Consider the following 69733-nt stretch of genomic DNA (forward strand, 5'->3'; position numbering starts at 1 on the left):
CCGGCTTCGGATTCATCCAGTCCAGCCTTTCGCATGATGAATTCTGCATATAAGTTAAATAAGCAGGGAGACAATATACAGCCTTGTCGTACTCCTTTCCCAATTTTGAACCATTCAGTTGTTCCATATTCAGTTCTAACTGTAGCTTCTTGTCCCACATAGAGATTTCTCAGGAGACAGATGAGGTGATCAGGCACTCCCATTTCTTTAAGAACTTGCCATAGTTTGCTGTGGTTGATACAGTCAAAGGCTTTTGATTGAATGCAGCAGAATGAAGCAGAAGTTTTTGATTGAATGAAGCAGAAGTAGATGTATTTCTGGAACTCTCTAGCTTTCTCCATAATCCAACGCATGTTTGCATTTTGGTCTCTGGTTCCTCTGCCCCTTCGAAATCCAGCTTGCACGAAATCCAGCTTGCAAGCTGGACTTCGAAGACAGGCACATTAGCACTCTCTATTCCCTATCCTGAACAATTTCCCCATGTCTCCTGTTATAAAAGGAGAAGCTTGCAATGAGCTGAATTAATCAAGCCACAGTTATAGATTAGTTAGACAAGCCTGTTCACCCCTTTGCGTGTGGCCGCATTGTGGGACGGAGGAGGCTTCACTAGGCCCCCGGCGTCAGAATTCAAACTGACGCCTATCAGGAACCGAATCCTAGCCTGCACCCTGCATTGGCAAATGGGGATGCGGGCTGGGTCTTGGCCCATTTGAGCAACCAGCACCTGGGGCTCAGCTTTTGTGTTCCTGCAGGCCAAAGTATTTAGATTGCCCCATGCCCAAGCCAAACCTTTTTCATCCGCATTCAATCAAGTTGTGGCCTGTTTTGACCCCAAACCCAGTCTTATTGGTCTCTTATTATACGGCTTGGGGTCCAATGCCTGGTCCTGCAAGTTGTGCTCATAGTGAATGCTTTTATTAACACCGATACGTTTAGTATCCTCAAATGTGAACCCGACACATTCTCATATTAATATCATTTAGGTGTTGTTAATATGTCTGTGTAACCTATCCAGATATGCTTTTTTAAAAATAGCAACTGTTTTTATTTGATGCAGTTTTATTAGATGTTGCTAAAATTATTTTTCTTGATGATAGCAGACTGTGTTTCATCAAAATAATGGCGAAAGTTGCAACACTTGTGATTTATTGGATTCTTTTGTGTAGATGGATATTTTGCGGAATGAACCCTTCGTTTCTTTATTGTTATTTTTATTGAGAAAGCTTAGAAGAATATAGCTCCTTCAGAGGCAAAAAAATTAGTATAAATATCCTTTCCTTTGAGCATCTAACCCTTTTTCTTTCAAAAGGACTCATATTGCCTTTTGTGTGTGTTCTGGCCTTGGTAACTCAGAAAACTTATGATTTAATAAGGGCTTCTCAGTTCTGCACCAGTATTCTAGATTTATAGTGTTAGGTTATATTTCATAATGTATATAAGCTGTTTCATAATGCTCTTCTGATCTCCTCTTCTGTAACGCTTGATTAAGTTTTACTTAGTGAAAGTAATATATTTGCTAAGCCTATGGGTCTAAGGGACACGGGTGGCGCTGTGGGTTAAACCACAGAGCCTAGGACTTGCCGATCAGAGGGTTGGCGGTTTGAATCCCCACGACAGGGTGAGCTCCCGTTGCTCGGTCCCTGCTCCTGCCAACCTAGCAGTTCGAAAGCATGTCAAAGTGCAAGTAGATAAATAGGTACCACTCCGGCGTGAAGGTAAACGACCCCTGACCATTAGGTCCAGTCATGGCCAACTCTGGGGTTGCAGCACTCATCTCGCTTTATTGGCCGAGGGAGCCGGCATACAGCTTCCGGGTCACGTGGCCAGCATGACTAAGCCACTTCTGGTGAACCAGAGCAGCACACGGAAACGCCGTTTACCTTCCTGCTGGAGAAGTACCTATTTATCTACTTGCACTTTGATGTGCTTTTGAACTGCTAGGTTGGCAGGAGCAGGGACCGAGCAATGGGAGCTCACCCGTCATGGTGATTCGAACCGACGACCTTCTGCTTGGCAAGCCCTAGGCTCTGTGGTTTAACCCACAGCGCCACCCATGTCCCCTGAAGTCATCATGTACCCAAACCGTATAAGGAAGCTTTACAAAGCCTGGTTTAAAATCTTGGTTAAACAAGAACCCTGACTAGACTTAAGTCTTTAAAGGGGGGAAATTTAGAGAGGGGATGTCCTGCTAATAATAAGCTAAACGGAGGCTGGATGGTGATCTGTCAAGGATTCTTTAGTTGTGATTCCTGCATTGCAGGGGGTTAGACTAGATGACTCTTGGTGTCCCTTCCAACTGCACAGTTCTATAATTCTAATAGTAATGGAGGAATGTGGGCTTACCTGTGGGCTGCTTCATAGTGAGCTATGGCAACCTGGCTCTGCTGGTCTAATTCACGGGCTGGCATATCTCTTTCAGCTGCCAAGAAATCCATGACTGACAGCAACATTATGGCGGAACTGGCAGAAGCTGCGGCCAAAAACCAGGGTGGCGCGAAAGCTATCAAAGGCATCAAAGGGTGAGGCATTTTGGGGAGGGGGGCGCAATGTCAGCCTGTACCAACAGGAAGTGGACCTGGCATGCCAGTGCGCCAGTAGAAATGTGTTGAGAAGACCTTCTCTGGCGATCCCTTGCAGCCGCGTAAGATTGTCTTCCATGAATATGGTCTTAACGGTGTGTCCGTAGGTGACTGTGGAGGCCAGTTCTGGATCCACACGTCCTTCCACAGTGGGGACATTGGTTTCCAGGTGGGAGTTGATCACGGTGTGGATTTGCCAAGCGTGCCTTCCTCCTAGCACGTTTCTCCCTTGCGTCCTGAGTTCGAGTGTCTTCAAAGCCCAGGACACCTTTGGTAAAAGCTGTTCTCCAACTGGAGCGTTCGCAGGCCAGTGTTACCACATTATCAGTGTTTATATCACATTTTAAAAGATTTGCCCTGAGTGAGTCTTTAAACCTCCTTTGTTGACCACCAGCATTACACTTTCCATTTTAAAGTTCAGAATAGAGTATTTGCTTTGGAAGACGATCATCAGGCATCCACACAACACGACCAGTCCAACGAAGTTGATGTTGAAGAATCATTGCTTCAACACTGGTGATTTTTGCTTCTTCCAGTATAATGGTATTAGTTCGCCTGTCTTCTCAAGTGATATAAAAAAATATGAAAAATATGTAAAAGTGCGGCTTTCTCCTGTTTGAAGTGCAGAGTGTTTGAGGACCGGGACATTCGCAGGGAAACCAAAATGCTTGTTTACAAAGCTATTGTACTACCAGCCTTACTGTATGCTTGTGAAACATGGACCACTTACAAACTCCATCTCCGACTCCTCAAAAGATTCCATCAATGGTGTCTCCGAAAAATTATACATATCACTTGGGAGGACAGGCGAACTAATGCCAGTGTACTGGAAGAAGTTGAGAAGATCAACACATATTTTAACTTGGCCCACGGAGTGCTGTCCCTGTATGCAAAAACTATGTGACAGCCTCTTGCAATGACCTGTTTTAATGTTTTAATGCTGTATTTTAGTCTTGTTCTTAAGTTGTATTTCAATTTGTTTTTATATCAGGTGTTAGCCGCCCTGATCCCGGTCTTGGCTGGGGAGGGCGGGATATAAATAAAATTTATTATTATTATTATTTGGAAAGCGCTGTCCTGTCACACAAACATTTGGGTCGGTATGTGGAAGGAATTTTATTTAAAAATGTATTGACTGGGGTAACAGCGTCTGTAAAAATGCCTACTTTATTGGGGAGGGGTAAATACAACAATGCGACTCCCTTTTCCCCTCCTAAAAAGTAAGGGGAAATGTGTGTGCGTCTTATGGAGCGAATGCAGGCTGCGCAGCTATCCCAGAAGCCAGAACAGCAAGAGGGATTGCTGCTTTCGCTGCACAGTGATCCCTTTTGCTGTTCTGGCTTCTGAGATTCAGAATTTTTTTCTTCTTGTTTTCCTCCTCCAAAAACTAGGTGCGTCTTGTGGTCTGGTGCGTCTTATAGAGCGAAAAATACGGTATATTGGGGGGAAACTGCTTTGCCAAAAATATGTAAATTTGGCAGAAGCGCATAGAAGCCTGTGCAGATTAGGAAATTTTTTCCCCACAGTGCTGCTGATTTTTTTTGCGAGGACTTTTTAAAGAATAAATAAGTGATGTGGAAAATAAAGACTAGAAATAAAGAGAAGCTGATATATTTCTCCTAATTTATTCCCCAATGAGTTGCATTTTTAAATTTTATTTTATTTATTAAATTTCTATAGCGCTGTCCACCTGAGGATCCCAGGGTGGTTTACACTATAAAAAACACAAAAATGCATAATATGGTAACCTCCCCCCACCCCCCACCCAGTTTTTGTTTGGGGGTCCCAGCGCTTTCCCCCAGAAAGCCCTCATTTTACTATTGAATCAGAGCTTTACGCTGATGGCTGCTTAGACTCCATGCCTGTTCTTTCCATGGTCTCTCTGCTTCAATGCATTGTGTCTTTTGTCCCATAGGCTGAAAGTTAAAGATATCCAGCCCCCCGAGATTGAAATAATCTTGCATGAACCTGCGAACATCGAAATGCCAGTGGGAAATCAGATAACAATTGCTGGGAAAAGGTGAGCAAGAGGTTGCTTCCAAATACAGGGCAAGATCTCAGAGGGTGGTTCGGAGAAAGACACAGCAGCAGTCCAGTCCTTTAGGTGATCCCAAGGGTGCACTAGGTCAGGGATGGCCAACATGGTGACCCCCAGAGTTTGATGGGCTCACTTCTCATCAGCCAGTAGATTCTGAATTTAGACAACGGTTTGGTCACTGTGAAGTGTGAGGGAGGGCCAAGTATGTCAGAAACTGCTGTCCCTAAGAACCAGATTTCATTTTGTGCAGCTTCATTGGTGGCACCATGGAGATCACGGTGAAATCAAAAATGACAACAGTCAGCTGCATGGAATACGATGACAATAAAGAACTCAGGTTGAAAGCAAAGAGTTGTACGGTGGAGCTGATAAGCTGCAAAACCAACCTTCCCAGCAGGTGAGTCCCAGCAAGATTCCAAGGAAGAGCTTTGAATTCTGCTCTGGCCAGCAGTCCAGTTCTCTGCAGTCCATATTCTCTGAGTATGCAGAATAGGGGTGTTTTCGTCCTGTGTTTTTTGATGGCAGCATCCAGTCGAAAGGTTTCCCAGCGCTATTGGTCTGCAAGGCATTCCCTGAGCAGGCAAAGCTGCTCTGTGTTGCCAGTTGCCCTGTCTTAGGACCCAGACTCCCCCTGCCAACTGCTATCAGAAGGGGCAGAGAAGGAAATTGTGTTCGTCGTTGTGGCGATCACACAGGGTCCCCAGACATTTGAGCTTCCTGCAGCCAATGGGAAGCCGGCCAGCGTCGCCAAAGGCGGTCCCCGCTCTGCTCCACACTGGTTTAGTGCGGTGCATGGAAGCCCATGGGCCTTAGGTTGTCAACTCCTGCCATAGATGGTTTCATTAGCCAAAGGCCTGCAAGAAGAGGGATGTTTTTGCCTGGTGTTTAAAGACATGCGATGAAGACACCATGTGAACCTCCTTAGCATGCTTTCAACCAGAGGGTAGAAAACAAGTCATGATTCGCAGGAGGTACCGTATTTTTCGCTCTATAGGATGCACCTTTTCCCCTCCAAAAATTAGGGGGAAATGTGTGTGCGTCCTATAGAGGGAATGCAGGCTGCGCGGCTAAGCCCAAAGCCAGAACCCCGCTGCTCTGCGGAGGCTTCAAAGGCTGCGCTCTGGGGGCTCCAGGCAGCTATCTGCAAGCCTTCCGAGCACAGCAGGAGTTCCTGCTGCGCTCAGAAGGCTTGCGGATAGCCGCCTGAAGCCCTCCGAGCACAGCGCAAACTCCCGCTGCGCTCTGGGGGCTTCAGGCAGCTATCCGCAAGCCTTCCAAGCACAGCAGGAGTTCCCGCTGCGCTCGGAAGGCTTGCGGATAGCTGCCTGTTCTGGGGGTTGGGGTCGGGGGAAGCTCGGGCTTACCCCGCCCCAGCCCCATGGCTGAAAACGAAGCCAAGACAGCAAGCGGGATCCACCCCGCTCACTGTCTTGGCTTCTGCCAAAGCCGTGCGCAGCCTCTCCTGGCTGGAGAGGTTGCACGCGGCTAAAGAGGAAGCCAAGACAAGATTTTTTCCCCTTGATTTCCCCCCCTAAAAACTAGGTGCGCCCTATGGTCCGGTGCGCCTTATGGAGCGAAAAATACGGTATTTGTATTTGCTCCCCAGCAGGGATAAAAGTAGCTTCCCTGGAGACTGGGGTTGGGGTGTTGGCACAGGACAAGTGGAAGTGTGGACAAGCTGTTAGATACCCTCTGGAGGAAAAAGACCACCCAAAAACTTCAATTCATTGGTGAACAGAAGTTCCCTGGGCATTGCTGGTCTCAAAACCTATGAGGATGGCTGTGTATCTATGGCAACTCTTATTAAAAGCAGCCGCATTCATAGGTTTTGATGCCAGGAAAGAAGCGATGGCTCTTGTTCTCAGCTCAGATCTCCCAACACCTCGTGTTCACGAAGTCCCTTTACCTCCCCACAGCATGCTTCCGAAGATTGTGAACAAATTTCTTAATTCTACCCTCACTAAAGTCCTCCCCGGCATGGTGAGTCTGATGGACCTGAAAGAGAACTTACGGGGGTGGTCTGTTGAGGTTGTGCAGAAATATGCTTGGTGCACAGCTCACATGAAAACATGTTAATAGCAGCTGAGTCCGCTTCAATGCCCTTCGGGTTTCTCTCTCTTCTAGATGTGCCCAGCAGCAGACAAAGTGCTTCTACACATAGAAGAGAAAATGAAGAAAGCATTTGGTAAGCTCAGCTGGCACCTTCTACGCCAGCCTTGGTCAACCTGTGCCCTCTGGGAGTGTTGGTCTTCAGCTCCCAGCCAGTCTAGTCCAAAATGCCTGAAGGGCACCAGGTTGACCAAGGCTGTTTGTTCTATACTGCTCCTTTTAACTCTTAAAAACTGGTGGCTCGGTTCAGGTCAGTGCCCCAGGTATGTGGCGAACTAGGAACAAGATGACCCACAGTGATCACAAGCTTTATGAATGAAGGACCCTGTTCATTCCGCTATATATAACCCAGGTGGTTATCTGAATATGGATTTAAACAAACAGCTCCTCCAGTGGTCCTCAACCTGTCCACAGTTCTTTCCACTTTGACTTACTTGCCAAGGAAATCCTGCGCATTGCAATGGGAATCTTGCAAGTGGGCAGAGAATGTGCACATTCATTTTTCTCAGACTAAAGTCAGACGGAGCCGTAGCTTTGGAAAAGAGCTCAGGCACCAAAGGCCTCTGGCATCCTTCTTTCTTAGCAACCTGTTCTGGCTTATCATAGAATCTATGACAGAGTTGGAAGGGACCCCAAGAGTCATCCAGTCAACCCCCTCCCCTGTAGTAGTAGTAGTAGTAGTAGTAGTAGTAATAATAATAATAATAATAATAATAATTTATTATTTGTACCCTGCCCATCTGGCTGGGTTTCCCCAGCCACTCTGGGCGGCTTCCAACAAAGATTAAAAATACAGCGAAATGAAGGAATCTCAACTAAAGCATCCATGGCATCCATGGTCTTCCAACCTCTGCTTAAAAACCTCCACAACCTCCCAAGGGAGACGTCACTTACCTTTCCTCCGTTCTTTCCAGGCACAGCCTGTGGTTTAAAGCTCAGTGTCCACGTACCCTTGTTTTTGCTCTGGGCTTTCCCCATGAAAACCTGCTCTTTAAAACTCAATCGGAGCAAACAGCAATCTGAGGGAAACCCAAAGACGTTTGCTCCAATTGAGCGCTAAAGAGCAGATTTTTGCAGGGAAAGCTCAGGGTGATGATGATGATGATGTTTGGACTTGGAGCTTTCAAGCATGGACCTGTGCCTGGAAAGGGCAGGGCAAAAGGTGAGTGCAGATAAGCCCCGAGTCAGATTTATTCATGGAGGAAGACATTATTCTGCCAGGGCAGTAGCTTAAGGACTTAGGAATTGCCTTGCAGGAGTGGACGGGCTTCCAGGAAGCCTCAGGCAAGGTGCGAAGGCAATAGTTACATCGCCCATGGTTATTTGCCCTGTCAGATGCTGCAAATCATTTTCCATGTCATTTTCCCAGAGGAATGCCCTATTGGTGAGCGGGGAACAATGCAGTATACAATGGACGGCCTGCCAGAAGTATATGATGGCTCCTTGAACATGAAGTTCAAGGTAAGTGTGGATAGCTCTGCTGTGTGCCAGTTATATCTTCTTGCACTTAGTATCACTTTTCATGATCTTTCAGAGCCTCCCCCCTTTCTATGAATTGAAATTGCCCAGTGAAGGCTCTTAAAGGCGCGAACCAAGAGGTGTTCCCATTCTGCAGCCTGTACCCCTTGACTTTGACAAAAGCAGGGGATCTGCTCAGCTGTGAAGCAGAGGCAGAAGGTTATAGGAACATGTGAAAAGCCCTGCTGGATCATACCAAAGGCCCGTCTAGTCCAACATCTTGTTAGCTAGTTTTATTTGGAACCGTGGAGTCATAGAATTATAGAGTTCAGTATATCTGAAAGAGCGTCTCCACCCCCATTGTTCTACCCGGACACTGAGATCCAGCGCCAAGAGCCTTCTGGTGGTTCCCTCACTGTGAGAAGTGAAGTTACAGGGAACCAGGCAGAGGGCCTTCTCGGTGGTGGCACCCGCCCTGTGGAACGCCCTCCCACCAGATGTCAAAGAGAACAACAGCTACCAGAATTTTAGAAGACATCTGAAGGCAGCCCTTTTTAGGGAAGTTTTTAATGTTTGATGTATTTTAATATTTTGTTGGAAGCTGCCCAGAGTGGCTGGGGTATAAATTATAATAATAATAATAATAATAATAATAATAATAATAATAATAATAATAGAGTTGGAAGGGACCCTGAAGGTCATTGAGTCCAACCGCCTGCAATGCGGGAATAACAGCTAAAGAATCCATGACAGCTGGCCATCCAACCACTGCTGAAAAACCTCCAAGGAAGGAGAGTCCATCACCTTCCAAGGGAGACCATTCCACTGTCAGAAAGTTCTTCCTGACTTCAGTCAGAATCTCCTTCCTTGTAACATGAGTGCTACCCATAGAGCAGGAGAAAACAAGCTTGCTCCTTCTTCCATGGGACAACCCTATAGATATTTGAAGATGGCTCTCGTACCATCTCTCAGTCTCCTCTTTTCCAGGCTAAACATTCCCAACCCCCTCCACCATTCCTTATGATGAGAGCCAGTGTGGTGTGGTGGTTAAGAGCAGTAGACTCGTAATCTGGGGAACCAGGTTCACTTCCTTGCTCCTCCCCATGCAGCTGCTGGGTGACCTTGGGCTAGTCACACTTCTCGGTGGCCCCCAAAATTTCTTACCCAGCCTTCACCATAAGAATAGTTTGGTTCCTGAAAATATGTATCTGAAGTGTCAAAGGCCAGGGCAAGGAGGTTCATGTTCAGCATGCAATGGAAACTAGATAATGAAGGAGCCAGGTCCACCTCTGTGGGGAGGGAATGCCACAACTCAGGGGCTGCCACAGAGAAGGCCCTGTCAAGGAAGATGTAATTCACCCACATACTTGGAAATGACCAAAAGAACAAAGAAAAGAAGGTGGTCAAGGTCCTACATCCCATCGAATGTAAATGTGGATTATGTTTTTGGGTTGTTTTCAAATGATGCAACCATTATTCTTACCTTCTCCTTTAGCCGGTGGTCCGTGACAGAGATGGAAATGAAATTCCAAATGTCTGTGAAGCACCAGGTTCTGAAGGTTCTTCCGCAAGACCTGATGGCATTACTCAAGTCATCATACCAACAGGTATCCTGAACACTGTGCTGGAACTATTCAAGAAAGACATGGACTGCGACGCTACTAGTGACTCGGTGAGTGAGCAGATATTTGATTCCTTGAATCTGTTGGCATGTCCACTTCTGTGCCTGTGACCGAATTTCCTCTAAAGGTGACGCACCACTAATTCTGACTGGAGAACGTCAGCGGTGGCTGCTGTCAGAGCAGAGGTCCTCCTATCCTCCTGACAGTGGCGTTTATGCAGCTCAGCTGGATGGGGCAAAGAAGACCAGTGGTGAGGTCAAGGCTATATGGATGAACCAGTGGAATTGGCTCTGTTGGTTCCGACTTTGCCGCTGCCCCGCCTAGGGATGGGAGTTAATTTCAGTTTCTTGTAGGTTCTCATATTTCTGGTCTTCAGTCTTCAGACACAGCCAGAGATCAGGGATATCAAGAGGTAGGAAGTAGGTGGAGATTTGCTGAGTGGCACTTTGAGGCAAGCAAGAGTGGATCATTTGAAAGCGTTCACAACTAGAACTGCTGGTTTTAGGTTCCCTTTTGTTACTGGAGCCATCTGGCTGCTTGCAAGCTTTCCGGAATTTGCCATTGGATGATGAGTTTGTACCTTTGAAAAAGAAACATTTCCACTTGCATTTGCAAATAATGATTTCCATTGACCAAGCCTAGGCTCCACCACTACTGAAAGCAGAATTCCCTGCTTTTGTGGCATCTCTTCACGTTGCTCCCCTGGGCTCTGCCTTTGAAACAAGCTGTTCCTACTTTTGGATGGAGCCACTGCTGCGTTTAAAGCACTCATCCCCTTCTGGTTTTTCCTCATTCTTTTGCCAGATTTCTGATCTAACGGTGGGCAAGATGAAAGAAATGATACCAGGGGTAAGTTCTCACTGCTTATCACAACACTGCTGTCAGGGAACTGCCATCAGGTCAGAGGCGAGAGGGGGAAGGGCAGTTGTGTTATGGGGAACCTCTGAAGGTCTTGCGAAGCAGCTCCTCCTCTGGCGAGGAGGAAAGACCCACCTCCAGTGGAGAGGAGGTGGTGGGACCAGGCGATGCTAGGGAGAGCCTCAGCGCCGCGGCAGAGCAAGCCGGAGAAGAGGGAAGTACCCCTTTGCCAGCGCCCAGTCTGCTCAGTAGGTTTTGGCGCAGGGAGGGGAGGAGAAGGATGGGGGTCACGTGACTGGGGGAGGTACATGGACTGCCCACTCCCAGATTCTGCTAGTGACTGAGCCAGACATGAACTTGCGGCGCTCTCACTGTAAATAGGTAAAGGTAAAGGGACCCCTGACCGTTAGGTCCAGTCGTGAATGACTCTGGGGTTGCGGCGCTCATCTCGCTTTACTGGCCAAGGGAGCCAGCGTACAGCTTCCGGTCATGTGGCCAGCAGGACTAAGCCGCTTCTGGCGAACCAGAGCAGCACATGGAAATGCCATTTACCTTCCCACTGGAGCGGTGCCTATTTATCTACTTGCACTTTGACGTGCTTTCGAACTGCTAGGTTGGCAGGAGCAGGGACCGAGCAACGGGAGCTCACCCCGTCGCGGAGATTCGAACCGCCGACCTTCTGATCGGCAAGTCCTAGGCTCTGTGGTTTAACCCACAGAGCCACCCGCATCCCTTCACTGTAAATAGGTTGTACTAATAATAAAGCCTGGAAAAGACAGGTTGGAGTCTTGCCTGTTTGCTCTCGAGCAACCACACCACCACCTGACAACTGCCATTGAGAGATCTGGGGGAAGAAAGGCTGCGTCTGGTCGTTCTTCAGGAAGGTTGAATTCTGAGGGGGCAGAAACCCCTGTGAAACCCTTTGATTTGCAGCCACAACAGGGGTGCCAACCTGACCAAAATATTAGGGGGGCAGGTAAGCCCCACCCCACACAATCAATCACATGATGTAGTGTTCACACACCATTAGAGTGGCCATGCCCATCAACTTTGGGGTGACTCAGCCCCCTCAAATATTTTTTCCCTTTTCTTTTTTATTGGTTTTCACATATTACATTACAATACAGATGTACCAAAGCCAACACCATTTCCTCCCCATCCCCCCATACATTTACATTTATATTTTCTCAATCCATCATATTATTCTTTTATCCCTCCTCCCACTTCCCTCCGCCCCCACTCGATTTCCTCCACATTATACAATTTACAATAATCTTTGCATTCTACAATCTTCTCAAATCATCTATATATTCTTATTATCTTTCCTTACTAATTTTTCTTCCATCCAGTACTTCACATTTTAATCTAGGCAGTATCTTTTTTTGAGCAATATTTTGCCATATATTCATCAAAACATTTCCACTCCTTTTTAAATTTTTGATTCGACTGATTTGATTTGACGGACACTCACAAGCGGGTTGGGGAAAGTGCTCTGACACTGACACCCACCCACCCACCCCTCAAATATTTTAGCGGGGCTGAATACCCCATGGCCCCTAGGCACTGGCTCCTATGAGCCACAGTGTGATTGGGTGAAAAAATTATTCCCTTGATGTTCTGCTGCAGATTCATTGTGAAAGCCTCACATCTTCTCAACCAATTAACAAATGATCTGAAGAACTCAGTATAAGAAGAGCATCTGCTGATCAGGCCAATGGCCCATTTGGTCCAGCAGACTGTTTTCACAGGGGCCAGCCCATTATGGAAAACCTGGAAACTATTCCACTTGCCCCACCGCTTCCCTCCCGGAATCGGAACATAACGTCTGCAGAAACCGGGGTCAGGGACAGCAGCCTAGCAAACTATATCAGAGCCTTAGAGAAGCATCTTCAGACAATGCAAGCTTAATGATAGGTTCCCAAAAACAAACGTGGCGCATGTTCTCAGAATGCACTCAATATTCCCCCCCCCAAACAGAAAGTGCCAGAGCACTGGGCCTTCTTAGCTCAAGAATGACCAGCATCTTAAATATAAATGTAATGGGGCAGTTGAAAGCTGTTCAGGGCTGAGAGCATGACACCCTGTGCTTTTCTTTGGTCTTTGATAACATTTGATATCCCCCACTACAGTGGTACCTCCGGATGCAAACGGGATCCGTTCCGGAGCCCCGTTCGCATCCTGAAGCGAAAGCAACCCGCGTCTGCACGTGTGCAGCTCGCGTTTCGCCGCTTCCGCACATGCGTGTGACATCATTTAGACCATCTGCGCATGTGTGAGCGGCAAAACCGGGAAGTAACGCACTCCATTGCTTCTGGGTCGCCGCAGAACGCAACCTGAAAATACTTAACTTGAAGCACATATATCCCGAGGTATGACTGTATTTAAAAAAGGCCTTTGGGAAATATTGAATGGGTGGCAATACCTGTCGACAGAGGAGGAGGAGGAGGACTAGACTTGGAATAAGAATAGCTGCAAGAGCTTTTGGTTCTCTCCTCCCTTACACTGCTGCTTTTAATTGCATTCTGACTTCCTGCAGCTTCCAGATATGGACCCCTCAAAGAAAGTGAAGTTGGAAATCAGATCTGTAGAAACACCCAAGGTTCGCATCGAAGACGGCAAAAGTGTCATGACAGTCCATTCGACAATAGACGTCAAAACAGACCCAGACAACGAACCCGTCTGCACCATAGACATGGTAGGCAGAATTTATGTCTCACTCCCAGGGGCCAGCAGTTCCTGACATGTTTTCCTTGCGCTGCCTCCCCTGCTGGGCTTTCCCCCCACAAGCCCCCCTGCCCCCTCCCCAAAACATATTCAGGATTTGAATGAACTGAGCAGGTATTTCACCCCAGGTTTTCCAGACGCCTGGTGCCACATTTTAGAAACTGGCTGATAAAGTTAAAAACAAGTCACTAGTATTTCTGGCCTCATTGCTAGTTTGCACATCAACAGCTGGACATTTCTCCCTCCCTCCCTCATGCATGCGCGCGCGCGCGCGCACACACACACACACACACACACACACACACACCTTTAAAACATTTGCAAATGGTGGAGCCTTTGTCATTTTCTCCCTCTGCTGCAGACTTGTGTCACTTTGGAGGGCAATGTGCTCACTTGGGCTTCCTTCTGTTGTTCCATTGCAGGAGCACAAATGGGATGCTGGCTATGAGCAGCTCAATGATACCATGAAAGTCTTCTTGCTACCGGAAACGGGCAGGTACTGAGCTGAGTACTCTTCCCGTCCTTCAACAAATCCTCAGTTGAAGAAGATGGTCTGTGGGCCTTTTCCAAGTCTATGGCTGTTTTTATACATGAGGTTTAAAACTTTGTTTTTTCTAGGGATGTAAGAAGCACCCCTGGGCCCATTCAAACCCCTTAAACATTCTCGTTTCTTTTATTCCATTTCTTTTATCACATTTCTTCTTATGTGAAATTTCAGTGGCGGGTCTGAACATGTGCACTTAAAACCTTGATTAGTCATTCTGCTCATTAGAATCACAATTGCTGCTTCCTTTCAGTAGCAGAGAGGGCACAGTTCATGGCATTTTCCTCTCACACTCATGAAGACCGCCCCCCCCCATTTTGGTGGCATACATGAGGCTGGGCTTTCCCCCCACAAGGCATCCCTTCCAGATCTATATTTAAGCTCAGAATGAGCTGAGCAGGTATTTCCACCCTGTTTCAGTTTTACTGGCATCCAAACAGTGATCTGTTCCATTGCATCCTGTCGTTTGCATTTTCTGTATACAGTACAAGATACATACACTTTACACCAGGCATGGCCAAACTTGGCCCTCCAGCTGTTTTGGGACTACAATTCCCAGCATCACTGATCCTGTTAGCTAGGGGTGATGGGAGTTGTAGTCCCAAAACATCTGGAGGGCAAAGTTTGGCCATGCCTCCTTTACACCAAATAGACACTTTTCAATTCTGTTTGGTGCGTTCACTAGGATGACACAATTTATGGGTGAATCTTTTATGAAGTACAGTCATACCTTGGGTTGAAGTAGCTCCGGGTTAAGCATTTTCGGGTTGCGCTCCGCGGCGACCCAGAAGTAACGGATCCCGTTCGCATCCAGAGGTACCACTCTACATGTATTTTCACATGTACTTCTTGTACACCAAAAACCCAAAGCAAAATGTGTGCTGTCCGACTGGGGGTTCTAGTCCAATCCAAAAGCTAGTTTCAGAACGTTGAATCAGGTTGGTCCTCTCCAAGAATGGAAGGAAATGAATTCCTTCCTCTCTCAAGCTCCCTGCAACTTCCCCTGCATCGTGTGAAGGGGAGAGGGCCTTTCTTTTGTCCGTCTTGAATCTACAGCCCTTTTGTGGAAGAAGTACGGGGCATTGAGGAAGGATTTGAAGGGAGGTGAGAGGAGGAAAGCAGTAGTGGAAACCTTCAATACGACAAATAATGAAATATCACTAAGCACAAGAAAGCAGCCAAGGAGGAAGCGATGGAGACACTGGCATGTCCTCACATGCTGCCTTTCTTTCGTTTTGCAGGACAACAGCAATATCTGTGACTTCTCCCTCAGTCGGCGACATTAATGTAAGTGTGAGGTTGTCTTGGGCTACTCAAGAGCGCACACGGAATTGCTGTCTTATCTCTTCAAGGATTCAGGTCCTGGAACCAAATATGACCTTTCAGAAACATCGCCTAGACCACCCCACCTCTGCTCTTCTCCACACCCTCCTTGAGATAGAAATTCTTCAGGAAATAGTGGCTTTAGCCCTGTGAGAGATTCTCTGGTATACAATCGCATGCAGCCTGAACAGGAATTCTTCAAGATGGCAGGTCCCAGGAGGTTGTGCCTCAACATCTCAAGAGGCTTTCTAGAGAATTCCCACATTGTGCTCTGGGAACTTTTCCCCTTCTAACGTTTCCTCCGTCCTGATCAGTGATCTGAACACCTGCCTTGCCTGTGTGTAAGGTCTCATGTTTGATCTCCGCTGTTGAAAGGATCTCAGGTTGTGGATCTCAACCATGGGAGGAAGGTAGTCCATCCATTTGTCCTCCAGCACAAAGCAACTTCCCCTCTTATAATAATGATCCATACTTAAAGGTAAAGGGACCCCTGACCATTAGGTCCGGTCATGGCCGACTCTGGGGTTGCGGTGTTCATCTCGCTTTCTTGGCCGAGGGAGCCGGCGTACAGCTTCCAGGTCATGTGGCCAGCATAACTTAGCCGCTTCTGGCGAACCAGAGCAGTGCACGGAAACGCCGTTTACCTTCCCGCCGGAGCGGTACCTATTTATCTACTTGCACTTTGATGTGCTTTCAAACTGCTATGTTGGCAGGAGCAGGGACTGAGCAACGGGAGCTCACCCCGTCACGGGGATTCGAACCACCGACCTTCTGATCAGCAAGCCCTAGGCTCTGTGGTTTAACCCACAGCGCCACCCGCGCCCCATACTTAGGGATCCATACTTAGGGGCCATCAACTCACCAAGAAACTTGCCTGGCTCCTTCAGCAATGGAAACACCCCAAACTCAGAACAGTATTTCAATAGAGTAGGTTTTGTAAATATTGTTTTAATTCTAAAGAGTACATATTGATATAATATAATAATAATAATAATAAATTTTATTTATATCCCGCCCTCCCCAGCCGAAGCCGGGTTCAGGGCGGCTAACAACAATAAAACAGTACAAAAGTACAGCATAAACAACATTCTAAAATCATTCATTAAAAAATTAATTAATTCAAGCCACTGGCCACCATTGTGCCAGAGCTCCGCGAAGATTGCCGAGGGAGGGAGTCAGGCTGCGCCCTGGCCAAAGGCCTGGCGGAACAGCTCTGTCTTGCAGGCCCTGCGGAAAGATGTCAAGTCCCGCAGGGCCCTAGTCTTTTGTGACGGAGCGTTCCACCAGGTCGGAGCCACAGCCGAAAAGGCCCTGACTCTGGTTGAGGCCAGCCTAACTTCTCTGTGGCCTGGGACCTTCAAGATGTTTTTATTTGGAGACCGTAAGTTTCTCTGTGGGGCATACCAGGAGAGGCGGTCCCGTAGGTACGAGGGTCCTAGGCTGTATAGGGCTTTAAAGGTTAAAACCAGCACCTTAAACCTGATCCTGTATTAGATAAAATGTAAAGAAATATACAATAATAAGAGTACATTCATTTGTAAAAAAGGAATATACAACAGGATAGACAGGAAGTCTAGTGTGTTGGTATGTATATGATTTTTTTGGGGGGGATTTGTTTTTGTTTTTTCTCTTTGTTTTTTCTTTTTTGTTGTTTCATTTTCTTTCTAGGTATATAAAATTTTATATAATTTTTGTATACATGTTGGAAATTATATTATAGAAAGTCCTGTAATGTAATATGACAACATTTACCAATGTAATATAAGAATGTTAACAAATAAATAAAATGCATATTCAAATAATAATAATAATAATAATAATAATAATAATAATAATAATTCTATTAGAGTTTAATTGCTTTTCAACAATGAGCCTTTATATGTTTTCATATTTTATCTGTGAGCCATCTTGATTCCTGGTTTAAGAAAAGGGCAGGATAGATAGAAATGTTGTTGTTGTTGTTGTTGTTGTTGTTGTTGTTGTTGTTGTTGTTGTTGTTGTTGTTGTTGTTTGTTGTTGTCCCCTTACTTGAATGTGGAGAACTAACACTGATTTCATATGCAGTTTGTGTATCAACCATAATGAAGACTTTCTCTTCCTCTTGTTTTAGGAAGACCAACTAAAGGAATATATGCAGAATGCCATAGTCAGCAATTGCGTCCCAGGGATGAATGGTAAGATGATAATAATAATAATAATTAATAATAATTTATTTATTTATACCCCGCCCATCTGGCTGGGTTTCCAGCAACTCTGGGCGACTTCCAACAAAATATTAAAATACAAGAGTCCTTCAGATATTAAAAGCTTCCCAAAACAGGCCTGCCTTCAGATGTGATGTTTGCTTAGGGTGGTTGCCATATTTCAAACAGTGAAAATCTGGACAGAAAAGTTGTAGATCTTTTTTTTTTTTTTAGTTTTGCACAGAGTTGTTGAGCTGTGTTGGCAGATTTCCTGTTTTTGAGGGAAATCACCAAAAACTACACTGCTGACATGGGTTGCCATACGTACGGATTTCCCCAGACATTTTTTCGATTCCCACCCAGACGCTGCTTCTGACTGCAGTATTCTGGATATGTCCGGAAGGGCTCATTCCTACGTACGTTTTGCTCCATGCTTTCCAGGCCCAGGTCCACGTTTCCCCCAGTCTGTGTCTGAGTGCTCCTCGCCCCTCCAATCTCCCTAGAAAAATCTGCTCTTTAACTCTGAATCAGAACAAATGGCAACTTGGGTTTTCCGCCTGAAGGTGCTGCATAGGCAGGAGAAGGGTTTTGGCAGTACAATGACTTCAGCCTTCAGAAGTAAGACCACAGCTGTCAACTTACAGATTTGAAAATAAGGGACCAGCAGCCTTAAAAATAAGGGATCAGCAGCCAAAATAAGGGATTTTCCAAGCACAGGTATGTTCACCTTCTGAGCCCCTCCAAGCCAAAGGCAGAAAGCCCAGCCAGCAGCCAAACGAAGCCTCAAGTGGTGGTTCCCACAGCGCAGCAACCCGGCAAAGGGGATGCAGCAAGGGAAACCACCGTCACCTCTCCGCTGGGAAGCGCTGAGCAAAGGCGAGTCCCCAGGCAACGCGGCCGATTTGATCGGCACAAGGCATGCAAGCTCCACCCCCAGGTCGCCCTTAGACTCCTTATTGGGTGAGCAACGCAGCCAAGCAATACAGTTGGAGCCTCCCTCCTCCCTGGCCGGCAGGGAGGGAGGGAGAGGAGCTGCTTCCTTTGAAACCTGTGAATTTAAGGGACATCATCAATAAGGGACAGCAGCGGGACACAGTGCTGGGATAAGGGACTTTCCCACCAAATAAGGGACGGTTGACAGCTATGAGTAAGACTTCCTGCCACTATCTCTAAAGCCAACGCGACTTTCTTCTTTGCACTTTCCAGATGCCCTGGAAAAGAACCAGATGAAAATGCCCAACCTGATGGGGGCTGACTATAATCACCCTGCATTCAAGATGGTGGAGGTCAGTGTGGGGCAATGCGCTTGCCAGCCTTGCGTGGGCTTTTCCTTCCTGCGTGGGTGTCTGAAGAACAAGCAGGCTGGTTTTAGCTTGAGCTATGAGATCCCTGCATTGCAGGGGGTTGGACTAGATGACCCCCAGGGTCCCTTCCAACTCGACAGTCCTACGATTCCATGACCCCTGTACTCCAGCCACTTGGAAACAGCCTGAACTTTGTGTGCTGTGTTTCGTTGGTGTCATGGTGGTGGCACTTGTGCCCCCTTTCTGATAAAAATACTTTGCAGAGATGAGGGGAGCAAAAAATAGGGGGTCAAGGTTTTGGGATACTGCCGGGGAGACGGGGCATTTGGCAGGCTCCCAGCTGGCTCCAGCCACCGGCCAGCAGCTGGGCGATCTCCAGTTACAGCATCAATCAGCGACACGAGCCTCAGATACGTTTAGAGACTCGGCACGCTCTTATCAGCAAAGTGAATAAATCCTCACAACAGAAGTGGCGGATAGAGACATGTGTGTGCGTTATTTACAGGCGTTGTCAGAGGCTCAGGAGCAGAAGAGCAGGGGAGAGAGCAAATAGAGAGCGGAGGAGAGGAATCAGAGGGGAGCGTAGGGGAATATGACAGTGGCCCGAGAGATTCCATGAGCTTCTCCAGCGAATCAGAAGATTCCCAGGAGGGGGTGCCTATGATAAGGGCGAGGCGAGTCCCAGGGGGGACGCTCCATAAACAAGGAACCAGAGGGGACTCCCAAGGGAGTAGCGGAGGATCAGGACCAGTTCCCCCACCAGAGCACAGTGGGTGGGAAGAGTCACATGAGTCAGGACCAGCTTCTCCTCCAGCGGGGAGAGAAGATGAGTCAGGGGTAACCACGCCCCCATCGGGGAGTGGGGAAACGGAGGGAAGGCCAGGTCCAGCTAGCCTCCCCGAAAGAGGGAGCAGTGACACAAGTGTAACGGTCAGAAGGAAAGTGGGAGGCTGCGTGCGCGCGCCAAGTTCAAATGTGGAGGAGCGCGGGACAGCAGAAAACCCGGATTGGGAGCCAGGTCCGAAAGCCCAAAGGAGGGGGGGAGAAGAGTCGGGGGACTCAGCGTCAGAAGAATCTAGGAGGGCTGAAACTCCGACTAGCAGGAGGACCCAGAGAAAGAAGGAACAGAGGAAGAGGTGGAGTAAGGCTAGAATCTTAAGCTGGTGTCAGGGGGGAGGAGATTCAGATGGGACTTCTACGGTCTAGGGCATAGACGTAGCGTTGCGTGCTGCGCGTCTGGAAATGAAACTGAACTTCAATAAAGACCTTTTTACTTGAGGAAGAAGCAGCGTTGGTCTTGTGTGAGCTGGGACCTTGGGCAGCGCTGACAGGCATTTATTCAGCATAGTTCAGGAACAAAGGAAAAACATGTCTGCTTCCCTTCGTCTCCAGCAAACAGCAATAGCAAAAGCAACATACAACGAAAGTTCCCAGCAGACTTGTGCTGGAAGTAAATAGGCATGTGACACACAACAGTCATGCCTGTTCCTCTTAAGGTGGAACGGAACTATATCCTAACACAAGGAGGGTCAGAGAGTGAGAAATGTTATTTCCATCTGAGGAATGTTGGAGGTATGATATTAGCTGTGCCCCCCCCAAACGAATTCAGGACAAGATCCAGAGAGGATCTGAGTTGGTCCAGGGTGGGTTGGCCTGATTTTTTGGGTAAGGAGCAGATTGAGGCCATGGGGCAGATTGAGTTGTGGTTGAAAGGACACACAGAGCCCTTGTTTTTTTTAAAAAATGGCAATACTAATGGCTTCCCCCCCGCCACCTTTGCAGGGTGTCGTGATCATTGAAGTGGACCACAGCAACGTTGAGGACGATTCCATGGTGCACTTGGAGAAGTTTAAAAACATGTCTGTTTAAAAACAGGCCAGAAACCTGCACCTGCATCCAAGAGGTGTTCACCCAGCCACTTGATCCAAAACGAAAACAGCACATCCACCTAGAATGGGTCCCTTCCAACTCTACAATTCGATCTGGAGTGGGCAGCGATTGGAGAACTCTTCTTCCTCGCCTGCCTGATAAACGCTCACCCCCATTCCCAGTTCTCTAGGCTGTAACTCTCTGTCCAGAGGCTTGGAATGATATTTTGCGGGTTCCTTCAATAAAATAACCCATGTTTCCTCTTCTGCATTTCTTTTGTTTTCCTTTGGCCAGAAGCCTGCCAGGAAATTCTGGGCTGCATCAATAGGAGTATAGCATCTAGATCAAGGGAAGTAATAGTGCCACTGTATTCTGCTCTGGTCAGACCTCACCTGGAGTACTGTGTCCAGTTCTGGGCACCACAGTTCAAGAAGGACACTGACAAACTGGAACGTGTCCAGAGGAGGGCAACCAAAATGGTCAAAGGCCTGGAAACGATGCCTTATGAGGAACGGCTAAGGGAGCTGGGCATGTTTAGCCTGGAGAAGAGGAGGTTAAGGGGTGATATGATAGCCATGTTCAAATATATAAAAGGATGTCACATAGAGGAGGGAGAAAGGTTGTTTTCTGCTGCTCCAGAGAAGCGGACACGGAGCAATGGATCCAAACTACAAGAAAGAAGATTCCACCTAAACATTAGGAAGAACTTCCTGACAGTAAGAGCTGTTCGACAGTGGAATTTGCTGCCAAGGAGTGTGGTGGAGTCTCCTTCTTTGGAGGTCTTTAAGCAGAGGCTTGACAACCATATGTCAGGAGTGCTCTGATGGTGTTTCCTGCTTGGCAGGGGGTTGGACTCGATGGCCCTTGTGGTCTATTCCAACTCTATGATTCTATGATTCTATGAATCTGTGGATGTTCAGAAACATGAACGTCATGTCAATGAGTTGGGCTCAGTGTCCACGCAATTCTGCAGACAGAAACAGGCAAGCTTTTCCAGCGGTTCACTATTGTCTGCTTCCTGTGAGATTTTGCTCTGTTATTTATTTTTAAAAAGACATTCATATACTGCTTAATCCCTCACACTTCTAAGCTGTGGACAGAAAGACAAATCATGCATGAAACAAACTGAAAAACTATATCGTAAACTGAAACACTACCTTAAAATGCCTGATGGAACAAGATCCACAGGCTTTGGTCCACAACACTGAACAGATGGCCTCTAGCAGTTACAAGACATATTTCAAAAAGTAAAGGACCAGGATGCCCCAAAATTGTTGATTTTTTTTTATAGGATACACCAAAAACACACACAATTGATTGACTTGCCTAAGATCCAGGTTAAAGTGCCACCTTTCGGAAATCCACCCAGATGTCAATTCCGCCTTTGAAATCCCAGTAATGTCCAGGAAAACCTGGATGTATGGCAGAATTGCGACACATGCATTTGGGCCATGGGTGCCACAGAGACAGCCCCAAAGGTCTCAGTTATTGGGATGGTATATAAGGGATCAGGTCGTCTTGAAAAGAACGTATAAAACCATGAGCATAAGAACATGAGAAGAACATCTGCTGAGTCAGGTCAATGGTCCATCTAGTTCAGCATCCTCTTCTCACAGTGGCCAACCAGATGCCTGTGGAGAACCCATAAATGGGATTCAAGCACAAGACCAACTCTCCCCTGCTGTGGTTTCCAGGAACTGGGATCCAGAAGCATTTCTGCCTCCAACTGTGGAAGCAGAGCAGAGCCACCTTGGCTAGTATCCATCAATTGTCCTCTCCTCCTCCATAACTTTGTCTCATCCTCTTTTAAAGCCATCCAGATTCGTAGCCATCACTGGGGGAGGGAGTTCCAAAGCTTAACGATGCATAAAATCAACACCATTTGGATCCCTTCCAGTCGGGATTCAGGCCTCATCATGGGACTGAAACTGCCTTGGTCGCACTGGTTGATGATCTCTGGTGGGCTAGGGACAAAGGTGAGAGCTGTTTCCTAGTTCTCTCAGCGGCTTTTGACACCATTGACCATAACATCCTTCTGGACCATCTAGAGGGGCTGGGAGCTGGGGACACTGTTATACAGTGATTCCGCTCCTTCCTCCTGGGCCGTGTCCAGAAAGTGGTGGTGGGGGATGAGTGTTCAGACCCCTAGGATCTCACTTGTGGGGTGCCTCAGGGTTCTGTCCTCTCCCCCATGCTTTTCAACATCTACATGCAGCCGCTGGGCTGAGGTTCAGCGCCAAGGGCCTTCTGGCGGTTCTCTCCCTGCGAGAAGCCAAGCTACAGAGAACCAGGCAGAGGGCCTTCTCGGTAGTGGCACCCACCCTGTGGAACGCCCTCCCACCAGATATCAAAAAGAAGAACAACTACCAGACTTTTAGAAGACATCTGAAGGCAGCCCTGTTTAGGGAAGCTTTTAACGTTTAACGGACCACTGTATTTTAATACTTTGTTGGAAGCCACCCAGAGTGGCTAGGGAAACCCAGCCAGATGGGCGGGGTATAAATAATAAATTATATTCTTTTCTATCACCACATCAAATCAACAATAAACTGAAAACAGATTGAAGCACACACCCACCTCCTGGGTGGCTTTCTGTGGTCAGGAGGAGTTTTTGCAGACAGTGAGCTAGGACCACGATCCAAATCTGCCCCGCTCCTTCCCATTCTGCTGTTGAGCTGGCCCTTAGCTGGTGCCCTTGAAGGCTTCCTCTCTCTGAAAAGGTCTTTGCATACGTTTCGCCAGAAAGCTCTCACAGCATAACACAGAGAACTATCTCGTTTCTTCTGTGTCATGGAGAAGCCTTCTTTGAAAATCACGCAACTACTTTTTCAGAGGAGGAACGTGCGAGAGACAACTTCTGCAACTCATCCAGGCACAGTTACGGTTACTGTCACAGTTCTTTGTTTCCTTTGACTGATTTGTGCAGCTGTATTCTTGAAAATTAATAAAGACTATATATATATATATATATATATATATATATATATATATATGAAGGACTCAAAAGGATGACATTGAAAAGTTGGGAATATAGGGAAGCAGTGCCTGAAAAATCCAGAGGAACCACCCTTAAACCTTCCCGCCTGTAGATTTATTATTATTTATTTTATTTTTTAAAAAGTTGTATACCGCCCTTCATCCTAAGAGCACAGGGCTGTTCACAACATAAAAATTCAAAAGGAGAACACAAAATACATAATAAAGCAAAGACAAAGACCAACTAATAACTCTTCTAGGGCACAAGGCCAGGCTCAAGGGAGCAGAGATGGACTCTTGGCTCTTTCTCCAGTTATTGCTCATTTATGGTCGTTAAGGTGCAACAGGACCCCTCCACTCATTGGAGGGAAGAGTAAGGGCTTCACCACCAGAAATAACATAAATGACAAAAGGAAACTGGTTGTCACCAAAGTCCTGCTTCCTGCCTGCACCCCTCACAAGCTACCTACATTCTTGCAAGGCACCCAGACAGGACTGTGTCCCATATATATGTTTATTCGGGTGTCAAAGGATCATTCGGAGTTCCTTGGCTGTGCAATTATGAGTCCAGTGGCTGTAAGGAGAAAATGAACTTATCCTTTGCAGTTAAGCATAAAAAGGTAAAGGGTAAAGAGACCCCTGACCATTAGGTCCAGCCATGGCCGACTCTGGGGTTGTGCCGCTCATCTCGCTTTATTGGCCGAGGAAGCCAGCGTATAGCTTCCGGGTCATGTGGCCAGCATGACTAAGCCGCTTCTGGCGACCCAGAGCAGTGCACAGAAACGCCCTTTACCTTCCCGCTGGAGTGGTACCTATTTATCTACTTGCACTTTGATGTGCTTTCGAACTGCTAGGTTGGCAGGAGCAGGGACTGAGCAATGGGAGCTCACCCCATCGCGGGGATTCAAACCGCCGACCTGATCGGCAAGTCCTAGGCTCTGTGGTTTACCCACAGCGCCACCTACGTCCCACAGTTAAGCATAGTGTTTGTAATAATAACAATAATTTTTATTATTTCTACCTCACCCATCTGTCTGGGTTGCCCCAGCCTCTCTGGGCAGCTTCCAACACGTATAAAAACATAAGAAAACATCAAACATTAAAAACCTCCCCACACAGGGCTGCCTTCAGGTGCCTTCTAAAACTTGTGTAGTTCTTTATTTCCTTGACATCTGACGGGAGGGTGTTCCACAGGGAGGGTGACACCACCAAGAAGGCCCTGTAACATCTCTTCTCACAGTGAGGGAACCAGCAGAAGACTCTGGGGCGGTCCAGGCTGAATGATGGGGGTGGAGATGCTCCTTCAGGTATACAGGGCCAAGGCCATTTAGGGTTTTAAAAGTCAACACCAACTCTTTGAATTGTGCTCGGAAACATAGGTAAAGGTAAAGGGACCCCTGACCATTAGGTCCAGTCGTACTGGGAGCCAATGTAGATCCTTTAGGACCAGTGTTATGTGGTCCCAGTGCTGTGGATCTTTTTCAGCCCAGCTCCTTCGCACAGAGTTTCCCCTTTGCGAAGCCTTTGCCCAGGCCTCTGACTCTTCAAAGCGGCTTTTCCAAACAGGAGCTGCTTCGCAGGAAGACCTTGGAAAGGTCACCACCGGGGAGGGACAGGACATTCCGCTTTTGCAACCAGGCGTCATCGCCTCCATCATCACACACGCCATGCCAGAGCTTGTAAGCAACCCGGCGACCTTTATCGCAGGACTGCTGACAGTGGCCTCCCCCTTCTTACGTGGATCTGGCTCCAATCCTGATGGGGATCAAAGGCCTCGATAACATGATACGGCCCTTGTCAGCAAACCATTGTGCGCCTCTCTCTCTCTCTCTCCTCCTCTGGCACCGAAACTCTTGGAGCTTGCAACGTCTCAGCTGGGACAATGGCCGCCTTAATAAGCTCCTTGTCACCTGAGCAGAACCTTGTGGCAGCAGCAGCGGCAAGGCTTGTTTGCCCGGAAGATCAGCTGTTCCTTTGAGCCAGAAAGCGGTTGGGTACAAGCCAACGCTTTTGCGTATCAGCCCTGCTGCCCATCAGAAGCAGAACAAGGCCCTGCCGTCTCCGGGGTATAGGGATTGGGAAAGAGTAACTCTAAAGAGGAGCCGGAGAAAGAATTGAATGAATGAATGATTGATCTCCTTCCTCCCGTCAGAGTGCAGAGCAACGAACCTCAGAGAAACACAATCTAAAAATCGCATTTCTAAAATGAAAAATGCAAAGCAATGCCGGCTGCTGAAATTCCAGTAAACATGTGAAACATATTATTTTTCTAAAAAATTTAATCTTATATTTTATTAGAAAATTTTATTTAAGGTAAAGGTAAAGGTACCCCTGCCCGTACGGGCCAGTCGTGTCCGACTCTAGGGTTGTGTGCCCATCTCACTTAAGAGGCCAGGGGCCAGCGCTGTCTGGAGACACTTACGGGTCACGTGGCCAGCATGACGAAGCTGCTCTGGCGAGCCTGCACCAGCGCAGCACACGGAAACGCCGTTTACCTTCCCGCTATAAAGCGGTACCTATTTATCTACTTGCACTTAGGGGTGCTTTCGAACTGCTAGGTGGGCAGGAGCTGGGACCGAGAGACGGGAGCTCATCCTGCCGTGGGGATTCGAACCGCCGACCATGCGATCGGCATCCCTAGGTGCTGAGGTTTTACCCACAGTGCCACCCGTGTCCCCACATTTGTAAATTTTATTTACAAACAAACAAATAAACAAACAAACAAACAAACACATAGACACAAAACAAATTTCATATTACCCTACCACCCTAAATTACAGACATTAAAATACCCTTGTGACTTCCCTCCACTGTCCCTCACCCTCCTATATATTATATTATAATATTTCACATTGCAATTTTTATCTAAATTTATATTTCTTCTCTTTTAACTATTTTTTTAAAACCAGCTTTACAAACATTAATCCAAACATATCAACATGTTAGTTTTTGAGCAGTACTTGGACATATAATCTTCAAACCATTTCCATTGTATTTTTATTTTCTGGTTTGATCAGTACCTTATTCCTGCAGTTAATCTTGCCGATTCTATAAATTCAATTAGTTTATTTATCCAGTCATCCTTTGTGGGTATATATTTCCCTTTCCAGTTTTGTGCAAGGAGTAGAATAATAACTTCCTATCTTTACCTATTATACTCAGTAAATATGCCTCTGGTTTTTTTCTCTAAACAAAAACTAGAGAAAAAACATGTGAAACATCTATGTATGTATATATATCCATAGAATTACAGAATTGGAAGGGAAATGAGGATCATCTAGTCCAACCCCTTGCAGTGCAGGAATCTTTTGCGCAACATGGGACTCGAACCCACAACCTTAAGAGTCTCATGCTCTACTGACTGAGCTATCCCAGTATGTGTGTATCTATAACTTATTTTTAAAAGGGCCCCCCTGTTAGAACTCAGGATAGTTCAGTCAGAGGAGCACGAGACTCTTAATCTTGTGGATTCAAGTCCCATTGAAGCCTTTTCCTATGAATCTGGATCCATTTGCCCGTACCCACGCCGGGAGCGTGAAGGAGTCAAGGAACACCAGGGTGTGGTTTCACAGAGAAAAAGGTTTATTTGAGGTCTGCGCAGAGGCAGCCAGCGGAATAGCTTCTAAAGGCTGGCGGCCCCCCAGTGTATTCAGCAAGCATTCTTACACCCTGGCTGCACTTGCTTGTTTCCCCAGTCAGCTGGCAGAGATACCATTTGTTACCTTATATGGCTAGCTAAGCTCCCCTCCCTCCCTTCTGAATGTTTACATCCCTAGCATAACTGAAGCAGGAAACAGCTGCTGGCCTACTCAGCTGAAGCAACTGGTTAGCCATAACTGGAGCAACTGTTAACTTTGGGTCTCAATACAGAGTGAGGTTAACCCTTCCCTCTCCCTTCACCATGTTGCGCAAAAGATTGCTGGGGTATGGGCTAGATGCGCCTCGGAGAGCCCCCTTCCAACTCTACAATTCTATCATTCCACAGGCCTTCAGACTGTCCAGGGGCAAGAAAAGAACAGCTCCCTAGTTTGTGTCGTTTGCTTGCCAGATGCAAAACTTCCAGCAGGGCACCGACCCACCTGCCCCCAAATTTCTATCTGAGGATGTGTCAGTGATGCACCCAGCCAGGTTCCCAAGGGCTCTGCGCTGCCCAAGAGAAGGCCAATGCCAGCCCTTCTGCATGAGGTAAAGGTAAAGATAAAGGGACCCCTGGCCATTAGGTCCAGTCGTGGCCGACTCTGGGGTTGCGGCGCTCATCTCGCTTTATTGGCCGAGGGAGCCGGCGTACAGCTTCCGGTCATGTGGCCAGCATGACTAAGCCGCTTCTGGCAAACCAGAGCAGTGCATGGAAACACTGTTTACCTTCCCGCCAGAGTGGTATCTATTGATCTACTTGCAATCTGAGGTGCTTTCGAACTGCTAGGTTGGCAGGAGCAGGGACTGAGCAACGGGAAGCTCACCCTGTCGTGGGGATTCAAACCGCCGACCTTCTGATTGGCAAGCCCTAGGCTCTGTGGTTTAACCCACAGCGCTACCCATGTCCCATTTCTGCATGAGGCTGCGTGGCAAAAGGGGAGGAAGCAAAGCGAGAGCTCCAAGGGGAAGGAACTGTGTGCCAGGAGGAGAAGGAGGCGGAGTTGGCCAACCTGACGATTTTGGTTTCTCTCCATTTCTTGGTTTTCTAAATTCATAAATGTAGGTTGTCTGCCCAAGGGCAGGGATTGCCTTATTACTTATTTTTGTCAGTTGCTCTGAGAGCCTTCTTTGGCTCAGCAAAGAGACAGAATTGCAGTAGCTCAGTGAGCCCAGTCCTGTTCCAAGCAGAGGAACTTCCACTAACAGACCTGCCTCTGGAGTTGCCCCCTGCTTCTTTTACTGGCCCTGATTTTCCTGGAATGCAGAAGAAAGAGAGGCGAAGCTGCTCCCTGGCTTGCAGATTCATCTCCCCGCCAGGAAAAGCTTCTGCTTAGTTTCTGCATGGCTGGTTGATCTCAAATGTGCAGGAGCAGGAGCTCCCTTTAAAAGGTTAAGAGGTGTAATCAATAAAGCAGGTTTATTGAGAGGCATGTTTTGTTTCCACATCTTTGAATGACAATGCAAATCATGATTTTTTTTATTTCAATCTGTCCACTGTACTATAGAGGGTTCCTGTCCCCTCCGCCGTTGCCCCTTTCTTCCTTCACTTGTCATTTTTCACTTCACTCGATTTCTTTTTTCCTGGACAAGCGAGGTTGTTTGGCAAACCATAAGACGCACCTGACCATAAGACACACCTAGTTTTTAGAGGAGGAAAACAATAAAAAATAATATTCTGAACGAAACAGTGGATGTATGATTTTTGTGGTTCATGCTGTGGCCACAGACACGTGATCTGATGGTGAGTTTGCGGTAGCCCAATGCAAAAATCCTGAGGATCCATGTGGATCCATGCTTTGTAACCACATTTTTGTGCCATTGCGGCCCCACAAAACAGTGGGGGTGTGATTTTTTTTGGTGCAGGCTGTAGCCATGGACATGCTATGTGATCTGATGGTGAATTTGGGTTGACCCAATGCAAAAATCCTGAGGATCCATGGGCTTTTACTTCCCCCCTCCCAGGCAGCCTCCTTTATTGCTAGCATCCCTTATCTCACTTCTGATCCCACCGATCAGCTGTTTCCTTTCAACACCCCCTTCCTTCTTGTTTGCCTTCGTGTCTTTTCCTTAGCTGGAGCAGTTTTTTGCTCCTCCTTTTCTTCTAATTTCTCTCCTCATTGATTTAGTCTTCTTGTCTCCTCTCCTTGCAAGTTTGCTGTCTTTACCTTCCCGCTCCCAGGCAGCCTCCTTTATTGCTAGCATCCCTTATCTCACTTCCGATCGCTTACAGTCAGCGGCTTTGTTTCAACACCCACTTCCCTCTTTCAAAAAAAAAAAAAAGCATGATCTGCTTTTTGCCTCTAGGCAATTCAGCTCCAGGGACCACGCATTCACTCCATAAGATGCACAGACATTTCCCCTTACTGTTTAGGACGAAAAAAGTGTGTCTTATGGAGTGAAAAATACGGTATATTTGGATCAGGGCAATAGCCCCTGGAGTGCAGCCTCCTGTTTTCCCAGTGGTCAACCAGATCCCTGTCGGAAACCCGCAAACAGGATTCGACCACAAGGTAGCTCTCCCCTCCTGCGGTTTCCAGCAACTCTCATTTGGAAGGACTACTGCCTCCAGCTGTTGAGGCAGAGCATAGCCATCCTGGCTCGCAGCTACTGATAATTCCTTTTGCTTAAGTCCACGGTGCATTATGGATCTCCGAGGGCTGTTGCGCAGAAAGCATGAAATCAATGCTTGACCCCATCCTGCATGAGCCCTGGTGCAAACAAGGCCATAATCCCTTAAGTATTGTGGTCAACGTCTGATGCTAACTCTTGCTTCACCAATGCCTAGCATGGAACACACAATCCTGGCTTTCCCCTGGGTAGGCAGGAATGATTGACTTGGCCCCTCGGGAACTGGCACCCCAGATTAACGCTGAAGCAAATACACCTCCTTAGATGTTCAATACACATTGCTCAACGATTTACACAGCTTTTCAGATTTCTAAGGAAATGTTTGCATTGGACATAAATCGCAAACCACTTGCTATTTTACACCCGAGCAAATATCATGAGTTGTCCACAAACAATCCAGTTTTCCTCATTCCTGACACAGATATTAGATATATAAGGACCACACGCCATGGGTCTGAAGCATCTTCCTCAGACGGCAACAGGTGCGGAGCATCTTGGGGCAAGGTAAGAGATGAGACGCCAAGGTTTGCTTCTCCCAAAGTAACCGCCGAGTTTGATTTCACAGCTTGGAAAGGATCTTGCAGGCGCTGGTGCTCTCAGGCTGTGATCAGTTCCGTTCACATTTGGATGCGAATCTAACCCATTCACACATCTCAAAATGATATGGGAACTGAAACAGCTGTCTTTGAGATAGCCACTTTTGCGACACAGTGCAAAAATTAGGGAACAGGGTGCAGAAGGATACCTATATTAGTGAAGAAAAATGTACAAAATGCATTAAGTTAAGGGAAATTGCTTGCAAAAATGTGTCTCTTGGGCAAAATGCCATACCAAAATGTGCATGGAGGAATGCACGATAGAATGCGAAAAAGTTATGCAAACTTCAAAAAATGGCAAAATGATGTAGGAATGTGCCAACTTAAGACTGAAAAAGAAGAGAGAAACCGAGAGACTCCTAAACTGACCGATTTGTCAGTCCTTACTCTTACATGGAATATGTCTCGTTTAACTCAATGGGACTCGCTTCTGGGAGACATTTATGGAAGGTGGTCTGTCAAATTCATTTCATGAAGGTTGGGCTTAATACGTTGTTGAATTGTTAACCAAACAGAGTTTGGCTTTTGTGGGGAAAGCTTTTCCGATGGGGAAAACACCGGATCCATTAGTCCTGCTCCAGTCGAGAGGCTGTAACTGAGCAGCAGAATACCTGTGGCTGCTTTGCATGCAGGATTCAACCCTTGGGGTCTCCAGCCATCAGGACTGGGGCAGACCTCGGGGGGGGGGGTGAGGATGGAGATGTGCTGTGTGTCAGAATTAGGCATCCCCAGCAAAGATGGCCCAAAGGTCTGGCTCAGCATAAGGCAGGTTTGTACACAACAACAACAACAGCTAGAAGCTATGATGAATTTGTGTGGGGACAGCCCCCAAGCCAGGGTTTTAAATTCAAATATTCTCAATTATAGAAATAGCTGGTTTCAGGGCTTAGAAAAATATTACAAGATATAATCGGCTGCACTTAACAAGTCAATGCATAAAATTGTTTTCTTAAAAATGCACGGACAAATCTTCCTTCCTTCCTTCCTTCCTTCCTTCCTTCCTTCCTTCCTTCCTTCCTTCCTTCCTTCCTTCCTTTTGACAACCAGTAATATTTTCTCAGGTACCAGATCAAGATGCTAAAGGCTTGGACTGTCCTCCTCCTTTGCGGCCTCCTGCCCTCCACCCAAGCTCTCACTGACGATGTCCTTTCGATGGCCCGGCTGCATAAGGATGTCCTGGAGAATGGTGAGCTCTGGAACTTTTTGATTTTTCTAAAATATCAAAATTCAGAGAAATGGCCAAGGGAACCACCCGACTCTTGAATGAGCATTTGCAGAGAAGCAGGAACTGGCAGCCTCTTCTTCTAAACAGAAGTGGGTACAGTGGTCTTGGCGTTTGTGTGCCCAGGTGTGCCTCTGCTACAGGCTTCATCCCCTGATGGGCCAGCACAGCCATTGAGACCCTCAGATCTGCACAGGTGTTTCATAGGATTGTAGAGCTGGAAGGGACACCAAGGGCCATCTAGTCCAACCCCCCCTGCCATGCAGAAATCAAAAGCAAACAGGATAACGCATGCACAGTGGATGTGATGTGCGCTTTCCCAGGCTGTCATTCAGGTTTATACAGACTCCTTCATTTCTAAAACTAGGGGGACCGTCTCAAGCCAGACAATTGCATTGCCCCATCCCAGCAGTTTATTTATTCAGCAATTAAAATATTTATATACCACCACGCGGGTGGCACTGTTGGTTAAACCACAGAGCCTAGGTCTTGCTGATCAGAAGGTCGGTGGTTTGAATCCCCGTGACGGGGTGAGCTCCCGTTGCTCGGTCCCTGCTCCTGCCCACCTAGCAGTTCGAAAGCACGTCAAAGTGCAAGTAGATAAATAGTTACAGCTCCAGCGAGAAGGTAAAGGGCATTTCCGTGCGCTGCTCTGGTTTGCCAGAAGTGGCTTAGTCATGCTGGCCATGTGACCCAGAAGCTGTATGCCGGCTCCCTGGGCCAGTAAAGCGAGATGAGCACCGCAACCCCAGAGTCGGCCATGACTGGACCTAATGGTCAGGGGTCCCTTTACCTTTACTCAGTAAAAAAAATCAGGGTGGTTTACAACACCAGTGCATAAAACCATACAAATATTAAAATCAGAAATCGCTCCCTATTGTCAGTTCCTGATACCTCGGGTTAAGTACTTAATTCATCCCAGAGGTCCGTTCTTAACCTGAAGCTGTTCTTAACCTGAAGCACCACTTTAGTTAATGGGGCCTCCTGGTGCTGCCACACCGCTGCAGCACAATTTCTGTTCTCATCCTGAAGCAAAGTTCTTAACCCGAGGTACTATTTCTGGGTTAGCAGCATCTGTAACCTGAAGCGTATGCAACCCGAGGTACCATTGTATGTGAATGGTAATTGCAATATGAAAGGAGACTCTGAGTCAACATCTGGAAGAACTTTCTAATGGTAAGAGCTGTTAGACAGTGGAACAGGCTCCCTTGGGAGGTGTGGACTCTGTTTCTTTGGAGGTTTTAAGCAGAGGCTGGGTAGCCATGGGTCAGGGATTTGTTCGCTACATTGCATTGCAGGGGGCTGAAGTAGAAGTCCGCTTGAGGGTCTCTTGCAACTCTATGAAATGTCCTTGCCTCGACTCATACAGTCGAAGGATCCAGGCAGTTTATTGCCTGGGACGTGGAAAGAGGCAGGCTTAATAAACCAGGTTCAGTCCACCCAACCTCTGGTGGAAAAGCATGCTAATGAGATAGTTGTTTGTTTTGTGTCCTTGTGTAGAGTTGATGAGGACAATGTCAACGCTGACTTTTATTTCCTTGACTTCTGTCCCCTGTTCTCAATGCTGTCTCTTCCTTCCAGGCATCTCAGATACGCTGGCCAAAGGCAACCTGCTCCAGGGACTCTTGGGGCAAGTGCTTGGTGGAGACCTTCTAGGAGAGATCCTTGGAGGCCAAGGAGGTCCTCTCGGCTTGGTTGGAGGCTTGGCTGGAGGTGCCCTTGGAGGCCAAGGAGGAGGTCCTCTCGGCTTGGTAGGAGGCTTGGCTGGAGGTGCCCTTGGAGGCCAAGGAGGAGGTCCTCTCGGCTTGGTAGGAGGCTTGGCTGGAGGTGCCCTTGGAGGCCAAGGAGGAGGTCCTCTCGGCTTGGTAGGAGGCTTGGCTGGAGGTGCCCTTGGAGGCCAAGGAGGAGGTCCTCTCGGCTTGGTAGGAGGCTTGGCTGGAGGTGCCCTTGGAGGCCAAGGAGGAGGTCCTCTCGGCTTGGTCGGAGGCTTGGCTGGAGGAGTTCTTGGAGGCCAAGGCGGAGGACCTCTTGGGATTGTCGGCGGTGCCCTGGGAGGCAAAGGAGGTCTCCTCGGTGGTGTCCTTGGACGTGAAGGTCTCCTTGGGTGAGTTATCTCTTTTACTGAGAAAAACACAGGGGGTAGAACTCAACGCTTCCCTATGGCAAGATGTAGATGTTGCTTTGTGGATTTAGCTTCTGCTCCTGACTGCCTCTCCTTCACCCTCCAGCTTGAAGTTGGTGGACGTCGTCCTTCCTAAGGTCTCACTGAAATTCTTGAAAGGCATTGGGGTCGGACTGAACATCTATACCAAAGTTGCTCTCAAGGGAGATACGTGAGTTGACTTCCATGGGACGTAGCAAGCGGGGAGAGCGATGGCTCAGTGGCAGAGCACCTGCTATGTAGGCAGAAGAATCCAAGTTCATTCTCTAGCAGCATCTCCAGGTTGGGCTGAGAAACCCTGGAGAGCCACTGCCAGTCAGTGTAGGCAAAGCTGAGCTAGATGGACCAATGGCCATGACTCTGCATAAGGCAGCCTTCCATGTTCCTGTTGAGAAGTCCCAAGAATTTTCACCTCTTATTCATCCTCCAAAAGCGTACGAGGATTTTAATTTCATCAGGAATTTCCCAGGTGTTCTCCTATCCTAGCCAGTTCAAGATAGAGTCTTTGATGATGATGATGATTATAAAAAAACTTTAAACAGCATTGAAGTATCCTGAAGATTTATTTGGGACACAATCTCCTTCATATACATGGTTGGGTTGCTTGGGCTGGGTTGCATCTTAGTGTATTTTTGGTCTTTGTTGGAAGCCGCCCAGAGTGGCTGGGGAAACCCAGCCAGATGGGCGGGGTGCAAATAATAAATTGTTGTTATTATTATTATTATTGCTTGGGTCGGGGGATAGGCTTCCGTGTACAGGTGGCGATCCTTCACTCAAAGCAGCTCCCTCATTCACTTCTATGGAACAAGCCAATGTAGCTGCTCGTTCGCGGATTGGGTTCCCATCACTGAATATGGATCACCATATCTACGAGCAATTCCATGAGCACATCTATGCACACACATATCTCTGGATCCAACTTCAATTCTACTTAAGTGCCCATGTGCACAGGGACATAGACTCATAGACGTGTGGCATCAGGAGGGATGCACAGGGTCATGTAGTCCTGCCTCCTGCAATGTAGGAATCACAAGAGGATGCTTCTTGATTTCCACAAGGGGAGAAACCTTTTCCACGTGAAAAGTAAAATCTGTAGAGAGTAGCATCTGTGCAGTACTCGCAGATAGTGTGCAAGAGGGCTCTGCAACACAATATTGTAGTTCCAGCCAGCCAGCCATGCCCTTTCCAGGAGACTCCATCCCCCTTCCCTCAGTTCCCCAACCCTCCCCCCAGCTGTCAGTCATCATTCTATGGGCACTGAGCACAGTCATTCCTCATCATTGGGCTGCTGGGGGGGGGGGTCTCACCCAGCTTCAATTCATATTTCTGTCTCTAAACCATTTGTGTACTTGGGTTCACCAAGCATTCATGGCTGGTGCCATTTCGGGTACTTAAAGACCAATACTCGGGAGAACCGAGACCGCAGTTACACAGTGTAATGGGAGATAACTTCCATTATCCATCTTTGTCAAAATAATAGATTTCAAAACATGCTGGGGAAAACAAAACCACATCCAGGATAGGAGTTGTAGGACCTGCAGGGCATTTTTGATATTTGTGCCCCAAGCAACGCCTGACAAAGAAGCCATTGCAATCTGAGTACCTGCAGAATACATTTTGAAACTGGACCTGGTTCGGTGATCGATCTCATCTCCACCTCTTCTCTGTCCTGCAGGCTTTTGGGTGGGCTGCTGAATCTTCTGGTGGAAGTGAACATCACCGCAAATGCACGTCTGGTCCAGGACAAGTCAGGCACTCCCATCCTAGTTGTGGAAAACTGCAAGACCAACCTGGGTAACATTCAGATCCTGTCTGGGTGAGTGACCAGAGGCCCTGAGGAACACAGGCACTCTGGCTACTAGCCACTGAAACACCTTAAAGACTCACGGTCCCCAATTATTTTCTTCCTTAGGTTCCTTCCACTCAACTTGGACAGGGTCTTGACTAATCTCCTGAGCAATGTCCTCCCTGGAGTGGTGAGTCTTCCGAGAATTTGCCAGCTCAGTTGTCGATCACTTTCTTTGCATCATAATTTTGCTGAATTTAGGAGAGGCATTGCTATTCAGAGTAGACTGCAGTGGATGAGATGGAGCAACAAACATAGTTAAGGCGACTGTAAATACTGATACAAGGCAAAAGGATACCCTAGGAATTTTATTTGTTTGTTTATTATTGCAATTATGCCCCACCTTCTTCTGCAAGAAGCTCAAGGTGGCACACAGGGTTCTCCTCTTCTTCGTTGAATCCCAACAGTCCTGTGAGGTAGGCTAGGCTGAGAAGCAGTGACTGGCCCAAGGTTGCACCCAGTGAGCTTCATGGTTGAGCAGGAATTCGAACCCTGGTCTCTCAGGTCCTAGTCCGACACTCTAATCGCTACACCACACTGGCTCTCACTGGCTCCACACTTGAAGTGGAGACTGCCAATAGGGGGAACCTTTGGCTCTCCGGCTGTTCCTGAACCACAACTCCCATCATCTTCGACCATTGCCCATATTTCTAGGACTGATGGGAGCTGTAGTTCAGTAGAAGCTGGAGGCCAAAGGTTCCCTACCTCAGAGTTAGAGTTTTACCCTTCTGGCACTCAGGATGACCAATAGCTGCTGCAAGTAAAAGATGACTCTTCACCTCTTGTTGTCCTTGTCTGCCGTTGCATCTCTAGGATGCCACCAGAATAAGCAGATGAGAATTTCTTTCTTGCAAGCGGCCAGCATGCTGCACAGGGAGATTTATTTTTCAGATAACACAACAAAGGATGTGGGGACCATTCAGTTCTGTGGCTTCACTCCTGCTCCTTTCCCTTCGTTGCAGCTGTGTCCGGTTGTAGATCTTGTGCTGAATATTGTGAACACCCTTCTTGGCACGGTCAACAGTAAGTTTTCCATGACCTCCACCTTCCCCATCTCCTTTGGATCGTCAACTAGAGTCTATAATATTTCACAACTTGCTGTCTCCCCACTTTGAAGTGTCAGAGTGCCTCACCACCACTGCTGCTTTCCCCAGGAACAAACGGCACTTGGGGTTTTTCTGCAATTTGGGTTTGCTCTGATTCAGCGCCATAAAGCAGGTTTTCGCAGGGCAAGTGCCATGGCAAAAAAACAAACAAAACAAACGCTTTGACGCAGAACTTTAAAGCGAGGACCTGTGCTTAGAAATGAGGCACAAAACAAGACAGGATGATGATCCCTTAATGTACAGGGTTGTTGCATTGTTGGCTGAGACATTGCATGCGAAAGGGTTTGAGCCGTCTAAAAGCACAAGCTTAGCTATTTGTTGTGTAAAGTCCCACTTCGTTTTGTTGTTGTTGTTTAGTTGTGTCCTCCTCTTTGTGACCCCCTGGACCAGAGCACGCCAGGCCCTCCTGTCTTTCACTGCCTCCCGCAGTTTGGTCAAACTCATGCTGGTAGCTTCGAGAACACTGTCCAGCCATCTCGTCCTCTGTCGTCCCCTTCTCCTTGTGCTCTCCTTCTTTCCCAACATCAGGGTCTTTTCCAGGGAGTCTTCTCTTCTTGTGAGGGGGCCAAAGCCTCATCTTCACGATCTGTCACCTCGTTTTACATGCCCTGAATTTTCCAACGTTCAAGTTGCAGTGTTATGAGAGAGGGAGAAAAACATTTCTCTGTCCATTTCTCTAGTTTCTTTTATCCTGTTGCCTCTTACCCATTTTTTCTTTAAACTGAAAAGCCTGCAAGCTGTCTCCTCTCCCTCTCCCTCTTGACACCACCAGTTCACCACCGATTCAAAACTGCTTTTTTGTCTAGTTTGTGACATTCAGTACACAGAGTATGTCTCAAGAACCCTGGATATTTTTGCTGGAGGAAAGGCATGGGACATTGCAAGGAGGTGCCCCAAGGACAGCTTACATCTGCCCTCTTTCTCTTCTTCCTTTTTATTTGCCAAATACACAAAGCTTCACAGCTTGTCTTTCATTGTACAAAGTCTAGTACCTCGCTTCATTTAAAGATTTTCAGAGACTTTGAAACTAAAGATTTCATTTTGTACTTGTTATGGTTTGAAGGAACTCTATAAAGATTGTCTATTGCATATGTACAGGGTCATTGTGTTGCCTAGACATTGCTGACGTTCTCTTTGCAACACAGGTTTTTTTTTGGTTACTTACTCCTTACTCCTTTTTATTTCCTGCACAGGTGTCTGCCCATTTGGTACACTCGGAAAACTACATTACACCCTGGCTGGCCTGCCATGGTTCAGCGATGAACAACAAATTGTGCTGAATCTGAATGTAAGGAACCTTTATCGATCGATTGATTGATTGATTAATTGCATTTATATCCCACCTCTTCCTCCAAGCCACTCAAGGTGGCCTACATGCTTCTCCTCCTCCCCATTTGAGTCTCAGAACAACAACCCTGTGAGGTAGGCTAGGCTGAGAGAGAGAGAAGCAGAGAATAACAACAGCTAGTTATCAGCCCATCTTGGAGCTCAGAGAACTCAATACAGCCCCAGAGAAAATCCTGATGTGAAAGGCTTCACATTAAGCCATTCCCCATTTCGGTGTCAATTAAACAATTTCAGGCATAGGCAAACTCGGCCCTCCAGATCTTTTGGGACTACAACTCCCATCACCCCTGACCACTGGTCCTCTTAGCTAGGGTTGATGGGAGTTGTAGTCCCAAAACTGTTAGGATATTTCCGTTCCACCTTAAAAGGGAGCAGGCTTTGTGAGTCACAGAGTCTGCGTATTTCCTGTTCACAGGATGTTTATGTTTTCAGTTGCTTTCGTTGTCTCTCCTTTGTGCCTGAACGCTGAAGCAGGCGGACATGTTTTTCTTTGTTCTGACCAACGCTGAATAAACTTGTAAATATGCTCTCCTGCTGTGCATCTATCGCTGTGTGAATTCTGCTGAAAGAGTGTGCACCAGCCTAAGAATGTGGCAAGCTATTTCTGAGGCTTCGTGTCGCTAATTGCTGATACTGCCTGTCTACCAGAGGTCGATGGATCGTCCGGCAGTCGGCTTGGGGGCTATGATGGACTGTGTCTCCCTGGCAGTATCCCAACAACAGGTTATGGGCCCAGCACGCTTCCGCTGCGCAACTCTGCTGCGGCCGTGAATCTGGGCCCGAAACCTGTTGCAATAGCTAGGGTTGATGGGAGTTGTAGTCCCAAAACATCTGGAGGGCCGAGCATCATTCATTACATACAGATACAATGCTTTGCAGGGTTAAAGAAAGAAAGAGGAAAATGATGTAAAAAGTATAAAGATAATCTACGTTAGACACAACAGCTTAGAAAGAGTAAAAATTTTGAGGTCTTAGAACAAACGAAAGAAGTCAATATGTGTATATGTATGTAATGATTAGATTATAAGGATGATATGGTTTTATTTGTAGATGTGTGTTTTTGTTTTTTGTGTTTTTGTGTTCTTTTTTCTGTTTTGTTTTGTTTTCTTGTTTGTACTGTTTTATTTTGAATTCAATGTTTGTAATTTTTGTTGTGATTTTGCATTGAAAATAAATTATACATTTTCTTTTTAAAAAAGCAACATCTGGAGGGCCGAGTTTGCCTACGCCTGAATTATACTTAACAGATGTCCAGTTCTGTGGGCCCCCAAATGTCTCTGAACCTCTGATTTTTTCTTTTATGTTTCTTCCAGGTCTTAGTGCTTGATAATGAAGGCAACTCCATCAAGCTTCCCCCAAGCAAGCTGCCCTCTCTTCCTCCAGCTGGGGACCAGACTTCCCAGTTGCTTCTCTCTGGTGACCTCATTTCCTCCTTGCTGCAACTGGTGATGAAGAACGGGCAGCTCAACGTAGACATCACTGACCAAGCGGTGAGTCGCCTGCCCCGGAAATGAAAGTCCTTGAAGAGTCTGCAGAGAATAATAATAATAATAATAATTTATTATTTATACCCCGCCCATCTGGCTGGGCTTCCCCAGCCACTCTGGGCGGCTTCCAACAAAATACTAAAATACCATAATACAGTGGTACCTCGGGTTACATACGCTTCAGGTTACATACGCTTCAGGTTACAGACTCCGCTAACCCAGAAATAGTACCTCGGGTTAAGAACTTTGCTTCAGGATGAGAACAGAAATCGTGCTCCGGCAGCACGACGGCAGCGGGAGGCCCCATTAGCTAAAGTGTTGCTTCAGGTTAAGAACATTTTCAGATTAAGAACGGACCTCCGGAACGAATTAAGTACTTAACCAAGGTACCACTGTACATCAAACATTAAAAGCTTCCCTAAACAGGGCTGCCTTCAGAGGTCTTCTAAAAGTCTGGTAGTTGTTTATCTCTTTGACATCTGGTGGGAGGGAGTTCCACAGGGCGGGTGCCACTACCAAGAAGGCCCTCTGCCTGCTTCCCTGTAACTTGGCTTCTCGCAGGGAGGGAACCACCAGAAGGCCCTCGGAGCTGGACCTCAGTGTCCGGGCAGAATGATGGGGGTGGGGACGCTCCTTCAGATATACTGGACTGAGGCCGTTTATGGACCGAGGGTGCAGTCCAAGCAGAGGGGAAAGAAGAGCTTGGAAGCTAAATGGCCAAACACTCAAATAGCATGGGGTTGGGGAAGACATGGTTCCTTGACCCCCTTCTCCTCCAGAGATTTCCCCACTAAAATAATATGTACATGATTCATGCTGGATGAGGCCAGCAGCCCATTTGGGCCAGCATCCTGTGTTCACAGTGGCTGAGCAGTTGTCTGTGAGAAATCAGCGGTCAGGATTCGAACACAAGAGCAACTCTCCCCTCCTGTGGTTTCCAGTAACAGGCATTCAGAAGCATCGCTGCCTCCCATTGTGGAGGCAGAGCTGAGCCATTCATCATCATCATCATCATCATCATCATCATCATCATCATCATTTATTATTTATACCCCGCCCATCTGGCTGAGTTTCCCCAGCCACTTTGGGCTGCTCCCAATAGAGTGTTAAAACCAATACAGCATTAAATATTAAAAAATTCCCTAAACAGGGCTGCCTTCAGATGTCTTTTAAAAATAGGATAGAATAATAATAATAATTCAGCTGCATTGGGTTCCCATGAGTTTTAGTGCTGGGGAGGGGGGCAGAGAAAAACCTTTTCTCTATCCACTTTCCCCGTTCCAACCATCCATGGTATAAGCATCGATTGTATCTCCTCTTACTTGTCTTTTCTCTGAACTAAAAAATTCCCAAATGCTGCGACCTTTGGGGTTGCCCTTTGCTGAACCTTTTCCAACTCTACAATATCCTCTTTGAAGTGGGATTACCAGAACTGTAGGCAGTATTTTACATGTGGTCACGCCCAGAGCTTTTTTTCAGCCAGAACTCACCTGAACTCAGTGCTGGCACATCTCAGGTGAGCACCGTTGCCATTGATTGTATAATGGACCAGCTGTGGGGCCTAGGTCCCACCTAAGCCACTATGCATAAGGCATATTATATGATTAATATATAATCAATAAAGCATTTGCAATCCATAAAACAGTACTAAATAAATAGCAATTAAAAATAAGCTAAACCGCTATTATGTTCATAGACACACAAAGGTTGTTGTTTAGTCGTTTAGTCGTGTCCGACTCTTCGTGACCCCCTGGACCAGAGCATGCCAGGCACTCCTGTCTTCCACTGCCTCCCGCAGTTTGGTCAAACTCATGCTGGTCGCTTTGAGAACACTGTCCCAGCATCTCGTCCTCTGTCGTCCCCTTCTCCTTGTTCCCTCCATCTTTCCCAGCATCAGAGTCTTTTCCAGGGAGTCTTCTCTTCTCCTGAGGTGGCCAAAGTCTTGGAGCCTCAGCTTCAGGATCTGTCCTTCCAGTGAGCACTCAGGGCTGATTTCCTTCAGAATGGATAGGTTTCATCTTCTTGCAGTCCATGGGACTCTCAAGAGTCTCCTCCAGCACCAGAATTCAAAAGCATCCATTCTTCGGCGATCAGCCTTCTTTATGGTCCAGCTCTCACTTCCATCCATCACTACTGGGAAAACCATAGCTTTAACTATTTGGACCTTTGTTGGCAAGGTGATGTCTCTGCTTTTTAAGATGCTGTCTAGGTTTGTCACTGCTTTTCTCCCAAGAAGCAGGCGTCTTTTAATTTCGTGACAAAAACATAAAGGTAAAGTTACAGAAAGGTAGCCGTGTTGGTCTGCCATAGTCAAAACAAAATTTTTTTTTCCTTCCAGTAGCACCTTAAAGACCAACTAAGTTAGTTCTTGGTATGAGCTTTCGTGTGCATGCACACTTCTTCAGATACACTGTGTATCTGAAGAAGTGTGCATGCACACGAAAGCTCATACCAAGAACTAACTTAGTTGGTCTTTAAGGTGCTACTGGAAGGAAATTTTTTTTTTGTTTTGATAAAGGTAAAGGTAAAGGTACCCCTGCCCGTACGGGCCAGTCGTGTCCGACTCTAGGGTTGTGCGCCCATCTCACTTAAGAGGCCGGGGGCCAACGCTGTCCGCAGACACTTCCGGGTCACGTGGCCAGCGTGACGAAGCTGCTCTGGCGAGCCAGCACCAGCGCAGCACACGGAAACGCCATTTACCTTCCCGCCAGTAAGCGGTCCCTATTTGTCTACTTGCACTTTGAGGTGCTTTCGAACTGCTAGGTGGGCAGGAGCTGGGACCGAAAGACGGGAGCTCACCCCGCCACGGGGATTCGAACCGCCGACCATACGATCGGCAAGTCCTAGGCACTGAGGTTTTACCCACAGCGCCACCCGCGTCCCCTGACAAAAACATATATACCCATTAATTCTCAGCCTCAGTTTTGCACCTGTAAATTGGGAACAACCCCTCTCCCCATCTTTCTTTGTTCTGAGAGGATGAACATGAAGGAAATCACCACGTCAGGCTGAAGGGGAAAAGATTAGGGTGGCATTAGAAGACATTTCCCTTTTAAAATTCTTTGCATCCGTCTTGCTTTCCCCCAGCTCCGTGGAGCCGTCCCACTGACAACGTCTGCACTTCAATCTGTGCTACCTCAGGTAAGGATGCCCTATTGGGCATATCGCTTTTGGTGTGTGTATGTGAAGTGATTTGCCCCTGCGCCCTGAGAGTGAATCATTCTCCCTGTCCCGTTTTTTACAGCTGTCCCGGCTGCTGCCAACAAGCCTGCCCCTGGTAGTCAAGATCCGGATCAGCGACCTTCCGGGAGTGTCTTTGCAAAACGGGAAGCTCACGGTGACCCTCGCTGCTGCCGTTGATGTTTTCGCCCTCGCAGACTCCGGCCCTGAGCTTCTCTTTGGGTTGAATGCTGTAAGTAATGGGATGGGGTGAATGGTGCATGGCTTGGAACTCCAACACCTGGCCTGCCCTGGGTATCTAGACGATGCAGTTGAAAATTCGTAAGAACATCAGAACAGCTTTGCCGGATCAGGCCGGTGACCCGTTTAGTCCAGCATCCTGTTCTCACAGTGGCTGACCAGATGCCTGTGGGAAATTCACAAGCAGGATTCGAATGCAAGACCCCTCTCCCTTCCTGGGGTTTCCAGCAACTGATATTCAGAAGCATTGTGGAGGCAAAGGTGGTAGTCATTGCTAGCACTCCTGGCTCAATATTTCTTTTCAAAGAACCTTTGCTTGGGGGTCAGTAATCCCATCCCACCCCCAATTGTCTCTGTGTTGGGTTTATTTATTTTTTTAAATGATACTTAGGTGTCCTTGAAAGCCACCCAGATTCCTCTTTCTAGGTGAGGTGTGGCAGTTCCTTTTAGCCAAAAGGAAGGAGGGCAGGCAACGGAGAACCCTCCCTGACCTCAGTGGGGCATAGAAGTTGGGGACAGAACAGAGCAGAATCATAGAATCATAGAAGGGACCTGGCTCTAGTCATCTAGTCCAACCCCCTGCAATGCAGGAATCTCAACCCAAAGCTGGTTTTGCAAAAGCGAAAGGAAAGGGGCCAGTCTCTTACCCAGTCATCTTGCATTTACAGCAAATCGACTTGAGTGGATCTGTCCGCATTTCAGGAGCAAAATTGGCCGTCTCCTTATCTCTTGACAAGTAAGTGGATCTTGATGCTCTAGATCAGGGGTCAGCAAACTTTTTCAGCAGGGGGCCGGTCCACTGTCCCTCAGACCTTGTGGGGAGCCGGACTATATATCTCTATCTATCTATCTATCTATCTATCTATCTATCTATCTATCTATCATCTATCTATCTATCTATCTATCTATCTATCTATCTATCTATCATCTATCATCTATCATCTATCTATCTATCTATCATCTATCTATCTATCTATCTATCTATCTATCTATCTATCTATCTATCATCTATCTATCATCTATCTATCATCTATCTATCTATCATCTATCTATCTATCTATCTATCTATCTATCTATCTATCATCTATCTATCTAATCTATCTAATCTATCTAATCTATCTAATCTATCTAATCTATCTAATCTATCTATACGAATTCCTATGCCCCACAAATAACCCAGAGATGCATTTTAAATAAAAGCACACATTCTACACATGTTAAAAAACGCTGATTCCTGGACCATCCACCAGCCGGATTTAGGTGTTTGGGCCGGATCCAGCCCCCGGGCCTTAGTTGCCTACCCATGCTCTAGATCCCTAGGTTATGGTGCAGAATAACAAACGGCATTTGGACAGGACTGGAGTTAAGGTGGTGTCGGTGGTTCTTCCAGACACGGACCCTGAGCTGAGGGTGGGGTGGGGGGCACCAAAATAGTAGCAGCAAAACCTATATTTATATGGGTACCTACTGAGAAGATCCATTAAAAAGCAACTGTACCAAAAGGAATTGTTGTGAAAATAAGAAATATTTAGGGGGCTCATCAAATTTTGTCCTTGCTTGGGGCCACATTACCAAAATCCGTCCCTGATTTGGAGAAAGTCTCCCTTTAGACCAGTGGTTCCCAAAGTGGGTGATGCTGCCCCCTGGAGGGCACTGGGATTACCTAGGGGTTGCTAAGAGGTAAGGGGGGGTGGGGGGGGGACCAGAGGTCTAGTCCATGATTCTCGATTCTGCACTGTGTTTATAGCCCCCTTTCTTCCTGATCTTTTCTCGGCTGTGCTCTGGAAGCTCTGCAGACCACGCTCCCCCAACATGATGTCCTCTACATGTCTTGGACTACAGTTCCCATCAGTCCCAACCAGTTGTAGTCCAAGATGACTAGGGGCCATCAGATGGTGGAGGACTTCTCTGTGCCAGATGTGCAGCCTAGCACCCAATGCTTTCCTTTCCTTTCCCTTCACAGCGTCAGCCTCAACGTCTCGTCTTCCCAGATCGGCTCCTTTGATGTAAGACTCCCTTCCACCAAATACTGCAGTGGACCCCTTGGAGAAGATTTTGAGGGAGCAGGGCGGGGTGGAGTGGGGAGAAGAAGTCCTGTCCCATGAGCAGAACTCCCAAGGTCTCTGCAGCTCACCTGGAACTTGAAAGAGAAAGAGATGGCTGAACTCGTTCAGGATTGGGGGTTTCTGCTGGAGCAGAGGTGGAGACGGCATCTGGGGCAGCCACACAAACCCTTGGGTGCTTGAGCTACAAAGGGTGAAGTTCCATCATAGAATTGTGAAGTTGGAAGTGTCCTCCAGGGGCATCCAGTCCAACCCCCTGCAATGCAGGAATCTCAGCCAGAGAATCCCTGGCAGATGGATGGCCACCCAAGCTCTGCTTAGGAACCTCCAATGAAGGGGAGCAAATCACCTCCTGAAGAAGTCATACAGTCATACCTCAGGTTACAGATGCTTTGGGTTGTGCGATTTCAGGTTGTGCACCGCGCCCAACCCGAAAGTACCGGAACTGGTTACTTCCGGGTTTCGGTGCTTTCGCATGTGCAGAAGCACTAAATCGCTCTTTGCGCATGTGCAGAAGCGCCAAATCGCAACCCTCGTATAGGCAGATGCGGCGCTGCGGGTTGCGAACGTGCTTCCCGCACGGATCACGTTCGCAACCCGAGCGCCCACTGTACTGTCAGAAAGTTCTTCCTAATGTTTAGCTGGGAAATATTTGAAGTAAGCAAGCCAGCAGGTCACATCTCCATAGCTGTCAGCTTTTCCCTTGTCTTGCGAGGAATCCTATTCGGAATAAGGGAATTTCCCTTAAAAAAAGGGAAACGTTGACAGCTATGCACATCTCTTTCTCTCACCAACTGATGATGCAGAAGTTTCTCTTTCTTTTGCAGGTTGCCGTACTCAAAACCTGGATCACAAACCTTCTCAGAATTGGATATCTGCCTGTGATCAACGGTAAAAGAGCCATATTTGTACCAATAGGTGTTCCATTTCAGCATTGCCTTTGGGATGCAACAACCATTCTGCATGTCTAGCGCTGTTTCTTGGTTTTCTTCCAGGTGCCCTGGAGATAGGAATCCCACTCCCTAACCTCTTCAACCTGAACTTCGCCGCTGGGGATGTCAACATTGTTGATGTAAGATCTCAGCTGCTCATTTCTTGAAAACCGGGTTTTAATGTGGGCTGAGCACCACCTTGAACAAATCTGTAACATGTTCCACAATGCGCCTGGGAACCCGCAACTTAGTGGGTTGTATTCAATGCTAAAGGACCCCTGGCCATTAGGTCCAGTCGCGGACGACTCTGGGGTTGCGGTGCTCATCTCGCTTTACTGGCCGAGGGAGCCGGCGTACAGCTTTCGTGTCATGTGGCCAGCATGACTAAGACGCTTCTGGTGAACCAGAGCAGCGCACGGAAACGCCATTTACCTTCCCGCCAGAGCGGTACCTATTTATCTACTTGCTCTTTGACTTGCTTTCGAACTGCTAGGTTGGCAGGAGCAGGGACTGAGCAACGGGAGCTCACCCCGTCGTGGAGATTCGAACCACCGACCTTTGGATTGGCAAGTCCTAGGCTCTGTGGTTTAACCCACAGCACCACCCACGTCCTGCAGTGCTACTTCTGACTCAAAGTAAACTCCATTGAGGCTAATGGATGTGACATTCCTTAATTTCAATGGGGTTTACTCTAAATAGGGCTCAGTTTAAAACGGTCCAGTGATTGACACATGACCTGCATGTCAGGGGAGGAAGAGGGGCAGAGGAAAGCATGCTTTCTACTGCTGGAGAGAGGAGAGTGGGTGGCTTATGATGTAAGGAGCTTCATATGTCTTTATTTGATGAGATTGGCTGATGTGATAGTAGGAGAAATGTAACAGACAAGAGGCAAAGAAAATCAAAGGGATTTCAGATTCAGGAGCAAAGCATGCTTTTAATTCAGTCAGGACAGATCTAGCCCTTCCAGTGTTTCTGTTTCTATTTTCTCCAGTCTTAAATCCAGTTCTCCGTGTTGGGATACTGCCAGGGAGACAAATGCCATCATGCCTCCACGCCGGTCTCCCGTAGAACAGTATCAGTCAATTAGCGACACGAGCCTCAGAAATAACTGTCCACATTCCAGGACTCATGCGCGCCCTTTTCGCAGAGTTCGCACAATGAAAGATTCACCCAGGGGAGCAGCATATTTACAGCTTTATTCAGCGTTGGCCAGAACAAAGGAAAAAACATGACTGCCTGCCTGCGTGTCAACAGAGAGAAACAAAAGCTATATACAAAACAGAAACTTCTTGTGAGCAGGAAATACACAGGCTGTGACTCACAACAGCCTGTCCCCTTTTTAAGGTGGAATGGAAATATCCTAACATCCTCCCCCTTTCCGTGTAACCTGTAGTAGCTGTGGTTCAACCCAATTGCAACCTCTGTACATAAACCTTAAGTTGTTCTCTGTTAACAACCTTAGACAACAGATCAGCAGGAATTTCATTTCCTGGCATGTAGGACACCTGAATGAGTCCTTTCTGAATACACTCTCTTGCACGATGTAGCTTAATCTGCAAGTACTTGGTCCTTTGCTTTCAACTCTCTGAGTTCAGCAAAGCCAAACAGGATCTATTGTCTTGATACACTTGTATAGGACATTTCACAGAAACTCTGATGTCCTGAGCCATTGAGCCTCCCGGACAGTATCCCAACACTCCATAGTTCCACAGGAGGTTTTCTTAAAACTGATAACTTAATTAATGAATTGTATGCCTTTCACTAGGGACGCTGGTGGCGCTGTGGGTAAAACCTCAGCGTCTAGGACTTGCCGATCGTCAGGTCGGCGGTTCGAATCCCCGCGGCGGGGTGCGCTCCCGTTGCTCGGTCCCAGCGCCTGCCAACCTAGCAGTTCGAAAGCACCCCCGGGTGCAAGTAGATAAATAGGGACCGCTTACCAGCGGGAAGGTAAACGGCGTTTCCGTGTGCTGCGCTGGCTCGCCAGATGCAGCTTGTCACGCTGGCCACGTGACCCGGAAGTGTCCTCGGACAGCGCTGGCCCCCGGCCTCTTAAGTGAGATGGGCGCACAACCCCAGAGTCGGACACGACTGGCCCGTATGGGCAGGGGTACCTTTACCTTTACCTTTATGCCTTTCACTGCTGCTTTCTCTTAATACTGCCATTTGTAATGGAGCTCTGACTAATACACACATATTAGTATGCTATGTTCAAGAACATATGCCTTTTTCGCACACTTTCCTCCAATATATGCAGTTTCTGTTATTTTGCTGGAGAACTGCACCACGAAACTGGGGAATGTGCAAATTTAGCAGGATAGCCATGTGTTGGGCTCACATAGTGATTGGAGATGTTCCAGTTTCTCATTGAAATGCAGCCAAGTTTCTTCCGTAACTGTGATGCTTTTCTTCTCGGCAGAATGCATTGCTGGCGAGCGTGACTCCTAAACTCCTCTAGAGCAGACGTATCCGCACAGCTGCAGAAATGAGCTCCGAGGCAGAAGTCTCGTCCGCGCTCCTTGCTGTTCCCGGTGACATCTTGGCCCAGGAATCTGACTGCAGAAGAGTCTTCTCTCATCCTCCTTCATCGTCTCATTGAGCTGCAGAGCTGCCTTTAGAATGACCTCAGCTATGTTTCCTCTAGTTCTTCCTTGGCAAGAACTCTGGGCTGCTTGTGTACTGTCTGGGGTGCTTATTGACATCCTCGCTCAGTAAAAATATGTCACTTTCTCAGCATCTATAGCATGTCTGTGTTTTTCTTCCACTTTCAATACACTTTGAAGACCTTTTCATCTCTCCTGCCGGCTACGGTTTTAGCCAAACCATCCCTCCTCACCTGTAAAATATTAGTAAAGGGAGACATGGGGCTACTGCTACTTCTCCACATTAATTTTATTCCGTAAAACTTATATACCACTCGATTATAGAAAAACAACAACGCTCAAAGTGGTTTACAACTCTGGGCTGCTTCAAAGAGCCCTTTTGCAAAGGGCTCCGACCCCCACCCATCAGCAGAAGAGCAAGGATTGAATCCTGCTGGGCGCAGCGGGCACAGCTAATTCAGGATCAAACCCTGTCCTCCTGCCCATGAGCTGGCATCACCAGTGATGTGGTGTGGTGTAGTGGTTAGAGTATTAGACTATTAGGACCTGGGAAACCACCACAGTACACAGCCATTATGAGTGGTAGCCATTGATGGCTTCCATTTTAAAGCCGTCCAAATTAGTGGCCTTCTCCATTTTCTTCAGCCTCAGACTTCCAACATTTGCTTTGTTCCGTGAAAGGGCAATTTTGTGAATGTGATGCCCGGTTCTTTAATATTCACTTCTGCTTGCACAACCAACTTGTCCTAGTGTAGTGCAGCACTGAGTCAAACAAAGCAGGAATCTCCAAAGGGACCATTTTCTGCATGGAATTTATTTGGGCGGCAATACCTGGTCCCTGGAAGAAACTCATCCCAGTGTGCCTTCACCTCCCCTGTGATTTACTCCATGGTCTTGTTGTGAACAAAAATCTGCCATTTTCCCTTATGGAGTATCCAAAAGCCCACACAGAGTCCTTACGTAGGTTCCCTATTGGTAGGAGAAAATAACAGAGGCCAACCAGAGAATATTGAGAAGCAAAGCAGCTAGTAAGCCTGATCTTTATTGATCTGTTGCAACCGGGTGCTCCCCTCACATGCAGGAAAGGAGGAGGAACCCAGAACCAAAGTGTGCCCGCCCTTATATAGAGATTTTAAATTCCCTGCCCTGGAGCTCCCCTCCATACATCATACATACATCACAGAAGGGGTGTAACCCAAGACCACCCCCCATAAACATCATACCTACACCACAGAAAAGGCGGTCTACAGCAGAAATCTGAGTGCATTGTTTATCTTGTTTATCTCGTCTGACAGGTTACCTGTTAATGCTCACTTGATTGGATACCCTGGGGAGCCTGGCCAGTCTTTTGTAATGAGAAATACTTAGTTCCTGAGCCAGGTCACAGGATCACCCTATTCAAACACAGACATACCCTTAAGACAGGATTTGTGAGGAAAGAGACAATGGGGAGGCTTTTCCATTTTCCTTTGACCTTGCAGAGAAAACATTTGATCAGTTTGGGAATAAAAAATGGTTTCAGGTCGGTCTTCCTGTGCTGACCTATGTATGTGCTTGGTTGGTACATTTATGAACATTTATTATATATCTAAGACTTTAAAATTCTTATCACAGTCTCCCCTAGTGCACAGCCATTTAGGTCACCTAGGAATTTGCCTCTCTTTGTCCTGACTCCAGTCTATGTGCAGATAACTGAAGTCACCTGCTACTAGATCACTTCCTCCCTTGGATGCCTCCTGGATTTCAGGACAAATGAAAGACAGTACGTCTTCATGCAATGGATAGTTAAACTGTGGAACTCATTGCCACAGGAGACAGTGATGGCCACCAAGGCAGATGCCTTGAAGAAGAAGAAGAAGAAGAAGAAGAAGAAGAAGAAGAAGAAGAAGAGGAGGAGGAGGAGGAGGAGTTTGGATTTGATATCCCGCCTTTTACTCCCCTTCAGGAGTCTCAAAGCGGCTAACAATCTCCTTTCCCTTCCTCCCCCACAACAAACACTCTGTGAGGTGAGTGGGGCTGAGAGACTTCAGAGAAGTGTGACTGGCCCAAGGTCACCCAGCAGCTGCATGTGGAGGAGCGGAGACGCGAACCCGGTCCCGCAATTACGAGACTACCGCTCTTAACCACTACACCACACTGGCTCTGGAATGGACAAATTCACAGAGGAGGAGAGGGCTATTGATGGCTGTCAGTCATGATGGCTGTCCACAGTCAGAGGCAGCGATGCTTCTGAATGCCAGTTGCTGGAAATCACAGGAGGGGAGAGCTGGTCTTGTGCTTGGACGCTGCTTGTGGGTTTCCCATAAAGGGCATCTGGTTGGCCGCTTGTGCTGGGCCCGGAGGTAACCTGAGTAGCATGGTCCAGGTCCGGTTCCGAATCCAGGGGTTCCACGAGGAGTCAGTCTGGCAGGGCCAAGGCAGGACATAAGGTGGATAACCAGGCAAGCTCAGGCACAAGATCACAGGCAGGTTCTGGCAAACAGCAATGTTGCTCCCACAACCTGGGGCAGGGTCCAGCAGCCTTTTATCTTTGTTGGGGTAGCGGCTGATCCTGATCCCCCAGCGACTCACCTCCATAGCTGTCAACCATCCCTTATTTGGTGGGAAACTCCCTTATCCCAGCGCTGTGTCCCGCTGCTGTCCCTTATTAATGATGTCCCTTAAATTTCCCGGGTTTCAAAAGAAGCAGCTCCTCTCCCTCTCTCCCTGCTGGCCAGGGAGGAGGGAGGCGCCAACTGTGTTGCTTGGCTGCGTTGCTCACCCAATAAGGAGTCGGAGAACGACTGGGGGTGGAGCTTGCATGCCTTGTGCCAATCAAATCGGCCGCGTTGCCTGGGGACTCGCCTTTGCTCAGCGCTTCCCAGCGGAGATGTGAGGGTGGTTTTCCTTGCTGCATCCCCTTTGCCGGGTTGCTGCGGTGTGGGAACCACCACATGAGGCTTCGTTTGGCTGCTGGCTGGGCTTTCTGCCTTTGGCTTGGAGGGGCTCAGAAGTTGAACATACCTGTGCACTGAAAATCCCTTATTTTGGCTGCTGGTCCTTTATTTTTGAGGCTGCTGGTCCCTTATTTTCAAATCTGTAAGTTGACAGCTATGCTCACCTCCCTGTCTTGCCCAAAGGCGAGCACTCCTCCTCCAAGTACTCAGGTCTCTCCTTCTCTCAGACCTCAGTCTCTGCAGCTTGGGAGACGTCGGTAGGTTACTAGACCCAGGAGCCGCCTCATCCTCTGCTGACCCAACCAGTAGTGGAGCAGCTGTAAGTGATGGCTCAGCTGGAGGCAACAAGGTCATCCCTGCATCTGGAGCCAGGGCAGGCTGAGGCCCCTGACTCGGCCCAGCTGGTGCTTGTTGCAGGGGAACCTGTGCAGACTGGGACTCTTCAGAATCAGGCCCCAGACTTGGTTCAGGTGATGCCGTCTGAGGCAAAGGATCCCGTGTGGACTGAGACTCCTCTGGTTCCGAGTCTGAGCCGAAGTCCTAGGCCATCACACCACTGTGAGAACAGGGTGCTGGACTAGATGGGCCACTGGTCTCATCCAGTAGGTACTTCGTATGTTCATTCTCCATCTCAGAATCCCCTTAGGTCAGGAGGATAAAAATATGATTGTTGTTGTTTAGTCGTCTAGTCGTGTCTGACTCTTCGTGACCCCCTGGACCAGAGCACGCCAGGCACTCCTGTCTTCCACTGCCTCCCACAGTTTGGCCAAACTCATGCTGGTAGCTTCGAGAACACTGTCCAACCATCTCGTCCTCTGTTGTCCCCTTCTCCTTGTGCCCTCCTTCTTTCCCAACATCAGGGTCTTTTCCAGGGAGTCTTCTCTTCTCATGAGGTGGCCAAAGTCTTGGAGCCTCAGCTTCAGGATCTGTCCTTCCAGTGAGCACTCAGGGCTGATTCCCTTCAGAATGGAGAGGTTTGATCTTCTTGCATTCCATGGGACTCTCAAGAGTCTCCTCCAGTACCATAATTCAAAAGCATCCATTCTTCGGCAATCAGCCTTCTTTATGGTCCAGCTCTCACTTCCATACATCACAAATAAATAAATAAATAAATAAATAAATAAATAAATAAGATGATAAGATAAGATAACTCAGTGTTAATGGTGATGTGATTATAGCCTGTCTTGTCTTGGTGTGCTGTGGGCCCCTGGCCCATTTCAATGTGCTTTCTCTCGGAATTAAAGCCAGTATTCACCAGCCTCTCCCACAGATCTTCTTACGTGGAGAAAACGAACTGATGAGCTTTGAAATTGCTTTTTGTTTGGGAAGGTAATTCCGCTCTCCCCTCGCAACCCCTGTTGTGTAACCCTCATTTGATCAGGGAGCTAATTGCTGGGTTTTATCTCGCCAGGGTATTAACTGTTCATTTTGCCAGGACAAGGATATCATTATGGTCTGGTGGCAGTTTGCAGCTGATGCTAATCTCAGCATCTCTCTGAGAACGGTCTTTGCAGGGACTGGAACCCAAAGCTGTCAAAACAGGGCGTCAGCTTTATCAGCGCTGGGCTACAGACTTGAGATCCTCTCAGGCTAATCTTCAGGAAAAGGCCACTCAGGTTCAAGGACAGGAAATCCCTGAAATGGAACACTTCACAGGTGCCCAGGGTGGACATCACAGTCAGAGGGAGGGGAGGAGATTTTCCGGCTCTGAGTCTAGTTCTTTATATTGGGATTCATCCATATTGTTTAATATTTTTCAACAATTGCTCTCTGCTGATTCTATACAGTGGTACCTCGGGTTACATACACTTCAGGTTACACACTCTGCTAACCCAGAAATAGTGCTTCAGGTTAAGAACTTTGCTTCAGGATGAGAACAGAAATCATGCTCCGGCAGCGCGGTGGCAGCAGGAGGCCCCATTAGCTAAAGTGGTGCTTCAGGTTAAGAACAGTTTCAGGTTAAGAACTGGCCTCCGGAATGAATTAAGTCCTTAACCCGAGGTACCACTGTATATCATTTATTTCTCCCCTTATTTCTGAGCAGAAGAGACAGTCATTCAAAGAGTCAGTTGCCTTGTGAGGAGAGCACATTTGAGGCTATATTTCAGAAACATATAGAAGAGGTTTTTAACAGTAAAAAGAGGACAAAACCATACAATAAAAGCACAAGAAGTTAAAAACAGCAAAGTTAAGAAAACAAAAACCAGTAATCCACTGTTAATTGCCTGCCTGGGCCTGGCGGAACAGAAAAGTTGTCAGCAGGCATTTAAAAGGTGGCACAGAAGGTGCCTGCTGAATCTCTAGTGGCAGAGAGTTCCACAGCACTGGGCTGATGGCGCTAAAGGCTCGGTTTCTCATTGTTGTCAAACGAGCCTCACGAGGGATGTTCCTGCCGGTGATCTCAGTGTTCGAGTCGGGATATAAGTTGCTAGTTCTCAAGCATGGGCTCCAAAACTGCATATACAAAAACTCTCTCTCTCTCTCCCCCCACCCCCGAGTCAAGGGAAGCAAACATAAGGAGAACTGGCTGCTGGATCAGGTCCATGGCCCATCTAGTCCAGCCTCCTGCTCTCACAGTGGCCAAGCAGATGCCTGCGGGAAACCAGCAAGCAGGATTCGAACACAAGAGCAGCCCTCTCCCCTCCTGTGGCTTCCAGCAGCTGGGATTCAGAAATATTTCTGCCTCCAGCGGTGGAGACAGAGTAGAACCATCCTGGCTAGGAGTCAGGGATCACATTCATCCAGTGCTTTACCAGCTGCATTGGCTCCCAGTGGAGTACAGGATCAGGTTTAAGGTGCTGGTTTTGATCTTTAAAGCCCTATGCAGCCTAGGACCCACGTACCTACAGGACTGCCTCTCCTGGTATGCCCTGCGGAGGACCTTAAGGTCCACAAATGACAAGACTTTGGAGGTCCCAGGTCGCAAGGTGGTTAGATTGGTTTCAGCTAGGGCCAGGGCCTTTTCAGCACTGGCCCCGACTTGGTGGAACGCTCTGTCACAAGAGACTAGGGCCCTGCGGGTCTTGAGATCTTTCTGCAGGGCCTGCAAGATGGAGCTGTTCCGCCTGGCCTTTGGTTTGGACTCGGTCTGACCCTTATGTTTCCCTCCCCTTATGGTCTTGATCTATGGGCTACTTTTAAAATGAGGCTGCATTTTAAATTGCATTTTAACCTGTATTTTAAATTGGTTTTTTTTCTTCTTTCCCCTTCTTTTCAAACAGCTTAGTTCTCGAACGTTTCGGCTTCCGAATGTCACAAACCCAGAAATGACTGTTCCAGTTTGGGAAATATTTTTGGAAGCCGAATGTCTGACAGGGCTTTCGTGGCTTCCGATTGGCTGCAGGAGCTTCCTGCAGCCAATCAAAAGCTGTGCTTTGGATTCTGACCATTTTGGAAGTCGAATGGACTTCCAGAACGGATTCTGTTTGACTTCCAAGGTACGACTGTACTCTGAATATAAAGCAGTGTGAGGGTTGGACTAGATGGGTCCCTTGGGACCCTTCCAACTCTACTCCAATGATTTTATGAGACTTGGAGCACCGGAACTGTCTTCCTAATCTCCATAATCAGCAGTGCCATCAGGGCATTAATTGGGCGCAGAAGTCCAGGTCCCCACCTGGAGAATGCGTAGGAGGCTTCCAAGCACAGCAGAGTTGACTTACCATATTCCAAAGTAAGTGAAATAAAACTCCTGACCTTACAAAGACCATAAAGTCCAAAGTCTTAAATTACCCAAATGTGCCGCTGTCCACAATGAGATCTATCTAGATAAGCCCTGAAAGGCGAGAACTATTTGCCTGCCTTGTTTGAAGCAGAAAGAGATTGCAGAAACGAGGATCCCTGTGGGCTGAGAGACGGTTCCTCCTCCATCGTTCCTGCCAAACGCAAAGAAAGACATCCTGGAACCTGGAGTGAGGGCACTTGATCCCTCTTGCTCAACTCCCGTTCCAGATTTGCAAATAATTATTTTTACTGGAATATGACAAGCCGCATACTGAGCCCGTTATCTCCACGTCCCTGGCGCTGCTTTCATGCCTGCCCCGCCGCTCGCCGCCGATATATATGGCCTTTGCCACCTCTGCTTTTTCAGAGCCAGGAGAAGGCAAGTGCAAGGAGGCGATGGGCAGCACCAAACACTCTCCGTGATCGAGAATTCGCAGAAGCAGGGCTGATTTCTCTCCTTTAGCCCTTAGTTTCAGAAAGGTGCACTCAGGTAACTCAGATCTGGTCTGCAAGAATACCCTCTGGCAGAGTTTAACCAATTTGCCTTTTAATTAGTTTATTTTGTAAAAAATAAATAAATTATACACTAGGTTGATGAACTCCGGCGGGCTAGGGACAGCAGTGCCATCAGGGCATTAATTTCCTAGTTCTGCTGGATCTCTCAGCGGCTTTTGAAACCATTGACCATAACATCTTTCTAGACCATCTAGAGGGGCTGGGACTGGGGGAACTGTTATACAGTGGTTCCGCTCCTTCCTCCTAGGCCGTGTTCAGAAAGTGGTGGTGGGGATGAGTGTTCAGACCCCTGGGCTCTCACTTGTGGGTTGCCTCAGGGTTCTGTCCTCTCCCCCATGCTTTTCAAGATCTACATGCAGCCGCTGGGAGAGATCATTGGGGGTTTGGGCTGGGTGTTCATCAGTATGCGGATGACACCCAGCTCTACCTCTCTTTCAAATCAGAACCAGTGAAGGCGGTGAAGGTCCTGTGTGAGTGCCTGGAGGCGGTTGCAGGTTGGATGGCGGCTAACAGATTGAGGTTGAATCCTGACAAGACAGAAGTACTGTTTTGGGGGGACAGGAGGTGGGCAGGTGTGGAGGACTCCCTGGTCCTGAATGGGGTAACTGTGCCCTGAAGGACCAGGTGCACAGCCTGGGAGTCATTCTGGACTCCCAGCTGTCCATGGAGGCACAGGTCAATTCTGTGTCCAGGGCAGCTGTTTACCAGCTCCATCTGGTACGTAGGCTGAGACCCTATCTGCCCGTGGACTGTCTCGCCAGAGTGGTGCATGCTCGGGTTATCTCCCGCTTGGACTACTGCAATGCGCTCTACGTGGGGCTACCTTTGAAGGTGACTTCGAAACTGCAATTAATCCAGAATGCGGCAGCTAGACTGGTGACTGGGAGTGGCCGCCGAGACCACATAACACTGGTCTTGAAAGACCTACATTGGCTCCCAGTATGTTTCCGAGCACAATTCAATGTGTTGGTGCTGACCTTTAAAGCCCTAAATGGCCTCGGTCCAGTATACCTGAAGGAGCATCTCCACCCCCATCATTCTGCCCAGACACAGAGGTCCAGTGCTGAGAGCCTTCTGGTGGTTCCCTCATAGCAAGAAGCAAAGCTACAGGGAACCAGGCAGAGGGCCTTCTCGGTAGTGGCACCCGCCCTGTGGAACGCCCTCCCACCAGATGTCAAAGCGATAAACAACTACCTGACATTTAGAAGACATCTGAAGGCAGCCCTGTTTAGGGAAGTTTTTAATGTGTGACATTTTAATGTATTTTTAATCTTTGTTATCATCATCATCACCATCATTATTATTAAACAACGACAACCCTCAAAGTGGGTTGCAAGAAAGGTAAAACAATGAAATAACCAATAAGAATAAAATTATCTCAGCAGGTGTGGCGGCTTCAGCCAAGATGTTTGCCGTCTGGTGTGCTGCCATCTTCAGCTGCCTGCTGATGCCATCAGAGAGTCAGCTGCTTCCAACAGATGCTGTCATCCGGGTCAATAAGGGCGTATTGCATAACGGTAAGTCTATCCATGCTAGGATTGGAATGGACCTCACAGACCAAGGTCCACCAGTTTATCTCCTACCCTAAGAAATTCTGGGTGTGCAAATATCCTAAGGAAAGTGTTGACCTTACTAACGTTTCCAAAATTCCTTGGCTGCATTATCTGAGCCAGAATTCCCAGTATTTCATGTAAGATTTCACTTTGGGTGAGTTTTGCAGTCACTCTAAGGAGCACCACCTGGGTCGAGTTCCAGAGCATTCGGGAGCCTGCAAAACAACGAACCTCAAAGGGTTCAGACAAGAGTGAGGCAGCTGAATGTGGGCCAAAAAATGAATGCAGACAAGACAGAGGTGTTATGTGTTTTTGTTTGTTTACAAAAATATTTATATGCTGCTATACAGTCATACCTCGGGTTGAATGTGCTTCAGGTAGAGCACATTCGGGTTGCTCTCTGCGGCAACCTGGAAGTAACAGAGTGCGTTACTTCTGGGTTTCACCACTCACGCATGCGCAGACGCTCAAAATGACGTCACGCGCATGCGCGGAAGCAGCAAAACGCGACCCGCACACGGGCAGACACACTGTCACATCTTACGTTCTATTCAGGATGCGAACGGGGCTCCGGAACTGATCCTGTTCACATCCCGAGGTACCACTGTATTGCAGAAACATATAGAAGAGGTTTTTAACAGTAAAAAAAGGACAAAACCATACAATAAAAGCACAATAAGTTAAAAACAGCAAAGTTAAGAAAACAAAAAACCTGTAATCCACTGTTAATTGCCTGCCTGGGCCTGGTGGAACAGAAAAGTTGTCAGCAGGCAGTTAAAAGGTGGCACAGAAGGCGCCTGGTGAATCTCTAGGGGCAGAGAGTTCCACAGCCCTGGGCCGATGACGCTAAAGGCTCGGTTTCTCATTGTTGTCAAACGAGCCTCACTAGAGATGTTCCTGCCGGTGATCTCAGTGGTTGAGCTGGGATATAAGTTGCTAGTTCTCAAGCATGTAACTGCGATTTGAGCTTCAGAATCCTTCAGAAGCTGAGCACGCAAGCCAGCAGAGTAAAAAAACTCTTCGCAACAGAAGGGCAGATAGAGGCTGCGTAAAGCATATTTACAAGCAGTTTATTTCAGGACAAAGAAAACATGTCTTCTCCCCTTCGTGTCCAAGCAAAAGGGCATAAGCAAAAGCTATACACGAAACGGAAGTTCCCAGCAAGCTGTGCTGGAGAGTAAACAGGCATGTGACATACAACAACTCCACACATCTGTTAAGGTGGAACAGAATATCGTAACAAGCTCCCCCCCCCAAGTCAAGGGAAGCAAAGCCCACCCCGTCTCTGCTAATTATAATGTGCTTCTCTCTTCCTTAGCAGGTCACGCAAGCCACTATTTTGAATAATGCTGTTTTTGTAGGGCAGGGGGCCCTGGAGCCGAGTTTATGGAACCGGGGTGGGGGTGGGGGAGTTTGGGAGCCCCTAATCTAGCCCATTGAGCTCTGCCGTTTGCAACCCAGCCAGCATGTGCCATTTGTGGAAAAGCTTCCCTTGAGACACAGCAGAGAACCTCCGGCTCCACCGTTCTGCCTGCGCTGACCTCTTTTTCTGACTTGCTTCCACAGCCGTCTCCAGCTCAATGGCGCAGAGCAACGCCCTCCAAGGAGCCATGAGAGAACTTCCGGTCGGAGGCGGCGGCGGCGGGGACGGTGGCTTGCTGGGTGGCGTCCTTGGTGGCGGCGGCAGTGGGGGTCTCCTGGGAGGTGTCACTGGGGGCTTACTCGGAGGAGGTGGCGGTGGCGGCCTTCTGGGAGGCGTCCTTGGTGGTGGCGGCGGTGGGGGTCTCCTGGGTGGGGTCACTGGAGGCTTGCTTGGTGGCGGAGGAGGTGGCGGTGACCCTGTGGGGATGCAAGCTGCCTATGCTGCCCCTCCAGTTCCTGGGGGCAATGGCGGCGCTGGTAGTGGTCCGGGTGCTAGCGGGCTGCTAGCTCCGGGAGGCCTGCTGGGTAGCGGAGGTCTGCTTGGCACTGCAGGGATTCTGGGTGGTGGTGGCGGGCTCCTGGGCAACGGGGGCCTCCTGGGCAATGGAGGGCTTCTTGGAGGCGGAGGCGTGCTCGGCATCCTGGGAGAAGGAGGCTTACTCAGCACCGTCCAGGGACTCACAGGGTAAGCAGGAGAGTTGTAATCCTCACAACAATTAATCGGCGGCTTATAAAGGGTGGCCACGCGGGAGCAGGGCCTTTTCTGCAGTGGCTCCCTGGTTGTGGAATGCTCTTCTCAGGCAGAAACCTCCCTTAACTATCTGTGGCCTTTTAGGAGTGGGTAGGATGTTTGCAGTATATTGTCCCCCTGGTTTTAGTGTATCTGTGGCCGGATCTACACTCATGGTTTTTAACGCTAAGAAAACATTAAGGAATGGTTCCGATAACCATATAGACACATGACGTTCTGCTCTTCAACGTTATTAAAATGTGACACCAGGCACTGCAGAGCAACCAGAAACCAGGGAGGCAGAGGGGAGAAAGCAAAAGAGAATGTTTCCTGTTTTGACGTTTTTAGAACGATATTCCTAATACCGTTCTCATAACGTTTAAAAGGTGAGTGTAGATCCAGCCTATGCGGCGGGTTTGTTTGTTTGTTTTTGTTTGTTTGTAGCTTTGCGTTGCCTTGGGCAATAATAATAATAATAATAATAATAATAATAATAATAATAATAATACAGTATGTGAGTCTGATCTCCAGTCCAAATGTGTCCACATCCATTTTTTAGAGAGGGTTCCCACAGGTCATAAGAGAGAGCTTTGTCTGGATGACCTCACTGCCTGCTTCTTCCTTGTAGGCTACGAATTGTGGAGCTGACCCTTCCCAGGATCAACCTGAGACTCTTGCCTGGAATTGGAGTCCACTTGGATTTATATACCAGGGTAGCGCTCAACGGTAAGAGGTAAGCAGAGCGACTTGACCCCTGCAACTCAAGGCACATGTTCCTGGCAGCTTCCTAGCTCTGGTTGAGGTTCATAATAATGATGATGATGATGATGATGATGATGATGATAATAATAATAATTTGTACCCCGCCCATCTGGCTGGGTCTCCCCAGCCACTCTGGGTGGCTTCCAACAAAGATTAAAAATACATTAAAATGCCACACATTGAAAACTTCCCTGAGCAGGGCTGCCTTCAGACGTCTTCTAAATGTTAGGTAGTTGTTTATCTCTTTGACATCTGTTGGGAGGGTGTTCCACAGGGCGGGGGCCACCACCGAGAAGGCCCTCCGTCTGGTTCTCTGTGGCTTTGATTCTCGCAGTGAGGGAACCGCCAGAAGGCCCTCAGCGCTGGACCTCAGTGTCCGGGCAGAACGATGGGGGTGGAGATGCTCCTTCAGGTATACTGGGGGTGGGGACACTAGTTCTTCTAACCATTACTGCAGAGGATTTTGTTTGCCCAAAGGCTCCCTAGTTTCTTAACCATATGGTTCAGGAAGGAGGAGACGCACCATACCAGCTGCTCTTTAGGCTGGCCAGAGGTTTACACTGGGCTACTTGCACTCCTCCAGCCTCCAGCAGTGGTGTTGGTTTTCATTCTGGACTCGCTTTCAGGAGCTAGAAGGAAGAATGACTCTGAATATAGCAGTTTGGGGGGAGCAACCGTGGGAGTGGGTACTTTCAGGAAGACCTGGCAGTGGGCTTCCTGAATGCATCTGTTGTTGGCCAATGAGGGAGACAGGATTCTGTTCTAGATATATACTTATGGCCTGATCCAGCATCTCGGCTCTTCTTCTGTTCTTCTGTTAGCTGAAGTGCAGAAAAGGGTCAATTTACACTCCACACAATGAGCTTTAGGTATTTACTAGTAGACTTGTACCCAGTGTTGCTTGGAAATTATAAGAAAAAACAAACAAACCTCAATGGTTAAAATCAGTGCGATTTTGAAAGGTTTGATCTGCCATCTTGATTCAAGCTGGCACTCATTTGTATTCAAGCACAGAAGAAAACCTGCTCCTTGATCTGAGGAACCACCATGATAAATTTGGTTATGATATCTTACGAAGTGTCTGAATGCACAACAAACAGCTTTCCGCAATATATAGTAGGTTAGTTTAGAAACCCCCGAAGCAATTCACAAATCAAATTGTCAAACACATAACAGAATGTAACATAAAGATCATCTTCAACCTTGAAACAGCAAGTTGGAACAATTCTATATAGACTGTTCTGCAAACCCAGTTTTCCTCAGCCTAATTGCCAATAACCTCAAAGGCTGAGTGAAAAATATGTCCTCAATAGCCACAATATGTCCACAATATTTGTGGTGACTGATGGATCTCCAGAGACAGAGAGTTTCGCTACGAGGGGAATGCAACAGAAAAGGCCTTTGACCGGCTCGCTGGTCCTTGGGCTTCACCTAGTGGTGGCATCCCAAGCAGACCCCCCTCCAATTAAAAAGCTTCAACTGGCTCATTCATCTTACAGATGTGGGAAGTGCAACCTCCTCCCAACAAGTTAAAAGCAGCCTTCCCTGACCTAGTGCCCTCCAGATGTTTTGAACCACAGCTGCTTCAGTCAGCATGGCTGTATGATGATGGGGATGGTGGGAGATGTCATCCAAAACTTTTGGAGGACCCCAGGATGGGGAAGGCTATTAAAAGCATCATACAAAGAAGCTTCACCAGACTCTCTTTTGTTCCATTGCAGCCTCCTTGGGTTCCTTGACATCGCAGTGGAGGTGAACCTCACGGCCATTGTCCGCCTGACCATGGATGGCACAGGCTACCCCAAGCTGGTGATCGACCATTGTGACACCCTTCTTGGAGGCATTAAAGTCAGGCTCCTTAGAGGGTGAGCTGCACCTGACATCTTATGGGGTTAGGGAGGGAGCGACTCCCCTTATTTATTCCAGGGATGAGGTTGGTGGGCCAGATCCTGATTTCCCCTGATGTCCCCTGGGTGGGTGTTATGTACTGAGTTGAAGAGGATCCAAAATGCAGCAGTCTGATTGGTCCTAGAACAATAGGATTCAGAATGCAGCAGTCTGATTGGTCCTGGAACAATAGGATCCAGAATGCAGCAGTCTGATTGGTCCTAGAACAATAGGATTCAGAATGCAGCAGTCTGATTGGTCCTAGAACAATAGGATCCAGAATGCAGCAGTCTGGTCCTGGAGCAATAGGATCCAAAATGCAGCAGTCTGATTGGTCCACAGGAGACTCCCAATCCACCTCCAGGTGGAAGGGAATCCACAACCTGATTGCCCTACAGGAGAATCCCTGAATTAGCCAATCACCTGGGGCCCCTTGTGTAAATAATGTATATAAAGCAGACATTTTGGGGGAACTTCCATTCCTCCTCACCACTATGAGCTGAATAAAGAGCATGAAATCCACTCTCGACTCTGAGTATATTTCGGTCACTTTGACACAGTAGCACATAGCAGATGAAGCACTCCCCTTTGCAGACTGGCTTTAAACTCAAGCTGGTTTGCAAAGGAAAATGTTCCCTTTGCCCATGCTTGGAGGTATTCGAGAATTTCAGTAACACTCTTGCAGTTTTCATGTCCATCTGTGTTCAGGACTGAAAATCAGTCAAGCAAATTTGTTGGTTTTCATTCACATCTTGCTTGTTTTTAAGACTGCAGACAATACTTAATTAGTTACTTTTTTTTTTACACTGTTTGGGTGGTTTTTTGGTGGATAATTTTTTCCTTTCTCTCCCCCCCCCTCCAGCCTACTCCCTATTGTAGATAATTTATTGGCACGTGTCCTTAACAAGCTCCTTCCAGAATTGGTAAGTGATCAGCCAGGGCAGGTATCATCCAATGAGCAATGGGATCTGGCTCAGGAAATGCATTAGGATAGAAATATACTTGTAGAAATTCAATGTAGTTCCTGGCTTGGGAACCAAACTCTGTCCTTGTGAGATAAGTCTTTGATGTCCGGAGAAATGAGATGAATAAAGAGAATTGTAAGATGCACGTATTAATTTTTGGAAAATGCATAAAAAAAAATTAAAAAAAAAGAGATAGTCTTTGATGAAACTTAAAAGGAGGAAGAAAAAAATTACTGCGAACACAATTGCTTTGCATGTATTACAATTTGATTCCTGACATCTTGCCACAAATGTCTCATTAGAACATTGAATTTTTCAGCTGTGTCCAGTCCTAGACATCACCCTGGGCCTAGTGAACGATCAGCTGGGACTTGTGAACTGTAAGTGTCTCTTGTGCTTCCTTCTGTCTTCCCAGTCTTTCATATGGATGATCTCACTGCTCCCGCAACCTGGGGCGGGGTCCGACAGCCTTTTATCTCTGTTGGGGTAACGGCGGTCCTGATCCCCCAGTGACTCACCTCCCTGTCTCACCCGAAGACCAGCACTCCTCCTGCAAGTACTCAGGTCTCTCCTTCTCTCAGACCTCAGTCTCTGCACCTCGGGAGACGTCGGTGGGTTACTAGACCCAGAGGCCGCCTCAGCCTCCCCTGACCCAACTGGTAATGGAGCAGCTGTAAGTGACGGCCCAGCTGAAGGCAAAGAGGTCATCCCCGCATCTGTAGCCAGGGCAGGCTCAGGCCCCTGACTCGGCCCAGCTGGTGCTTGTTGCAGGGGAACCTGTGCAGACTGGGGCTCTTCAGGATCAGGCCCCAGACTAGGTTCAGATGCCGTCTGAGGCAAAGGATCCAGTGCAGACTGAGACTCCTCTGGTTCTGAGTCTGAGCCTGATTCCCAGGCTGTCACATCCAGTGAAGGAGAGTCCATGTCAGGGACCGGGCAGAGGAGGAATAGAATCATAGAATCATAGAATCATAGAATCATAGAATCATAGAATCATAGAATCATAGAATCATAGAATCATAGAGTTGGAAGAGACCACAAGGGCCATCGAGTCCAACCCCCTGCCAAGCAGGAAACACCATCAGAGCACTCCTGACATATGGTTGTCAAGCCTCTGCTTAAAGAACTCCAAAGAAGGAGACTCCACCACACTCCTTGGCAGCAAATTCCACTGTCAAACAGCTCTTACTGTCAGGAAGTTCTTCCTAATGTTTAGGTGGAATCTTCTTTCTTGTAGTTTGGATCCATTGCTCTGTGTCCGCTTCTCTGGAGCAGCAGAAAACAACATTTCTCCCTCCTCTATGTGACATCCTTTTATATATTTGAACATGGCTATCATATCACCCCTTAACCTCCTCTTCTCCAGGCTAAACATGCCCAGCTCCCTTAGCCGTTCCTCATAAGGCATCGTATCCAGGCCTTTGACCATTTTGGTTGCCCTCCTCTGGATACGTTCCAGTTTGTCAGTGTCCTTCTTGAACTGTGGCGCCCAGAACTGGACACAGTACTCCAGGTGAGGTCTGACCAGAGCAGAGTGGTGGAGACCTCCTCCCCAGCCTGACCATTCCAGAGAAGAAGAAGACAGTTCGGAATTACAGCAGGGGCTTAAGGGAGGTCACAGCTCAGAGGCAGATGAGGGGGAAAGCTGGGAAATAATGGGAGAGGTGGAGGAGGAAGAAGAAGAACCACCAGGAGGGCGACAGCTGATAGACACAGTGTCTTTGGAAAGCATTCCAGACCACCACCATCCCTGCTCCGAGAACCCGGCGAGCCTTGAAAGCAGGAGAGCAAAGGCTCAGAAGCAAAGGGCCCCCAGCACTACCCGTAGAGGAGATGGTGATGAATAAGGAATTGGGAGGAAAATGGGGTGGAGAGTCACTCAGGACAACACCATTATTCCAAGAGGCTGTGTTCCAAGCCTCTCTCCCTAAATATTGAATAAAAAGCAGATGGTCAGAACTTTTCCTCGTCTTATCCGTTCCTGGCAACCTGCTGTGGGGTTGTGTTCTTGGCCACCTGACAGCCCACCACCTTCCCCGGGGTGTCTATTCCACTGTCAAATGGCTCTTGCCATCAGAAAGTTCTTCCTAATGTTAAGTCAGAATACCCTGATTATGAGAAGCCTGGGGAGCTGTTGACAATCCAAAGCATGAGAAATCCTAAATTCTTCCTCCTTCCTTTTCTCTTTCCTCCCAGCTCTGGTCCCTCTGGGTATATTGGGAAGTGTCCAGTACACTGTCTCCAGCCTTCCACTCGTGACGGGACATTTCCTGGAAATTGATTTGAATGTAAGTCCCAGTTTGCTGAGCTGGATCTTGATGGTGCGGTGGCCCCTGCGCGGATTGGCTCGGACTCCGCAAAGTCACCTGTTTTGCTTGACTGTGGGTCTTGGCCAACTTCCGCCAGGGGAGTGGACTTTGAGTCTGGCTCTCCTTGCTCCGCTTTTATTGAGCTCACTGGAGAGGATGACAATGGGAGAGGGATGAGTCCTTTGTCCCATTAGTTTCCTCCGTCACTGTTTGCAAAGCACAGTCATACCTCATGCTACGTTTGCTTCAGGTTGAGCATTTTCAGGTTGCATCCCACGGTGACCTGGAAGGAACGGAACGGGTTACTTCCTGGTTTTGCTGCTCGCGCATGCGCAGATGCGCAAAATGATGCCACGTGCATGCGCAGAAGCGGCAAATCGCAACCCGCGCATGCACAGATGCAGGTTTCGTTCTGTTCAGGCTGTGAACAGGCCTCCAGAATGGATCCCGTTCGCAACCAGAGGTACCACTGTATCAGGCAATGGATAAGAACACCAGGGAACATGGGTGCATTGGGTGTCATGAGCCAAAGACTAGGGCAGAGAGTCTCAAACTTTCAGTCTTGCTAAATGAAAGCCACAACCCTGTCTCAGCTCTCATGAATCCCAGGGTATGTTTCAGAGCCTTGATCCTGGAGAAGCACAGAACATGGATGGTGGCTTAAGGGCAAGGTGCGGGCACCAGGTCCTTCTTCCGCAGAGTCTCAGATAAAATTTTGCAGTTGTTGTTTCAAGTGTCAGAAAAGATTTGCAGATGATGCCCAGCTATACTGGATCATGAAAACTCAGACTGTGAAGAGCATCAAAAGGTTCTCTCCAAACAGGGCAAAAAAGGCAGAGGCATGAAAATGGGGTCTTATTTGGGGAAGGGGAAATCACAATTGCTGAGGTATGGGAGGGACTCATGGACCAAGGGCCAATTTGTCCAGGGGTCCATCTGCACCTCCACTTAATTCATTTTGTGCCCTACTTCTTCCCTCATTATTTTGCAAGAACAAAAGACATTCCTACTGCCAGGATGGCATTTTGATTTCCCATCTTTTCGCTAACTGGTAGTAAAGTGAAAAGCGATCTTAAGAATCTGCTGGTGAGGTCACACTGGTGGACACTTCCTCCACTATCTCTGGTTGAGTTCCAACTCCCTTCTGCCTCCACCTCCTCTGTAGGACTCTAGTCCTCATTGTCGCTTCTGGGAGCGACCCTGTTCATTTCTGGTCGGTAGGCGGTTGTGGTGGCAGCTGCTTAGAGCCACAAAGTTTGTGTTTTGTTCACCTTCCCCAAAGACACGCTATTAGCTCTTTCAGAAAAATCAGATGTGTGTGATATCGATGGCATGCACAAGTTTTCCAGGTGGCAAATAATAATAATAATAATAATAATAATAATAATAATAATAATAATAATAATATATTTATATCCCGCCCACCCCAGCCGTAGCCAGGCTCAGAGCAGCTAACAACAATAAAAGTAACACAACATTCTAAAATCAATTCATTTTAAAACCAATTCAAAATCAAATTCATGGCAACCATTGGGCTAGAGTTCTGTGAGGATTACCAAAGGAGGGGGTCAGACTGTGCCTTGGCCAAAGGCCTGGTGGAACAGCTCTGTCTTGCAGGCCCTGCGGAAAGATGTCAAGTCCCTCAGGGCCCTAGTCTCTTATGACAGAACGTTCCACCAGATCGGGGCCACGGCCAAAAAGGCCCTGGTTCTGGTTGAGGCCAGTCTGATCTCCCTGTGGCTTGGGACCTCCAAGATGTTTTTGTTTGAAGACCGTAAGGTCCTCCGTGGGACATAACAGGAGAGGCGGTCCCGTAGGTACGAGGGTCCTAGGCCGTATAGGGCTTTAAACAAGGAGTGTTGGGAACGCCATTCCTTCTTTCGCTTCCAAGTGTGTGTGTGTGTGTGAGAGAGAGAAGCTTCGTGTCTCTTTTTCCTTCCTTCCCTTCCTTCAAGGAGAGAGCAAAGCTTTCTTTCTCTCCCCTGAGGATGGAGAGAGGGAAATCTAAGCACAAAGGTGGAAGGGGAGGAAGGAAGTCAATGGGATTCACACAGTGCGAAGTTCCTCAAGGTTTGGGAACCCAATGCCCTAAACCCATCTGCCTATTTCCGGGTGGGAATCTTCTCTATTCCTGTTTTGCAGCATGCTTTTTTGGGGGGAGAAGTGATAACAAATGGTGCATGTGTTTTGTTGTGTGTGTGTGTGTGTACAGGCACCGATGAAGAAAGTAGGGCCAGGTCCACAAGCAGACAGAGGGGTGGAGGGAATGAAAACCAAGATAAAGCCATTGAAGCCCTAACTCCAGGTTTCAAAACTTTTGTTATCTGTGCACAAAGCGGTCAGGTATGGACCTGTGGAGGTCAGCAGAGGACAAAACGAAAGCAGAAAACGTGGATGTTCAGGTGCGGTGAGGATGAGCCCTAGGAAAAGGGGTGTGATAAGCAGTTCTTGGCCTTGACTGGGTCAGCCTGAAGTATTAGCACTTCAAGCCACAGATCTCCTTCCAGGCTGATTCTGGACAAATTTGTGACACCTCAGCCGGTTGCATTGCCTGAGGACAGAGAATGTCCCAGCCTGGGATGCAGAAGGGGCAGCTGTTTATCTTTTGCAAAGAATAACAGGATAATGTCCCTCTTAAGTAAGAACATAAGGAGAGCTGGCTGCTGGATCAGGCCCATGGCCCATCTAGTCCAGGTTCCTGTTCTCACAGCAGCCAACCAGATGCCCATTATGGGAAACTCATGAGGAAGACCAAAGGGCAAGAGCAAATTTCTCCTTTCCTGTGGTCTCAACTGGTGTTCGGAAGCACCGCTGCCTTCAGCTGTGGAGGGCAGAACAGAGCCATTGTGGTTAGTAGCCAATGACAGTGCAAGACTTTACTGGCACCCCAAGAAATTTAGCAGTTCTGGGCAAAAAGCCTGGGTTGACTGTGGAGATGAGCCAGGCTGGGAAATTTCACATCCAGGCCTTCAGCTGCCAGGATTATTAGACTAGTGTTTCCTGCCACCTTCCTTAAAAAGGTAAAGGGACCCCTGACCATTAGGTCCAGTCGCGGATGACTCTGGGGTTGCGGCGCTCATCTCGTTTTATTGGCCGAGGGAGCCGGCATACAGCTTCCGGGTCATGTGGCCAGCAGGACTAAGCCGCTTCTGGCGAACCAGAGCAGTGCATGGAAGCGCCGTTTACCTTCCTGCCGGAGTGGTACCTATTTATCTACTTGCACTTTGACGTGCTTTTGAACTGCTAGGTGGGCAGGAGCAGGGACCGAGCAACGGGAGCTCACCCCGTCGCGGGGATTCGAGCTGCCGACCTTCTGATCGGCAAGTCCTAGGTTCTGTGGTTTAACCCACAACGCCACCCGCGTCCCTGCCACCTTCCTTAGATGACCTTGAAAACCTCCTCAGAGCTAGGATTCCATCCCATCACGCACGCAGAAAAATGGGACCGCCTGCCTCACATGCTTGTTCCTTCACTCTAGACTGCGGTTGGGCAGGTGGCCGGACCCCTCCTCAACTACCCGCTGGGCAAGCCGGAAGCTCCCCCCATGCCGCCAAGGGTGCCCATGCCCGCCATGCCCCCCATGGCCGACACAACCAACTCCCAGCTGGGGCTCTCAGTGAACTTCCTCAGCTCCGTCGTGGCTGTTCTGCAGAAGCAAGAGGCCCTGAACATCGACATCTCGGATGGGATGGTGAGTTGGGAAGCAGATGCTGGGGGGGGGGGGGCATCTCTTGGCACCTCCCAGCCAGGCGGGAAGCTGAAGGCACAGGGGATGAAATCTACTCAGAGTCGAGAGTGGATTTCATGCTTTTTATTCAGCTCATAGTGGTGAGGAGGAATGGAAGTTCCCCCAGAATGTCTGCTTTATATACATTATTTACACAATGGGCCCCACGTGATTGCCTAATTCTGGGATTCACCTGTAGGCCAGTCAGGTTGTGGATTCCCTTCCACTTGGAGCTGGATTGGGTGGCTCCTGCGGACCAATCAGACTGCTGCATTCTGGATCCTATTGTTCTAGGACCAATCAGACTGCTGCATTCTGGATCCTATTGTTCTAGGGCCAATCAGACTGCAGCATTCTGAATCCTATTGTTCTAGGACCAATCAGACTGCTGCATTTTGTATCCTATTCAACTCAGTACATAACAGGGGGGATTCAGAAAACTAGACCCTTGTTTTCCAAATTCGCCTGCCTCAAATTTGCCAGGTGCCAAATCTTTGCTTGTGGTTATGTAGTTGCAAGGCAAGGAACTCTGCAGTGCAGAAATCCACTTCTCATTTTAATCTGAAGCTACT

At 47.9% G+C, this 69733-nt stretch overlaps 3 protein-coding genes across 6 annotated transcripts in view; all 3 read left to right on the forward strand.

Annotated features, from left to right (window-relative positions):
* The first annotated feature begins 2409 nt into the window (after positions 1 to 2409).
* On the forward strand, positions 2410 to 20881 carry LOC128416683 (BPI fold-containing family B member 6-like). Its single transcript, XM_053394736.1, has 14 exons — positions 2410 to 2519; positions 4495 to 4599; positions 4868 to 5014; positions 6534 to 6597; positions 6742 to 6802; positions 8096 to 8187; positions 9680 to 9856; positions 10611 to 10655; positions 13201 to 13359; positions 13811 to 13884; positions 15174 to 15219; positions 17366 to 17429; positions 18645 to 18724; positions 20525 to 20881. The coding sequence occupies exons 1-14, from the start codon at positions 2434 to 2436 to the stop codon at positions 20609 to 20611; spliced, it is 1287 nt and encodes a 428-aa protein (XP_053250711.1). The 5' UTR covers positions 2410 to 2433; the 3' UTR covers positions 20612 to 20881.
* A 10614-nt stretch (positions 20882 to 31495) lies between these two features.
* LOC128416682 (BPI fold-containing family B member 3-like) lies at positions 31496 to 48764 on the forward strand. 3 transcript variants are annotated; one of them, XM_053394733.1, is made up of 16 exons: positions 31496 to 31633; positions 33251 to 33349; positions 33404 to 33773; positions 33898 to 34002; positions 35506 to 35646; positions 35743 to 35806; positions 36639 to 36699; positions 37976 to 38070; positions 39443 to 39619; positions 42704 to 42757; positions 42861 to 43028; positions 43705 to 43772; positions 45000 to 45042; positions 45927 to 45990; positions 46095 to 46171; positions 48448 to 48764. In XM_053394733.1, exons 1-16 carry the CDS (start codon positions 31522 to 31524, stop codon positions 48484 to 48486), a joined length of 1737 nt encoding a protein of 578 aa, XP_053250708.1. In that variant the 5' UTR covers positions 31496 to 31521; the 3' UTR covers positions 48487 to 48764. The 3 variants fall into 3 exon arrangements, with proteins under 3 accessions (XP_053250708.1, XP_053250709.1, XP_053250707.1); XM_053394734.1 differs by having other exon boundaries at positions 33461 to 33773; XM_053394732.1 differs by having other exon boundaries at positions 33251 to 33773.
* Positions 48765 to 55656: 6892 nt separating this feature from the next.
* Positions 55657 to 69733, forward strand: part of LOC128416681 (BPI fold-containing family B member 4-like) — a 20584-nt gene continuing 6507 nt past the window's right edge. Inside the window, exons 1-9 of one of the 2 annotated variants that reach the window (XM_053394731.1) lie at positions 55657 to 55780; positions 57189 to 57323; positions 58926 to 59466; positions 60140 to 60244; positions 61995 to 62138; positions 63023 to 63083; positions 63445 to 63505; positions 65322 to 65413; positions 68913 to 69125. In XM_053394731.1, the coding sequence (XP_053250706.1) occupies positions 57212 to 57323; positions 58926 to 59466; positions 60140 to 60244; positions 61995 to 62138; positions 63023 to 63083; positions 63445 to 63505; positions 65322 to 65413; positions 68913 to 69125 (1329 nt within the window). In that variant the 5' untranslated portion in view covers positions 55657 to 55780; positions 57189 to 57211. The remainder of the gene's footprint in view (positions 55781 to 57188; positions 57324 to 58925; positions 59467 to 60139; positions 60245 to 61994; positions 62139 to 63022; positions 63084 to 63444; positions 63506 to 65321; positions 65414 to 68912; positions 69126 to 69733) is intronic. The other variant, XM_053394730.1, reaches the window with a different exon arrangement.

The sequence above is a fragment of the Podarcis raffonei genome, chromosome 6 (genome assembly GCF_027172205.1).
Source record: "Podarcis raffonei isolate rPodRaf1 chromosome 6, rPodRaf1.pri, whole genome shotgun sequence".
In the NCBI taxonomy this organism is placed as follows: Eukaryota; Metazoa; Chordata; class Lepidosauria; order Squamata; family Lacertidae; genus Podarcis; species Podarcis raffonei.

What these genes read in the sequence shown, in the direction of transcription:
- LOC128416683 (XM_053394736.1), top strand. Translation starts at nt 2,434, where the DNA reads ATGACTGACAGCAACATTATGGCGGAACTGGCAGAAGCTGCGGCCAAA. An exon ending in CCGTCTGCACCATAGACATG is followed by an intron (nt 13,360 to 13,810) that starts GTAGGCAGAATT and finishes GTTCCATTGCAG; the next exon opens with GAGCACAAATGGGATGCTGG. An exon ending in CCTCAGTCGGCGACATTAAT is followed by an intron (nt 15,220 to 17,365) that starts GTAAGTGTGAGG and finishes CTCTTGTTTTAG; the next exon opens with GAAGACCAACTAAAGGAATA.
- LOC128416682 (XM_053394732.1), top strand. Translation starts at nt 31,522, where the DNA reads ATGCTAAAGGCTTGGACTGTCCTCCTCCTTTGCGGCCTCCTGCCCTCC. An exon ending in TTCTCTTTGGGTTGAATGCT is followed by an intron (nt 43,029 to 43,704) that starts GTAAGTAATGGG and finishes TTGCATTTACAG; the next exon opens with CAAATCGACTTGAGTGGATC. An exon ending in GGGATGTCAACATTGTTGAT is followed by an intron (nt 46,172 to 48,447) that starts GTAAGATCTCAG and finishes TCTTCTCGGCAG; the next exon opens with AATGCATTGCTGGCGAGCGT.